General features: G+C 35.3%; 2 protein-coding genes across 4 annotated transcripts; both read right to left on the bottom strand.

The window, feature by feature from the left end:
- Positions 1-7,223: 7,223 nt before the first annotated feature.
- LOC141685674 (uncharacterized) lies at positions 7,224-7,733 on the bottom strand. The gene has a single exon (XM_074490765.1). The coding sequence runs from the start codon at positions 7,731-7,733 to the stop codon at positions 7,224-7,226; it is 510 nt and encodes a 169-aa protein (XP_074346866.1).
- Positions 7,734-14,492: 6,759 nt separating this feature from the next.
- Positions 14,493-17,205, bottom strand: LOC141684387 (uncharacterized). Of its 3 annotated transcripts, none has more exons than XM_074489316.1 (2): positions 17,067-17,205; positions 14,493-16,617 (listed from the first exon to the last, which is right to left on the bottom strand). In XM_074489316.1, exon 2 carries the CDS (start codon positions 16,432-16,434, stop codon positions 14,719-14,721), a length of 1,716 nt encoding a protein of 571 aa, XP_074345417.1. In that variant the 5' UTR covers positions 16,435-16,617; positions 17,067-17,205; the 3' UTR covers positions 14,493-14,718. The 3 variants fall into 3 exon arrangements, with proteins under 3 accessions (XP_074345417.1, XP_074345416.1, XP_074345418.1); XM_074489315.1 differs by having other exon boundaries at positions 14,493-16,641; positions 17,067-17,198; XM_074489317.1 differs by having other exon boundaries at positions 14,493-16,632; positions 17,067-17,183.
- Between the last annotated feature and the right edge of the window lie 45,356 nt (positions 17,206-62,561).

The following is a 62,561-nucleotide window of genomic DNA, read 5'->3' as shown; positions in this document are numbered from 1 at the left end:
TCAATTCCTTGGACCTTGGAAATTTGAGCACTAACATCCCTAGATGTCTTCCAGGCTTTAATCACCTCTTGCTCTCTCTCTAATTGATTGGAAAGTATTTCTACTTTCTTAACAGATTCAGCTAGTTCATTTTCAACAGATATACAATGTAACTTAGTTTTCTCTAGGTCAATCAACTTATCTTCTAACACAGCATTTCTATTACTTAAAAACAGATTGTTCTCTTTAATCCTACTATTTTCTTTAGCAAGAGATTTAAGAGACACACGCAAATGATACAATTCAGTAGACATGTCATTAAAAGCATCATTGCACTCTTCTTTAGTAAGCTGTGTTAAATCAGTAGTGATTACCTGGTTGCTTGATGAACTAACTTCATTTTCCTCAGAATCAGCCATGAGAGCCAAGTTGACATATTCCACATCTTCATCCTCTTCTTCTCCATCAGCTGCCCAGTCTTTTTCTTGAGTAATGAAAGCCCTCTCCTTTTGCTTGAGCAGATCAAAATATTTCTTTTTGTAATCTACTTGGTCAAATTTCTTCTTTTCAGAAGTTGGCTTTCTGCACTCACTAGCAAAGTGTCCACTTATACCACAACTGAAACACTTGAACTTGGATTTGTCCACCATGTTCTTATGAGGTTTAGTGGCTCTAGTGTTTTTGCTAAATTTCATCTTTGCAAATCTCCTGGACAGAAATGCAAGATGCTCATCAATACCATCAGAGTCATCTTGGCTGGAGTTGTCTTCATTCTCAGCAACTTGCTCCTTACCCTTGCTTGATTCTGATTTGCTTGTGCCATCTTTGGAGTTTGATGTAGATCTCACAGTTTCTTGTCTGCATTATTTCTCATTTTCAGCTACCAAGGCAACTGAACCTCCTTTCTTTCTTCCCTTCTCCAATACCTCATCCTATTCCAGCTCTAGTTCATAAGTCTTCAAGATTCCATATAATCTTTCAAGAGTGAAGTCCTTATAATCTTGAGAGTTTCTCAAGGAGACAGTCATGGGTTTCCATTCCTTTGGCAAGGATCTTAAAAATTTAAGATTTGAATCCTTCACCTGGTACACTCTACCATACAGCTTCAGTCCATTCAACAGCTTTTGGAATCTATTGAATGTGTCATTTAAAGATTCATTTTCTTCAAAATGAAAATACTCATACTGTTGAATGAAAAGCTGCATTTTGTTTTCTTTTACTTGTTCTGTACCTTCACACAGTAGCTGAACTGTGTCCCAAACCTCTTTGGCAGTTGTGCAATTTATCACATTATCAAACATATCCTTGTCAAGACCATTAAACAAAATGTTCATAGCCTTCTTATCCTTGTGGACTTCTTCTGTGTCTTCCATTGTCCATTCTGCTCTAGGTTTTGGAATGGATTGACCAACAGCAATTGTGGCCGTAGCAACTGTGGCTACTTTGTGGGGAATGTGAGGACCATTCTCAATGCAGTTTACATAACCTTCATCTTGGGAGAGTAGATGAAGGTGCATTTTCACCTTCCAATGATGATAATTGTCTTTGTCAAGAACTGGGATTTTTACTCCAATATCCTTCTTACTCATCTTTGTTAGTTTCCAAGATCTTTAAACTCTTTGTGTGTCAAGAGCTTGCTCTGATACCAATTGTTATTCCTAGTGGACTAACAATGAGATTTACAGAAGGGGGGTTGAATGTAAATCTCAAAACTTTTTCAAGTTTTGAGCAGTTTTAAAGGCTTTGTGTTCAAGATAAACAAGTGTGTGAATTGCTTTAAGCTAATACAGACAGATATATATATATTCAAGCACTAATGTAAAGAACACAACAGACCTTAAAAACTTTTCTGGTGGATTTGTTGTTCCACCAGAGATGGTATTTCAGAAAATTTGCGATTCAAAATGTTGATCACAGCTGCGTCCTAGTACAAACTAGATAATTTTTCTCTCAAGATTTTTCTAAACAGCACTGGAAAAATTCTTATCTAATTACTAGCTGCTACTTGGTTTATATATCACCAAGTGTACAAGTGAAGACAAAGATAAAAATACAATAAGAAAATAAGTTCTCCACTTGTTTCTTCTCCATATCACTCAAGTACTTTGTTGACTATTGCCTCTTTGTACTAGAGTAGAACGGCTGCTTTTTCTGATGTTCCTGAAATTAGGCTTCCACATTTCAGTTATCTCTGACAACCCATGTGCCTCTGTCTGCTGTTACAACTACCACTTATCAACTGCTATTTAACAGAACATCCGTTGAAGCCTTCATCCGTTGATGGCTTTATCCATTGATGTGTTAGCAGTTGAAGCTCTATCCGTTGAAGCTTTAGAGACATCCGTTGAAGCTTTGTTTCTCATCCGTTGAAGGTCTTTAAGACATCCGTTGATACCACTTCATTTATACAAAATTACAAGGCATGAAATATTTACAATTGGCCTTCCTATTTGCATATCTTCTAGTAGTCAACATGACTTATATTTTCTCTCAACTTCTAAGAATTATATCTTAAATACAGAGACTGAAATGTGCTACAACACTAGACTTATTTCTAAGTAAAGCTGCACCATCAACGGATAGCCAAAGTGGTCTTATCCGTTGAGGCTGCAAATACTAAACTTCTACTTAAGTGTTTTGTTAAACATATCATCAAACTAATGCACATATATTCCTAACAAGCACACTCTTCCCGAGGGTAATACAGGGGAGAAACAGATCTATCCTCCACCACCTTTTCCTAAGCGGCTGCAGAAGAAAAAAGCTGGACAAGCAGTTTGAGAAGTTTTTGGAGGTATTCAAGAAACTTCATATCAACATACCTTTCGCTGAGGCTCTTGAGCAGATGCCTAGTCATGCAAAGTTTATGAAAGGTATTCTCTCTCGGAAAGTGAAACTAGATGATTTAGAGACTGTCGCTCTCACAGAGGAATGCAATATTGTGCTACAGTAGAAGTTGCCTCCAAAGCTGAAGGATCCTGGAAGCTTCACTATTCCGTGCACTATTGGAAAAGTGTATTTTGATAGATGCTTATGTGACATGGGAGCTAGCATCAATCTGATGCCTTTGTCAATCTTCAAGCAGTTGGACTTTCCTGATCCAAAACCAACTTATATGACTTTGCAGTTGGCCGACCGTTCTATTACATATCCATGAGGTATTGTGGAGGAGTTCTTGGTCAAGGTTGATAAACTCATCTTCCCTGCTGATTTCATTATTCTGGATTTCGAGGAAGATAAGAAGATTCCCATAATCTTGGAAGACCTTTTTTGGCAACTGGTCGAACTTTGATAGATATGCAGAATGTGAGCTTACAATGCGAGTACTGGATCAGGATGTTACCTTTAATGTGTTCAATGCTATGAAATTTCCTACTGACAATGAGGAGTGCTTAAAAGTGGAGTTAGTCGATTTGGTGGTCACATCGGAACTTGATCAATTGCTAAGGTCTGATGCCTTAGAAAAAGCCTTATTGGGGAATTCAGACAGTGAAGATGACGAAGGTGAAGAACAATTGCAGTATTTGAATGCTTCTCCCTGGAAAAGGAAGATTAATATGCCTTTTGAATCCATTGGAATGGAGGAATTGAACAAAGCTCCTAAACGCCTCAAGCCTTCTATTGAGGAAGCCCCCTTTCTTGAGCTTAAGCCTTTACCTGAGCATTTGAGGTATGCATTTTTAGGTGATGCATCTACACTTCCTGTTATTATTGCATCTGACCTTTCAGGTAGTGATGAGGAAAATCTTTTGAGGATTCTGAGAGAGTTCAAGTCGGCAATTGGATGGACTATAGCATATATCGAGGGGATCAGCCCTTCTTACTGTATGCATAAAATTCTGCTAGAGGAAGGTAGCAAGCCTACAATCGAGCAATAAAGACGCCTCAATCCAATCATGAAGGAGGTTGTGAAGAAGGAAATTATTAAGTGGTTAGATGCATGGATCATCTACCCTATTTCTGAGAGTTCATGGGTGAGCCCGGTTCAATGTGTGCCAAAGAAAGGTGGCATTACTGTGGTAGCAAATGAGAAGAATGAGCTTATTCCTATTAAAACAGTCACTGGGTGGAGAGTTTTTATGGATTATAGAAAGTTAAATAAAGCCACTAGGAAGGACCATTTTCCATTGCCCTTCATTGATCAGATGCTTAACATGTTGGCTGGGCATGAGTATTACTGTCTTCTGGATGGGTATTCGGGTTACAATCAGATTTATATCGCTCCAGAAGATCAGGAGAAGACTACTTTCACTTGTCCATTTGGTAATTTCGCCTTCAGATGAGTTTCTTTTGGTCTGTGTGGTGAACCAGCCACATCTCAGAGATGCATGATGGCTATCTTTTCTGACATGATTGGCCGGAATGTGGAGGTGTTCATGGACGACTTATCAGTCTTTGCCTACGTATCTCTGTGTTGTAGAGAATCAAGCCAAAAACGTAGTTCTAGGTTAAGGGGTAGAGCCCATTATATAGAGGTGAGTCTAGGGTTAGACTTCTGTTGGGAGACTTGATGGACAAGTCTTCAACTTAGATGGTGATTAGGAGTCCTATTAAGGAAGGAGTTCCAGAACCTTCTGTGCAGGACTTTGAGTCCGTTTAGAACACATGTCTCTGCACTTCCAGCCGTATTGGGCCTAGTCTGTGAACAACTTGTGTCTGTGGACCTTGACGACCTCAGCTAGTGGGCCTTGTCTGCATGGGCCGTCTTGAGTCTACTATGAGTCCGGACCAGACAGACCTGTACTAGACTTTTAGAAAATAAGCCCAAGTGTAATTAATAAGACATTTAATGTATCTTTAGGATGTATTTTCTATCCATATCTGTATCTTTTCCTTTAATATTTTTTAATGGAATATGTTGATATGAATGTAAAATGCTACGAGCATCTGATAACATGTGCTAATATGGTTAAAATATTATAAATATTTTATACTTTTCTTTCTCATTAAAATATTTTATTAACTGTACACCAATTTATCTTTATAATATGTTGAAGTACAATAAATTTATCCTTTTGTTTAAATAAATAAACAATTTATCATGTAGTACACATAACTTTTAGCAAAAAATTGCAAGTTTGTTACGGTGTAAATTGATAAAAAAGTATGATTTTATTAATTATAAATTTGTTCTCCACTATTCAATAAGGGTTGGTGCAGTGGTTGATCTTTTGTACACCTTGCGGGGTGGACTAGAATTGTACGTGTACAATTAATTAGCAAAAAGGAAAAATTTGTTCTCGAATACATTTGATAAAAATTAATAATATTTATATAATTAATAATCAAATAAAGGAGATATCATAAACAAATTACTATAATAATAATGATATTGTACAATATTATATAATATTAACACTCACGACTTTTACATTTATTCGTAATTTTCTATCTCTAACATTTTCATTGAATTCACCACCACTGCATTCTGCGTACATATTTTGACCTTAACATGTAAACCAAATTTTAATGGACTCCTTTTTTTAAAAGTACTTGCTTATATTAACTCAAAGCAGAATCTAATACATGAACAAGGAAATCAGGTGGATTTTCATACCACTCCCCCAAACCTGACATAAAATAGGCAATTTTTGCTAATACATGAGCCGCACTATTCGCAGATCGATAGACCAAATCAACTAGCACTGAACTTATGTGCTTTAATAATTGAATACAATCAATCACAATAGTATCAAAATAAGCCCCTCCTGGAGTTCCATTGCAAGCCATAGCCAGACATCATGAGTCAGTTTCAAGCACACAATGATTATATTTAAGTGCAAGTATCCAAGAAAATGTTTCTTTTAGGCTTATCGTCTCCGCCTCTTTCGGATTCCATGCTCCAGCCACCCTTCGGCATCTTGCAGCAACACACTTTCCCTGTGCATCTCGAACTATACAACCAACTCCAATTTGGCCATCTGAAAAAACCGCAACATCTATATTGATTTTCAACCACCTCAGGCCTGTTTTAGTTCATAAACGAGCACCTGCATTCAGCTTCATGTTTCGGCTGTTCACTCGAACCTTTGCATCCTTCCATTCTCTAAGTAAATTAGTTGTTGCAGCTCTCACACCAAACACAGAGCCATTAGCTTTCTCCTAAACCCACCTATTATGCCTATTCCAAATACTCTAGCAAAGCATATCAATTAGGACACATTGTTCTTTTGTACAAACACTAAAAGCTTTGTTTAGAACCATAAAAGCCGTGTCTTGAGCTGAGTTTTGAACGAACGAAATTATACCAGCAGCAAGCCACACCATTTTTGCAAAGTCACACGGGAATAAAACATGGTTATCAGTTTCAGACGCACTGTAACACCAAGGACAAAGAACACCAATATTCACATGTTTTGCAGTGAGGGCATTAGTCATAGGCAAGTATCCCTTATGCACATGCCAAAGACAATGAACCACTTTTCCCGGAAGGCGTAATGACCATAAACGTCTCCAAAAGCTGTTGTAATCATCAACACATTCTCCTTGAAACCACCTATAACACCTCTTAACCGTGAAATCACCATTTTCATCCAGAAACCAAAACCATGAATCTGACTTACCTACCACAGGAACAGGGATACATTTTATCAACTGAACATCCCTGTTAACACAAAGAACTTGTAAAAGATCAAAATCCTAACATTGTTCTCCAGGAATCATTAAATTGTTAGCATGTATATTAGCAAGATATCCTAGAATTGTAGAAACTAAAAAACCATTATCAGAATTTGACATCCAAGGCATCCTCCAAACACTTGTATCCATCCCATTACCAATTCTCCGTCGTGCCTCTGCTCTAACACCCATCATTGCAGCCATTAAACTAAGCTAAAATATAACTTGGATTCCTACCAATCTCTGCATCTAAAAACTCTGAGTTAGGATAATATCTAGCCTTCATTATTGCAAACACCAAGGGATTTACTCCTTTTAAAAGTCTCCAACCCTGTTTAGCATGCATTGCCAGATTAAAATTTTTTAGATCACAAACTCCTAACCCCCATAATCTTTCGGCAAACAGAGTTGTTTCCAAGAAACCCACTTAATTCCCTTCCCTGCTTTGCCATGTCCCCAAAAAAAGCGTTTATTATCCTCTCCATTTCCTAGGACAGACCTGCTGGGATTAAAAATAATGACATCCAAAAGCTAGGGACAGCTTGAGCCGCTGTTTTAACAAGTGTTAGCTTACCCTGTTTGGAGAGTTCATTGTTACACCAACCCTACAATTTATTCTGAACCCTCTAACTTAAAAAACCAAAAACTTCATTTGTACTCCTCCCTACACACATTGGCATCCCCAAGTACTTACCAGGCTTATTAGTTTGTCGAACACCCAACACCTGACACACAGAAAACCTTACATCAATACAAGTATTCGGACTAAACGTAATTTCAGACTTGTTATAATTTATTAATTGCCTCGACAATCGCTCATACCGCTGCAAGATAGACTTCATAATATTTGCTTCAGTTTGCATCGCTCTAAAGAAGAAGTAGTAGTCATCCGCAAATAATAGATGGGATATACTAGGTGCACCCCTTGCAACTTTACAACCATGAATAAGCCACGTATCCTCATATTTCCTAAGAATCCCAATCAAATCCTCTACACATAATATGTAGAGATATGACGAAATAGGATCGCCCTGTCTGAGTCCTCGTTGAGGATGCACATCACCAAAAACTTTTCCATCACGAACAAAATTATACAAAATAATCTTCACACATTGCATCACCCTATTAATCCACATGACCGGAAAAAACTAATTTGGTCAGCATTTGTTCAAGGAAATCCCACTCTCCTATGATTTAGACACATCAACCTTAACTCATGCCCTTGTGTTTTCCAGTTTAATGTAATGATTAGTTTCAAATGCAATTAACGCATTATCCGTTAATAATCTCCCCTCAATGAAAGAGCTCTGTTTATCAGAGATAATTCTATTCAGACATGGTTTTAATCTATTGGCCATGACCTTTGTAAGAATATGCATCAACACATTGCATAAAGAAATAGGTCGTAATTCTGAGACATATTTTGGTTTTTTCACTTTGGGAATGAGACAAACCAATATCCGATTCACACCCTCTAGCAACACCCCTGTGCTCATAAAATTCTGACAAAACACAACCACATCAGCTCCTACAATATCCCAATAGAACCGGAAGAAAGCCGGATTTAAGCCATCAATTCTTGGAAATTTGTTTGGATGCATGGCAAACACAACAGTTTTAACTTCTTCAGCACTTACAGGCATCTCGAGTTCTTGTCTTTGCTCCTCATAAATTTTTGCAAATTGATATATTTCTGACAGTCGATCACCTGTTACCTTCGAACTAAACATATTCTCAAAATAACTAGTAATAATGTGCTGAACTTCCTCATATATTTCCCTCCAATGCCCATTTACATCTTTAACCCTTAATCTTATTTATGTTCTCATCTTATAGAAGCAAATTTATGGAAAAATGTATGTTTTTATCACCATCTCGGAGCTAATATTTTTTGGCTCTCTGTCGCCAAAAAATCTCTTACTTCTCTAATAATTTTAAGTAGCTCCATCGTACTTCATTATAGCTTTTAACACCAGCTGTATCTCACCTATAACGTAACATCTGCATATCTTTTATATACCCTGCCAACTTTAATTTCATATCTTGCACCAATCCACCGCCCCATTCTTCCAACCGAGCACAATAAACAACCATCTTATTCATCAACTCACTACCATCAGCTTGAGACCAATAATCATGTATTATAGTTCGACACTCCTCCTCAAGACATAAATTCTTGAATCTAAACCTTTTACCCCGTTGCACATACAATTGTTTATTCATCTATAAAAATAATGGGAGATGATCCGATGTTGATACCTCCATGACTTTAACACGGAAACAATTTATACCACCCATTCGTTGTCGGCCCTCTATCTAACCTTTCTTGAATCCATCTATCTGTTCCTCTTGCTCTCTCCCAAGTAAACGTCTCCCTTGTAGAGCCCAAGTCTATTAAGCCACATTTCGTTATTGTCTCAGAAAAAACCATCAAGTAATGCCCTAGGATGTCCCCTTCCACCCTTTTTCTCATCCATATACAACATATCATTAAAATAACCAATAATGCACCAAGGTAAAGGAGATACCACGGATAAATCAAGAATCGAACTCCATGAATCCACACTTCTATATCTCTCAGGAAAGCTATAAAAACCTGTATAATGCCACTTTCCCCGAGTCTCATTCACGACTTCAAAATCAATAAAATTATGACAACTATTTGTAACTTTTACTCCCCCCCCCCCGTTCTTTCATAGAAGAGTCACACCACTTCCATGCCCTTGCACATTTACAGCAAAGCAGCCATGAAAACCTATTTAGTTTTTTGTTTTTTCTACATTTTCTTTTTTCACTAAAGTCTCACTAAGAAAAACAATACTGGGCCTACTTTGATTAATGATTTCCTTAAGAAATCGAACTGTTGGTGGGTTAGCCAGCCCACGACAGTTCCACGATATAAGACTCATAATGATTTGCGGGCCTGGACCCCAGGACCGCCACTTGCATATTTTTTGGCTTAGTTATTTGTGGACTATTTTTACTTCCATCTAGCCCATCTTTTTCTCTTATCACATCTTCATCTACCCGATTATGTTTAGGATCAAGAACAACATTATTGCTTTCCATAGTCATAGCTGTTGTGTTACCGCTTTGTGAAATTTGAAATACATTTGACACCTCCTTATCTCTCCCCACTTGGTCCCTGATTTGATGGGATTTGATTTGAATTTCACCAGAATTTTTGTCAACCTCGCGAACGACACCATCCACCTCCATGAATCTATCTCCGCCACCACCCTGCTCAGTACTTGCCATCCCCTCGTGACTATGCTTTTTTCCCCACATATTTTCCCTGTCAGACGCATTTCGTTGCCACCTTGCACCTGCATTATTCTTAATATTCCGCGACAAGGCTCTTATCCAAGTACCATAAGCCTTATCAATAATTTTATCCGGGTTAGCATAAACAACATTGCAGTCTCGCTCAGAATGGCCTATAATGCCACACACAAAACAAAATGTTCCCAGTCTTTCATATTTAAAATTTAACCAGCTCCAATTATCACCCTCTCACTTGATTTTCATCCTGCATTTTAATGGCTTCTCCACATTCAATGACACTTTTATACGCACATATGGTTTCCACACCCCCATCAAACGTTGTTGGGTCTGACTTAATATATTTACCAATGGACGATCCCACACTTCTTCTAACATTCTCAGAAAGAAAGCCTCTAGGGATATCATAGACTTGCACCCAAATATCCACCTCATGTATCTTCACTATAAGCAGATCCTCCATTCCCACTAAATGATGAAAGATTAACATGGCATGTTCAAACGACCATGGCCCCCCATCGATGACCTTCTGTAGATCCATCTTATGATAAAACACAAATAAATAGTGCATTCCACCCAGATCATATACCTTCATGTCCTCTTTTGGTCTTCATAATGCTGCCATAACATTCTACATAGCCATAAAATTTATGTTCATCTCCGTCAAAAACTTGCCCACCAATACAAATGTTTGTTTCTGCTTCACAATCTCATTGTTTTCCACAATAATTCCTCCTTCATCCTCATCTTCAATAATAAAATTTGCATACATTTCTTCCACTGATGTTTCCGGGCGAGCTATGATTAGAAAGTAGGAATGATTATGATGAAAAAACTTAGAAATACTATTGACACTGTTAAGAGGATATAAGAAAATAATTATCAAACTAACAGAGAGAAAAAACTGTCAATCATGGCAGACAAAGATAAAAAAAATCCAGTTTACTGGACTCCTTTTTCTAATATAGCTAAACAACCACATGCATAGAGATAATTGAGAAGATATAGATTTTTCATAACCTTAACATCTTAAGGTTATGAAACGCAAAAGGCCGACACATACGAGACAATTGACAAGTCACAAGTCTAAAATGAAAAAGCTATTCTTATATCACAATCCACAAGCATGGTGAATATTTATCTTGAATTCTCTCTCAAGATTTGTAGCCGAGTTCTTAATTCTAATAACACAGATTTGTAGCAAAACAAATTTTATTAATACAATCAAGTGAGTTTTTGATAATATGCTTGTGTGCTTGCAGTAATCATTATATCACTACAAGTTCATGTCAGCATTGTTCAATTATAAGTCAAACACTTTCAAGTTAGTTAAAATCCAAGAAAAAATATTCACCCCCCATGTGTTACATTTCACTGCATTTAATATCTAACAAGTGGTATCAAGACAAAATCTGAAAGAAAACAGATAAAGATTTTGGAAGAATGAGTGCAGAGAAAATAAGCAGTATCAAGATACCTGTCTTTGACAAGATAAACTACACCTTATGGAAAAAATGACGTTGTTCATAAGGATGGCCAATCCAATGTACATTGAAATTCTCAGGCATGGACCCTTTATTCCTATGGAAAGGGTTCCCGAAGCAACAGATGGAGACATGGTCATACCCGCACACTTTGCACCTAAAGATCCCTCTACCTACACAGAACCAGAGAAAGAGAATGTTGCACCGTACAGTGGCTTACAACTCATACTAATTGAGTCTCTTGAAAATGTAATGTACAATAACATTATCAATTGTGAGTCAGCTAAACAAATCCGGGAAAAGATCGGAAGAGGTTAGATCTAATCAAAGATGGATCTTAGTTTCACAGTATGAGGGTTTTATGGCTAAACAAAGGAAGGTATAACTAAGGTTTTTGAAAGGTTCAACAAATTGATAACTAATTTGCAGCTTCATGACAAGGATTATGAAGCTGAAGAGGTTAACCTAAAGTTTTTGCTCACTCTTCCTGATCACCTGGAACAAAAGATATCTGCAATAAGAGAGGGAAGAGATTTAGGTAGAATAACTTTGGAGGTCTTATATGGTATTCTCAAGACCTATGAGCTGAAAATATTATAGAGGAAGACATTGAAAGCTAGTCAAGGACATGTTGTGGATATTTCAAGTGCCTTGGTAGAAAATGACAAAAAATGTCTGAAGATGAACTGGAACCCCGGACTCAAGTTGTTCAAGCTGTTGAGCAGAAAAACAAGGAGTCACAAAAGTAGGTCATTTTAGAGATGGAAGATGATGAGTTTTACACTCTTGATGAACTGGGTGAAATGGATCAGTCAATAACTTATCTTGCAAGAAAATTTTCAAACATTAGAGTTAAAAGCCAAAGTACTGGAAGAGTAAGGGCCAATCATCCAACAACAACAACTGGAAAGGAAAAATTCAGTTTGCAAAGGTGGCTACAAGTCAGGATCTGTGGACAGATCAATGATAAGATGCTACAACTGTGATGAACTTAATCACTTTGCCATAGAGTGCCAAAAGCCAGAGAATGTGAAGAAAGACGAGGCTTATTTGAAACCGGAAGTAAAAATATGAAGCATTTTTAGAAAACAACAGGGAAAGGCTTATATTGCCGAGGGCAAAAGTTGGGATGATATAGATGATGAGGAAGATGGTGAAGAATGTGGAAATTATGATCTCATGACTTTGGAGTAAGGAGAGTCATCTGCATCCAAATCAGAGGTACCTATCCTAACTGCAATTGATTTAAATGCCACTCAATATAAAGAAACTTTTTAGAAAATGTGTAGAAATGTTTCACATTCATACAAGTATGGTGGCATCTATTGAGAAAGTAAGGAGGCTATCAAAAATAATGAAAAAGTTGAGATTGAGAAACAGGAGCTAGAACTGCAGCTTATTGATCTTAAAACAGTTAGACAAGAAAATGGTATCTCAAAAACCGTAGTGATTCATTGCGAAAATCCACGTGACTTCTGCAATGATTCATTGCAAAAATCCACGTGGCTTCCGCAATGAATCATTGTGGATCCCTAGTTGGTTTCACAGCCACATGGAGCAAACTGTGGCGGCAGAACTTTTTGTCAAATATATTAAGTCCTTTCTTGTTTGACAAAAATATATTGGATTGTCTTTGTTTCCATTGTGTAACGAGAAATATGTACAATGGAGAAGATTGTGCCGAAGTGACAGACTTATTCCAAGCATCCGGTCAATAATTTGTCGGAGCCAAAAGTTGTACACGAAAGAGGATGATTCTAGAATGTATAAAAGCAAAGTTATGCAAGCAATTTTTTCAAGCAGCTACAGAACAGTTTGAGAAAAAGCTTCTATGAAGAAAAGCCTACAAGTTCCTCAAGCATAGAGTCATCCTGCAAACTTAACTGGGTAACGGTATCATATATCACAACTTGAAGAGTACCATCGGCAGAAACTAGGATAAACTTAAAAAATCTGAGACATTTTAGAAAGTGGAACGAAGCAGTCAAGATCCTGGATAATATCCCTTTAACATATTTGCCATGACAGAAAATCAAGGTATAAATAAATGCTTTAACTTCAAGGTACTCAAAATTTAACTATCAATAAGGAATAAATGGTCATGGAGTTCTATCTATAACCTATATGTATTAAGAGGTAAGCAATTGCTCTAGAATTTAATATGTTGAGCACACACCTCACCGCAACAAAAAGGAAGTTGTAGACTGTAATTGCTAGATTCAGAACTAAAAAGGATGCAAACTTCATGTTCTGGGCATCATAAGCTTCATGTATTAGATATTCATCCACCCAAGAACCGAGCAAATTATCCGGGATCAGTTTCAACTTCTATATGAAAGCATCATACATCCTGAGATCACTTCTCTTTCAACAGAAATTATATTATTACCAATACTCATTTTATATTACCAGTACTCATTTATGATGAATAAAAAAATATCATAATTTATAACTTATGTCTTTCTAGAAGAAGATTTCACAATTTCAAGCTTCTGTTTCCGTTACTTAACTTCCCCTGGTAAGCACTGCTGATCAACAAACTAAACTTGGAATTATGGACCAAAGCAATCCAGTTAAGCACTGCAAGGGGATATTATCTTGGTCTGCAGCTCAAGATCCTCCCTTCTTATAAGGTGATATTTTACAATCAACTATGCCAACACAGTTATTCATTCTCTTTCAACTGTAGCATATTTTTGATGTGGGCAACTAAACAACCCCGTGTCATTAACAGCCACACGCACAAAAAAATATATAGGCTGATACATCTAATTTACCACTTTATATACATTAATCACAACAATGAAAGGTACACAAAAAAAATTGTAAGACAATGTTTTGTACAATATCCATTACTGGAAATGGATAACAGAAAACAACAAATAATAAAATTATTATATATACTTTCCTTCTAACTAAAACTCAAATACTTGCTGCACACATATGCATATGCATACATAAACATAAACATAGGAATGTACACACACTTGTAGCACGTTAAAGAGACACTATATAGCAAAAATATTAAAACGGCCAAACAGAAGATCTTGCATAGAAAAGCTGTAAAGTAATCACAGTGCTTAGAGAAGTAAGAAACTACTCCAAGTTCATTTGAGCCACACTTGCAGAAGTACAAATCAAAAAATAACATATTACTTGGAATCTGATGAAAAGAACAGTGAAGGGACTACAGTGACTTACAAAAAGGGATATGTCAAAACTCAAGGACTGTACTCGCTGCAAGCAAGTAGGAATGAGAAATTGAAAAATAATGCTACCTTTTGATCTGTTATATTGTACAGCATGAAGTGTACACATGCTGAAGAGTTGTCTCAGCAAATAGATAGAAGGCTTTTTAGTTGACACTTAAAACACTTTCTTCTTTGAATACTTTCCATTCTATCATTTTCCTATGCAACTCCGTTGCCTCCTCTGCCATACCAGCAGCAGCTACCCCTTCGATAATTGTCGAATAGATAGTCTCATCAGGTGAGACTCGAGATGAGATCATAATTTCTAGGATCTGTATTGCAACATCCACCTTCTTTTTCTTACATAATCCATGAATCATCATTCTGTAAGCACTATTTCTGATCCTGTGGTTTTTCTTTCCCATCAACTTCAGAATTTCCAATGCATCCTCTACCTGATCTGTTCGGCAGAAACCCCAAATCAAGCATCGATGGGTAATATCATCAGGAACTATCTTGTGCTCAATCATATGACTATACAGATCCATAGCTTTCCCCATGAAACCATGTTTTGCAAGTCCATCTATCACAATGTTATAAGTGAACAAAGTAGGTGAGCAGCTGCTATCACTTATAGATTCAAGAATTTGGAGGGTTTCATCTATCAGTCCCTCGTTACAGAGAGCACGTATGAGGGTGTTATAAGTAATTATATCAGGAGAACAATTTCGAGAAACCATCTGATTGAAAAAATCAATGGCACGTTCTACAAGTCCATACTTACAAAAACCATTTATCAAAATGTTGTAAGTAATAATTGTAGGAGGATGAGAAGTTTCATGCATGAAAAACAGAATCTCATCTACCTGATTCAAAGCCCCTTGACTACAAATCGCATGGAGAAGTGTGTTATATGTCACAGCATTGGGTTCCATCCCATGTGATAAAAGATTACGGATGATCAACACTGAATCTCCAATTTGTCCTTGTCGACAAGCAAAACTTAGCATAGAATTATAGGTCACAAGGTCCGGATAACAACCCTCAACAGCCAAGTCCTCCAGTACTTCCATAGCTCGTAGAATCCCCATGTGTTTGTATACTAGCTCGATAAGAACTGTATAAGTGATAACATAAGGAGGGCAACCCTTTCTTAACTGATCCTTCCAAAATTCAACAGCATGATCAGACTTTCCATGATCAAACATTGAGCGAAGTATAGTGTTGTAAGTAATTACATCTGGCGGACATCCAGTCAAGCTCATATCCTCCAAGATATCAATAGCAAATTTCAAATGCCCCTTCATGCACAAACCACGCACTAACATATTGTACGTAATGATATCGGGGATGCCACCTGACATGACCATCAGCCTTAGGATCTTGGCAGCTTTATCTGTTTGTTCAGTTCTAATAAGACCCCTTATTAAGTATATGCAATATGGGGCAAAGGGTATTTGATTTTGACGTGTCATTACATCAACCAACTTGAACGCGTTAATTAACTTTCCACGATTACATAAAGTTTGAAGAATTTTGTTGTTGGTTTCTTCATTATTATCAACATAAGGCCCATCTGGAGAAGCTTTTGAAAAATTAGGAGGCTTCTCGATTTTCACTATCTCTCTAGATGTCCTACCAACATTTACTACGTATTTATCTGAGGTCCGCCGATCTTGTGCACTAGAATTGACTTCATCAAGGTAAACACTTCTAACCAGACATCTAGGACGCAAGGGAACTACAATTCTCCCCGACCCAATAACAACTGGGGACTGCTGGTAAGACTGAACATGTGTATTACCCTCGACACAACTGCTGAGATTAACGGACAGGATATCTTTTAAAGAACTATAACTGGCAACAGCACTGTAATCCATAATGTTCACTCTAAAGTCTAAAATGCTGCTTATGCATATTAGAAATCAAAATCCTGTCCACAAGCTAACCATTTTGTAAGAGCACAATAACACAATACCCTTGTCATCCCACCAATTCTCTACACTCAAACAGTTCTCCCACTTATTTTCACCAGAAACTTGCAGACAAGTATGCAAAAGATGCTGCGAAAAAACAGACTATTTTACCTAAAATTCAGAGCATAATAGAGAAAAAAAATCATATATCGAAAAAATAGATTTTTACTAAAACAACAGAAATTAGAACCAGCGAAGTGATACCTGAGGATGCTAAAAGCAAGAAGATAGAATTTTTCATTAAAAAAACCCGGATGAATCCATTAACAAACAATTAAAAATGAGCATTCACACAAGAGTTCAATCAAACACCCAGGCTTCTCAATAATTTAAAAAGCAAAAATTCACAAGATTAATACATGGTATATGAATATGCAGTTCAAAATAACAAAAATTAAGAGCAAAATGAAAGAAAGTGACACACATTAACCCCATGTCTATAATCACAAACATATTCAAGAAATTTGAACAATGAAATGATGAACATCTGTATGAAATTTACATATATGAATTATAGTAGCTAGCAATAGCAGTACCTTGTCTTGCTTTCTATCTTCAGTTGTTTAGCGAAATTTTGTTATTTATCAGCTCTGGACGTTAATAAACTAGTACTAGGGTTCATTACCGCATTTTATCCCCATCCTTTCTCCGTCTTTTTTCATTTTTCTAATCTCACCCATTGGACTAATAATAATAAATTCAACTATCAATCTCCGTTATATAGAAATCGGCTGATTTTTCAAAAATCGCCGATAAATCCTTCAAAAATCGGTCAAAAATATTTATCCGATTTGACCGATTTCCGATAAATCGCCGATTAATCATCCGATTTTTAAAAAATCGTCCGATAAATCGTAAATCGGTACATCAACCGAATAGTTCCGATTTCCGAAATCTGTAACACTGCTATCAATATAATTATAAATTAAAATGGATAAATAATTGGACTAAATATCATATAGTGTAATACCCGACTTTTCACATAATATTATACTTAAATATCAAAACTAAAATTACAAATTTTATTCATATTTAAAATAATTTTCTAATTGTCCATAAAATTCTAAAATCCGAGACAAAAATAAAATCATTTAAACTGAAAATAAAGCAAATCCTGGGAGACGCAGCTCCAAAACAAACATAATCACTAAAATATTATTCAAAGCAAGCTTAAATCAGTCCACCCTTGAGATGATCCAAAAGCTAAACACCTGAAAATTTGTAAATAATGAACCAAAGAGCCCAGCAAGAAAACTATCGAACTAACCAGAGGATCAAGTGAGTTTGTAACATATTTCATAAATCATAATTCAGAATATCCGTAGTCCATAAATCACAGTTTCAAAAATAAAGACATAATAAATTCCGCAGTTCGCTACGGTCACGAGTACCTGGTAACACAGTATCATAGATTCATAGATGTCGGTAATGCGCCCCTCACTAAGGTATCATAAATTGTGCGAAGCACGCCCTAGCAAGGTATCGTAATCTAGTTCCGGAATTATACGCAATTACTAACGGGTTCAAATGGCGTAGCTGGCTGGAAATTTCTTATATCTAAAATATTCCTTGATCCATATTTACGTAACAAAAATATTTAAAAATATTTTGAATATAAAACATTTAAACAATATTCAATAAGTTCGAAGAGTTAACTTACCTTATTAGGGAGAATCACAATAACTGAAAAGCTCGAACTGATCCTAAATAATATTTAACAATAATTAATATTAAATTAGACCAGCTAAAAACGAACTAGAATAAAATAAAATAAATATATATAAACTGTTATCAATCTTGTACGATAAAGACATTATTATACATATTGAATATATAACTAATTCATAAGAACATTGCTAATTCTTAAATCACATAAGCATATAAGAATTAACAATTAACAATTAAATTAGGAGAAGGGTTTGAGAAAACAAACAGAGATTGGATTTAATCTCGAGTCCAGAAAACTGTCTCCTTAAAGCAGTTTCGCCCCGCACCATCCGTGTTTAGCGACCTGCTTCCCAGGATTAAACGAGATACTAGTATAATCGATAGATCGAATATACTCTCAGCGAACTTGAACTGAGCCCGAGAACTATCACCGGAATATTGAAAAAATTTAAGACTAAAGAGACCAAGAATGAAAGAGATGACTCTTATTTTCTTGACTTAATAAAACTGGTGCCCTAAGACTCTATTTATAAAGAGAGGCTTGAAAGGACTTGTTTTTCTTTTCGATGTGGTACATGGTATTTATAAGAAAAACTAAGGAATAGGTTTGTGCTACTCTCGATGTGGTACAAAACCACTTTTCATATTAAAAGGTAAAACTTTGGGAACATCAGTTCTCATTCACCTTTCACTCATTTTGAGCGTGTTCATATGCGTTGGAATCTCCTCGAAGAGAAGAATACGTTCCAATAAATACACACCACTAACACATAATGTGTCTCACTCATATAGAGTCTCAAAATGATTCACAACTTAGTCTAAAATACTAAGTTTGTCCAACAATCCCCCACAAATGAGATTGATGGTCCAGTAGCACGCACCACATAGACACCACATAGACAGACAGACGCGGAGCTTGACTTGGTGATAGTTCCGGCGGTCAGATATAGCATACGATAGGTAGAGAATGCTCCTTGAACCTTCGCTCGAATAAGTATATCGACTTTACTGGTAGACAGTATGACGCGATATCCTTGAACTGTTCGACCGTTTGTGTAAACGATGACATACTCATCACTATATCTTTCCTGACTCATTCAGTTCTCATGATTATATCCATTTTGGCCCTGGAACATCGTCCTGGTTCTGCAAGAGTTTCTAAAGAATTGTGCCTCGCAATTCTCCTTTGAAGCGGCCATACTTCTCTCTTACGTAGGTGATCTTTATCTTATAGAGTAACCCGCGTTTACTCAACCGAATATTATGTATTCAAACTTGAAATCCTTGTATTCGTCAAAGATCATTAAAAGCATAAAGCTTAACCTCGTACCTTACGGGTCTCACTGTTTCATCATCATAGAAATAGGCCAGGGATTACCCCCACAGTGATTTGGTCATCATGATTTAGTTGTCCCATTGAACCGAGTTCTTGGGATCTCCAGTCAGCAAGGTTGGGTGTCCACCATGACGCCGTTAAGCAATAGGCAAGGCTCATTCCTCTCGATGATTTGACAACTATCTCTCGGTCTAACTAGATTCCCTTGTCTTAAACAGATTCGCTCAGTTTAACCATCTGGTTAGTGGATCCAAACATTATCATTTGACTTTACATAGTCAATCATGATAATTCTCGTTGAGAATAGTTGTTTAATGGTATTATGTCCTCATCATAGATGTGAGACATACCATTTCATACACAATAATGTGATCTCCCAATTTGCATATTGATTACACGATATATGCATATTGAAGACACATTTTCCTTGTCATTTAGGAATATCCTTACAAAGTGGCTACTCAGCCTTTTAACTGCATTTATTTTATGCACCAGACTCGTATTCCATCATGAATCGAGGTAAGTTTAGGATTTCCATGACACGACTGCTAAGTGTGAAATGTATTCTCGAATGACTTTTAAGTTCTTAAAGTCAAATATCTAATTTACATACTATATTCACATAGTACAATTAGATATCTTTCGTATTGCAGTCCAAGCTCACGAGCACATATCATACACCTTAAATCTCATTGCAATCACTTCCAAGTGACCAATTTCCATTGTACTCGTGCATCTACCCAGTTTACCAACTGTGTAGCCTATGTCAAATTTTGTACAATTTTAAAAAGTACAACAGACTTGCAATCCTTCTTGAGAGATCCTTGTTCATCTACGCTTGGATAAATATAAATCCATTCCAGCTATGACAACTTTAGCTTCGTTGATCTCTTCAAAATTCACGTCACCAACATGTGACATGTATCATCTAAAATTTTTAAAGTCACGAAGATTGTAATTTTCAAATAAAAACTTTTCAATCTCATCAAGATTTTCAGAGATGATCCTCTTGTCATTACTTCTCGTAATGATCAGATCACTCACATGCAATCAATTATGACTTGCATATCATGTGTAAATAACACATGCACACTTGTCAATTCTCTGATTTTGAATCAGTTTGACATCTCATATTGACATATTTCACATTTATGAAATAACTTTACTAGTTATTACTTAAGGCTTCACTTGTTATTGATATTACCAGCTATTAGCGTCCCAAAAACCAGCAATTTCAGTTGGCATCATTACCGAGTTTAAGCGTCCTTAAACTGGCAATCCTTATTCACATAGCAACCAATTTTGAGCGTCCTCAAAATGGAAACCATGTCATTTATTTGAAGCCATTGCTTATCATAGCAATATCAAATTTAATATGCCATTATTTCGTGTCAATGTTGTTTCACTCAACATGATCACCGAAAATACAGATTTTCTACTCTTGCTTTATCTAGAGCAACCCTCGGGTTCACATAAATAGATATTTCTCCAAATATCTATTTAGAAAGACCATCTCAATGTTCATTGATGCACTTTTAAATTTCACAATACGATAATTTTAGTATCATCTTAATGAACCTTATTCTCAAAACTCGAGAATATTTCATAAATTATATAAGGTCATCACTTTCGACTGTAATATTTTTGTATCAGTCTGACCTTATACTTCCTTCAGACCCAGATATATTTTCCCAATTTAAACATTCATTTGGGTCCTAATGTTTCTATCTCGTAAGAAGATCTATATATTTTTTAAACAAGATTCTGTCAAACAGAACCACTCTCTCTATTTCTTAACATTCTTTCTCCCACAAAGGACATAGAGAGAACATGCACAATCCATTTTCTAGTACACGTGCTAGAAAATCTTGATTTATTGACTCTCAGTAATAGTCAAATTTTCTCTTGATATATTCACTTATCAAGAAATTATACGAGAAGCGCATTGCTTCTATTAAATTTATGAGTTCACCTTCAAGCAAATTATCAAGACATTCGGGACTAGCAATTATCCAAGTCTTTTGCTCTCTGCATCCTCACATTCATCCAATAACTCGTAAGTTCATTTAGATGACTTTTAATTACAGATCTACTAGGATCTACTAGCTTATCGCATAAGCATTCCTAAACTCTATAATAGTATTCTTACGAATCTCAAAAATTAGATTCATATATCGGATATTATTAGACTCAACCATTGTCTATGTACCCATCCAAAATATCTCAATTGATTTTGGATCTCATGCTACCAACAGAGGTATTGGTATCAAGTTTCGAGATACCCCACATTTCAATTATTTTCAAGAATGTTTCATTACATTCCACTATTCATAGAAAATTCAATAATTTTCTATTTTAGATACCCCCACAATTTTAATATTTTATAGAATGTCAGAAAATATTCCAAAACTAATAGGAAATTTAATTATTTCCTTCTGTGGTATCATGTTTAAGGAACAATTAGCCCTTCGTAACTAATATCCTCAAATTCAGTGATAGTCTGAGCTGATCACAATCGTTTTGCATCTCTCTCAGAGCGCAACTCAAGCCTGCATCTACTCCATTTATTTAATGCGAGTAAGGTGCAACGACCTCATGAATATTCACGTTGCAAACAGAATTTTCCCGGTGATTATTCATCATCAAATTTATTCACTACCATCTTAATTATCTGTATTAAGTTGGATTTACCCTTGAGTTTATAGAGCACACATCTCTCTATTTAGCTTCAATATTGACTCGACTACGAGTACGAGTGATAAATGTTTTACTATCAAACCAGACAGTAAACACGTATCGTGTCACTACCTCTCATCTGAGCAGGTTTTACGTCATTCATTAAAACCTATAAGATTTTAATATCATGTTTAAAGAACTTCCCGTGGTTCTTATCATTAAAAATTCAATTACCGAATTTCTCTAAAATATTTACATGGTTCACACGAACCTACATTTCTGGCTCACCTACTGGTACAACCATAAAAGGCCCAAGGAAGAACATAAATCTTCAATAACCCCACATTCAGTGATCCTTGATCAACTGACGCGTTAGGGTTAACAACTTTTCGGATTCTCTCCGAAGTTCAGCATAACTACTGAGATCAATATTCGCCGTATTAAGTATCATATGGATCACTATAATAGGCTCGTGTGTCACTGTCGCAGCAGACCGACACCAACACGTGAAATTACTATTTAACTGGAGGAAAAATCCAACCAGAAAAATATAATTTATGTGCCGACCCATAACCTGTACTCCAGGCCCATTAGGTTTTTTTAATGTGGAGAATCCTGAGCAATTATAAATCTGGTTCACTTCAGCTGCCCACCTCGTCACATTATTTAACAATAAACATGTTACTGCATTCTATCCAGTATTACAAGTTTGTGATATAACTCCATTATTAAAGATTAAACAATAATAATTGATGCCTCATCATCACTCAATAATGATTAAAAAATTAATCACCAAATAATCAAGTTCCATCATGAAGGGTCACATTTATGTAGCCATATCATTTAATTGCATAGCAATATCATGTTATAAACTTGCAAACACGCATGTAAACTATAGCATATACGATTCTTGTATCAGTGTACTAATAATTCCAAAATCAATTCAGAATTAAGAAATCAATCACCATGTTAACAAAACATAATAAGCTATCCATTAATAGCGAAAACATGGACGAATTATAAATTTGGGTTTAATCTACCAATTTATAATGATCAACCCGAGAGAGATGTCACCAAATATGTCCACTTGAATATAAGTTGATCATAAATCAATAACCATTAAAGCATCAATAGCCTTATAAGAAACCAATTATCCAACAACTTTGTGCTTACTTTTGCCTCGTACCTGTTATGCTTAAACAAAGCACCACTTAAAATCAAATTTATATTAATTTCAAGCACATGACAACAAGTGATCAAAGAAATTAACGCACTAAATTTAATTTAATTAATGAGGCAAATAATGGCCACTCATATACCCATAAATAAATCCAATTTAAACAATCAAATTGACTTTTGCGTCTACTCACAAGAAAGTATGAAAATTGAATAAAACTGCTTTAAGATTGTTATCAATCTTGTACGATAAAGACATTATTATATATATTGAATATATAACTAATTCATAAGAACATTGCTAATTCTTAAATCACATAAGCATATAAGAATTAATAATTAAATTAGGAGAAGGGTTTGAGAAAACAAATAGAGATTGGATTTAATCTCGAGTCCAGAAAACTGTCTCCTTAAAGCAGTTTCGCCCCGCACCATCCGTGTTTAGCGACCTGCTTCCCAGGATAAAACGAGATACTAGTATAATCGATAGATCGAATATACTCTCGGCGAACTTAAACTGAGCCCGAGAACTATCACCGGAATATTGAAAAAATTTAAGACTAAAGAGACCAAGAATGAAAGAGATGACTCTTATTTCCTTGACTTAATAAAACTGGTGCCCTAAGACTCTATTTATAAAGAGAGGCTTGAAAGGACTTGTTTTTCTTTTCGATGTGGTACATGGTATTTATAAGAAAAACTAAGAAATGGGTTTGTACTACTCTCGATGTGGTACAAAACCACTTTTCATATTAAAAGGTAAAACTTTGGAACATCAGTTCTCATTCACCTTTTACTCATTTTGAGCGTGTTAATATGCGTTGGAATCCCCTCGAAGAGAAGAATAAGTTCCAATAAATACACACCACTAACACATAATGTGTCTCACTCATATAGAGTCTCAAAATGATTCACAACTTAGTCTAAAATACTAAGTTTGTCCAACATAAACATATATTCACAACTCAACGACTCGCACAGACTTTGCGAAACATTATCAATACAAAATAGATCAACACAAGATTCGTGTACATGCATGCATGTAATATATTACCAAATCACAATTATAATAATAAAAAATGATATCATAACAAGACATAAGGCACCAAAAGTTTACTTTAACAAATCACATGATATGAACTAACAAGTCAAGACTCAAGCACTATTACACCCTTGCCTAATTTGATAAAATATCATAATCATCTCCTCTTTTTTTTTAAACAAAGGTATTTTAGAACTAATAAATTATAACTAAAAATATCATATTGGTTGAGAAATTATTTCAATAAGATCTTTAAAAAAAAGAACTCAAATATAAGAGGCAAAGTTATTTTAAAATTAAATTACAAAACTTTTGACAGCATCACAAAAATCACATTTAATTTACATATATATATATTCATAAAATAATTACCACTCTAACAATGTATAACCGAAAATATTTGTTTGATAAAACACAGAAGATTATTCGGTTTAGTTTGAAAACTCATATAGATTTGTATGGCATTACTTATATTAATATATTAATCGTACCTGGTTTCGTGTACGCGTGAATGAGAACTTCTTACTCAATTTATAGTAGTTATGAGATAAGAGTTTGATTTGTCGTACCTAACTAATATCTTTATCCTATTTTAAATTTGAAAACATCTCAGAACCACTTTCACTTATCCAAATAAACAAGAAGTACATATCTTACTAACACACAAATTTTAAACATACATAGAGAAACACAATGTTAACATGTTAAATACAAGTAAAATTTTAAATACTAACTTTTGAATATTAATAATAGAAAATGAAAATAATAAAATTCAACAATTTATATCGTAAAATTACTTATAAAAATATTGGGTATTACATTCTACCCACCTTAAAAAAAATTGTCCTCAAATTTTACATAAAACATAAAAAATTTAACCACTAATACAACTAGCTCATGACCTTAATATACATAAAAACAAAATTTAATTCAAATATTAATAAAATCACTAAATAAAATATCGGGTATTACATTTTACCCTCCTTAAAAAGAAAATTTGTCCTCAAATTTTACATAAAACATAAATGTACACAAATAGTACCTCAGTTCAATATAAGCTAACAAAATAGGTAAATTCATACCTTAATCCAATATTTTTATAAGTAATTTTACGATATAAATTGTTGAATTTTATTATTTTTATTTTCTATTATTAATATTCAAAAGTTAGTATTTAAAATTTTACTTGAATTTATTATGTTAAAATCGTGTTTCTGTATGCATGTTTAAAATTTGCGTGTTAGTAAGATATCTTGTTTATTTGGATAAGTGAAACTGGTTCTGAGATGTTTTCAAATTTAAAATAGGATAAAGATATTAGTTAGGTAGGACAAATCAAACTCTTATCTCATAACTACTATAAATTGAATAAGAAGTTCTCATTCACGAGTACACGAAACCAGGTACGATTATCCTTATTCACTCTTTTCTTTTGCATGTACATATGAGAAATCTACATGATTGTTTTTAATTATTTTGTATGGTGTTAGTTGTATAATATATTAATATAAATAATGCCATACAAATTTATATGAGTTGTCAAACTAAACCGAATAATCTTATGTGTTTTATCAAACAAATATTTTCGGTTATACATTATTAGAGTGGTAATTGTTTTATGAATATATATATATATATATATATATATATTAAATGTGACTTTTGTGATGCTGTCAAAAGTTTTGTAATTTAATTTTAAAATAACTTTGCCTCTTATATTTGAGTTCTTTTTTTTAAAGACCTTATTGAAATAATTTCTCAACCAATATGATGTTTTTAGTTATAATTTATTAGTTCTAAAATACGTTTGTTTAAAAAAGAGAGGAGATGATTATGATATTTTATCAAATTAGGCAAGGGTGTAATAGTGCTTGAGTCCTGACTTGCTAGTTCATATCATGTGGTTTGTTAAAGTAAACTTCTGGTATCTTATGTCTTGTTATGATATCATTTTTTATTATTATTATAATTGTGATTTGGTAGTATGTTACATGCATGCATGTACGCGAAGCTTGTGTTGATCTATTTTGTTTTGATAATGTTTTGCAAAGTCTGTGCGAGTCGTTGAGCTGTGAATATATGTTTATATATATTTATTTTGTTTTATTCTAGTTCGTTTTTAGCTGGTCTAATTTAATATTAATTATTTTTAAATATTATTTAGGATCAGTTCGGGCTTTTCAGTTAGTGTGATTCTCCCTAATAAGGTAATTTAACTTTTCGAACTTATTGAATATTGTTTAAATGTTTTTATGTTTAATATGTTTATAAATATTTTTGTTACGTAAATTTGGATCAAGGAATATTTTAGATATAAGAAATTTCCAGCCTGCTTTGCCATTTGAACCCATTAGTAATTGCGTATAGTTCCGGAACTAGATTACGATACCTTGCTAGGGCGTGCTTCGCATAATTTATGATACCTTAGTGAGGGGTGCATTACCGACATCTATGAACCTATGATACTGTGTCACCAGGTACTCGTGACCGTAGCGAACTGCGGAATTTATTATGTATTTATTTTTGAAACTGTGATTTATGGACTACGGATATTCTGAATTATGATTTATGAAATATGTTACAAACTCACTTGATCATCTGGTTAGTTCGATAGTTTTCTTGTTGGGCTCTTTGGCTCATTAATTACAAATTTTTAGGTGTTTAGCTTTTGGATCATCTCAAGGGTGGACTGAGTTGAGGTTGGAATAATATTTTAGTGATTAAGTTTGTTTTGGAGCTGCGTCTCCCAGGATTTGCTTCATTTTGAGCTTAGATGATTTTATTTTTGTCTCGGATTTTAGAACTTTATGGACAATTAGAAACTTATTTTAAATATGAATAAAATTTGTAGTTTTAGTTTTGATATTTAAGTTTAATATTATGTGAAAAGTCGGGGTATTACATATGTGACAACCCCGGTCAAATCCCGAGCCTTTTTCGAAAACCATGTCAAGTCCTGATTCCGAGTCCGAAATAAGTCGAAGCATACTGTCCCGAGTGCAGCCAACTTGGGTTACGACAAGCCCACCACAGGCCCCCAAAAGATCATGATTTGTTGGTCCACATAGTAATAGTACTTTGCCTTATAAACTAAACAGAAGTCCCAAATCTCCTCGATGTAGGAATGGGGTGTTACAAACTCCCCAACTTAAACTCTTGACATCCTCGTCAGGCCCGAACAAATAGCCTATAGGACCAATATCGTACTTCTCTAGCCATTGTGGGATAATACCGGCTGGCTTTGTGTTCCCACCTCCAGACCTCTTACCATTGTGGGATAATACCACCAGCCTTCGTGTCCCCACCTCCGGCAACTTGACGAATCAACCTTTCGACAGTCGGCTCTGATACCATACTGTAATACCCCAACTTTTCACATAATATTATACTTAAATATCTAAACTAAAACTACAAATTTTATTCATATTTAAAATAAGTTTCTAATTGTCCATAAAGTTCTAAAATCCGAGACAAAAATAAAATCATCTAAGCTGAAAATAAAGCAAATCCTGGGAGACGCAGATCCAAAACAAATATAATCACTAAAATATTATTCCAAGCAAGCTCAAATCAGTCCACCCTTGAGATGATCCAAAAGCTAAACACCTGAAAATTTGTAAGTAATGAGCCAAAGAGCCCAGCAAGAAAACTATCGAACTAACCAAAGGAACAAGTGAGTTTGTAACATATTTCATAAATCATAATTCAGAATATCTGTAGTCCATAAATCACAGTTTCAAAAATAAAGACATATTAAATTCCGCAGTTCGCTACAGTCACGAGTACCTGGTGAAACAGTATCATAGGTTCATAGATTTCGGTAATGCGCCCCTCACTAAGGTATCATGAATTGTGCGAAGCACGCCCTAGCAAGGTATCGTAATCTAGTTCCGGAACTATACGCAATTACTAACGGGTTCAAATGGCATAGCTGGCTGGAAATTTCTTATATCTAAAATATTCCTTGATCCGTATTTACTTAACAAAAATATTTAAAAACATTTTAAATATAAAACATTTAAACAATATTCAATAAGTTCGAAAAGTTAACTTACCTTATTAGGGAGAATCACACTAACTGAAAAGTCCGAACTGATCCTAAATAATATTTAATAATAATTAATATTAAATTAGACCGGCTAAAAATGAACTAGAATAAAACAAAATAAATATATATAAACATATATTCACAGCTCAAGGACTCGCACAGACTTTGCAAAACCTTATCAAAACAAAATAGATCAACACAAGCTTCGCGTACATGCATGCATGTAATATACTACCAAATCACAATTATAATAATAAAAATGATATCATAACAAGACATAAGGTTCCAAAAGTTTACTTTAACAAACCACATGATATGAACTAGTAAGTCAGGACTCAAGCACTATTACACCCTTGCCTAATTTGATAAAATATCATAATCATCTCCTCTTTTTTTTAAACAAACGTATTTTAGAACTAATAAATTATAACTAAAAATATCATATTGGTTGAGAAATTATTTCAATAAGATCTTTAAAAAAAAGAACTCAAATATAAGATGCAAAGTTATTTTAAAATTAAATTACAAAACTTTTGACAGCATCAAAAAAATCATATTTAATTTACATATATATATATATATATATATTCATAAAACAATTACCACTCTAACAATATATAAAATAAAATATTTGTTTGATAAAATACAGAAGATTATTCGGTTTAGTTTGACAACTCATATAGATTTGTATGGTATTACTTATATTAATATATTATACAACTAACATAATACAAAATAATTAAAAACAATCATGTAGATTTCTCATATGTGCATGCAAAAGAAAAGAGTGAATAAGGAGAATCGTACCTGGTTTCGTGTACTCGTGAATGAGAACTTCTTATTCAATTTATAGTAGTTATGAGATAAGAGTTTGATTTGTCCTACCTAACTAATATATTTATCCTATTTTAAATTTGAAAACATCTCAGAACCACTTTCACTTATCCAAATAAACAAGAAGTACATATCTTACTAACACACAAATTTTTAACATGCATAGAGAAACACGATGTTAACATGATAAATATAAGTAAAATTTTAAATACTAACTTTTGAATATTAATAATAGAAAATGAAAATAATAAAATTCAACAATTTATTTCATAAAATTAGTTATAAAAATATTGGGTATTACATATAGTGTATTGTATCTTTACGGGTGAAGGTGATAAATATCCATTTTTGAATGTAATTTTATTAAAATATCCATTTTAAAAATATATGTATAAAAATATTCATTCAATTATGCATTCTTAATTAAGTAAAGATAATACGCATTTTTGAATTTGGTATGTAGAACAATTACAAAAACTTTTGAGATACCCAATTATCAAATGTGTATCATTTTTTTTGAATACTCATTTAACAAATGCGTATAAATCAGCCACCCGCCCCCTAGAATTGATATTTCCATTCATTTTTACCAAAAAGATGTTATTTTTAACATTATTTCTATCTTTATGAAATGAATATTATTAAATATTTTTAATTTTAATTATTTCACAAGCAACTTTTCATTCTATTGTATACCAAATTTTCATTTTAGTTAATTTCCCTTGTTTAGAGCTTAATATAATTATTAGGTACCGTAATTGTATTTTTTTTAAGGAAGATATAAATAGTGCCCAATTGATTTTTACTTATCCGAAAAAAAATTGTCTCTGACAATTTTTACCTCTAAGTAATAACATTGTATACGTGGTAACATTATATATGATTCATCCATCTAATACTACTATTTCAAACAAACGTTAATCGAATTTTATAAAATTATGAAATATATTATTATATAATTAACTTTTTTCATTTGATATCATTAAATATTTTTTTATTTTTATGTGAGAGTATTAAATATTTTTGAATTTTATGTGGTACCATTTTTTTTTACTAAAATCATTTGGTTTTCTATAATTTTCACGATTTATATAAATATTTCCCTGCTGACTAATTAATCCTCTTAATATTAATATTTTAAATAACATCTTAATTAATCAATTATTTTCGTATCCAATTTTATAATGACACTACTTAACAGTTCAATACGTATATTTCTTTTTATTCCAACTATTATTTTTAAAACAATTTGAAAAATGATTATTCCCATTTATAATTATAATATCTCGAATTTTCAGAAATTGTTATAATTATTTAAGTGTTTTATGTGATTTTCTATATTAAAGGAATAGAATGGCAGTTATTCTATTCATGTTTGATGAGTTTGTATCATTAAATGACAATGTGCTAATTGTTAATTGGGTATCGATCCCTATCATTATTGTGAAAGTATTTAAAAAAATTTACTATTTTTTTTAAAAAAGCCGATCATTTTATCGATATCGGTAAATTGAGTTCGTTTTAAATCTTGGGGATCGAGTGGATATCATACTCGCTTCAATATTTTATCCGTATTCACTCTAGTATCGGGTGAGATATGAAAATATTTAAGAGTAGTATATAACAACTATTTTGTTACATTTTAAATAAATTATTATATGTTTATTATTATTTAAATTGTTGTTGACCATGATTTAACATGCGATAGAATTGTATGTGGTCCCGTAAGGACCAGTATATTTTTCGGATAATTGTTACTTGTTTAAAATGCATTTATATGAAATTGTACGCATTTTGGACGCGTGTCAAAGTGTGTTTATTATGTGGTACCTGTTTTGTCTCGTTCTGCGTGTATCTGCATATATTATATATATTTCCGGACTTTACTATTAATTTAGAAAATATTTCGTTTTCCAAAAGATTATCGGTCCGGGCCCTGACCGGGACTTCAAAACTCACAAAATTTTTTGATTTCATTTTTAGAAAATCGCGGGACTTTCAAATATTTTATATTTTTGCATTTTTGTGAATATTCGTAAGTTTTGGGGATTTTTGATATTATTTTTGTATTTCTTCGAAAATAATATTTAAAAATTAATTCCCTGTTAAGTATTACTTTCGAGCTTCTTATTTTAAGTTACGAGATAAAGGTACCGTTCTGTGAATTATCGGGTATCATTTTTTATTAATATAAATAGCCCAAATTATTTCTATTTTTTCAAAAAATTAGAAAATTAGTTGATAACATTAAATCTATTCTTCATCTTTATCTTGTGATTTCAAATATGTTTTTGATCCGTTTTGGATGATCTACATATCAAATTGAAGCTCTCAACGGGCCCTATCTATTAATACCAAAATCAGCAACTAAGGTTGATTCTATCTCAAATACGATTATTTTCATATTGGGTCAAATTGGGTTTCTTGGTTATGAAAGTTTTTGAATGTTTTTGATGTTATAAATAGATTCAAAATGATGGTCGGAGTCGAAATATGTATAAAGTTGTATTGTTTGTATACGACAAGTGATAAGTCGAGTTTATCATTTTTGGCCATTATAATTTTAATTTTTATGGATGATACATGCCATTGTTGTTAATATGGATCACAGGGCTTTGATTTTATGATTCACAAGCTTTAATTTGAGCTATAATTCGCAGGGTTTGGTTCAGTATTGATTGAATTCGACTTTTCGCCGGAAAATATGAACTCAAGATAGAGGTTGGATCGGTTTCTGTGTTTGAGTGCGTGATTGTTGTTGTTGTTATTTCTGGATAGTTGGTGGATCGATTTTTGTTTGATTTTGCTGAGAAACTAGGCAGAACTGAGAGGTTTGGACGGTGTATAAGCATCGCCGGGTTTTCCGAGGTGGCCGGAAAATCTCGTTTGTTTCTGGGTCTTCCAGAAATCCGGCGGGTTGTTCTTGGCAACCCGGATTTTTCCCGGCAACTCGAAACCCGACCCGTTTTATTTTCTTCCAACCCGGTTTTGATCTTGAAATCCAGATGCCTATTTTCAAAAGCTGTTTCTAAGATTTTATTTTAAAAAAGAAATCAAAAATCCTATTTAATTCCAAAAATGGACTTTTATTTTATAATTTAATTTGGTTAATTATTTTAAATAATTAACTAAAATATTTTAAATTAGGAAAATTATTTTCTTTTATTATTTTAAAAATCATAATTTAATTTATTTATTAATAATTTATTTTTACTATTTATTTAGGATTTAATTAATTGATTAATTTATTTAATCAATTAATTTTATATGTCAATAGTTAAATAAAATTTATTTATTTATAGTTGAGCAAAATAATAATTTAAAATTATTTTAAGGTTTTAAATATATATAAAGGTATTGAATATTCAATTAAAATTATTAATAATTGAATTATTCTTATTTTATTTGTAATAATTAGACCATTTATCCGTTTAATACGAAACACACGCGTCTAGACTCAGAATAATATTTCGCTTTTAATAAAAATACTTTGGAGACATATTTTTTTTGTTTCAAAAGCTCGCTCATTTTAAAAAGGATTTTGAGTCGCGTATTTATCGAAAAGTCGTATTTTGACTCGATTTTAATTTTAAAAATACCGAGTTGAATGTTGTGACGAACCGAGTTATGTGATACATGACTTATTTGGTTACATGCTATGTGAATTACGTGCGATGTGAACTATGTGTATATGTGGGTCAAAATTCTTGTGTTTAATTGTTTTCTTTATGTGTGGGTTATCTTATGCGTAGACGATAGAGTATTGACACGCCGTTCATCGAGTAATTATTGTTTAAGCAATTAAAGAAGTATCTTTTAATTATAGATGCAGATTGTTCGAGTCGATCAGGACCATACATTGGATAAAGAGTGAGATGGAATAGTATTGGGCATCAGGCTAGGCTTGTCGTCATCGCAGAAGCAACAGATCAAAGGATTAGTGGAATAACAGACAGTGATGTCTTGAGACAGAATGACTAAATAGCGGTGTTACTCCGAGTGTGGCTAACTGCTAAAAACCAAAGACAAGTTTTCCTACACTATTATAATTCCAGAATAGTTCAATATTTTACTTATCAAAGTACTTAGTTATGATTATACAAGTTTTACTACCATATTCTAAGTTCAAAATAGTTAAATGTTTTACATATCAAAACGTTCGATTTAGATTATGCAAGTATTCTTCTGCTATTTTATGTAATAATTAAGTATTTTTACTTATCCAAATACTGGATTTATAAATGCCTTAAAATTTGAGAAAAAATGATTTCATTTTAGAATTACTCCTGACCATTTGATGCCGATTGATTCAACTTATTTCTTAAATTATTTTAAGATTGGATGGTTACTAGTTACAGCGTAAGTGGCCAAGACACCGGTCTAGCATGAGCTATTATATGAAAATGTAATATCTTGCAAGGAGAATATATGCCTTTTGGGATGTCCTATATTTACGATATGGTTGTGGGATACCAGTGCTGTTTCGGGACTAATCATGAGGGACAACATAGTGTATAATTGGTTCAAATCTAAATTATTGTTTCTATATTATTTTTGGTAATCATAAAAGAAATGATTTATCAAGTATTTCTATTTTGGATAAAATGTAAGATTCAGTTATGATTCAATTTATGATTGATGTTGATATTTAATTTACTATTAATATCAAAAGTTGGTATTGATATATATGATGATGTTGACTTCAGTACTGGTATATTGTGAGCATCGAAGATTAATGTTGATATCTAATTTGACGTTGACATCAAACTGAATATTAATGTCAAGAATGGGGATTTGAATAAAGTTTATGATTCAGTCCATAATTACCATTTCATATTATTGTTTATAATATTCCTGTAAACACTGTTTTATAATTTCTGATCTTTAATGGGATTCAAATTATTGCTGAAGCATTTTCACTCAAAAATATTGAAAGGGTTTTGAATATAGTCGAGGAAACAATTATAGGATTCCTTAACAAATTTTATGATTCAGAAATTATTTGTAATAACTCGAATTTTTGAGACCTTGTAAAACGTTTAATGAATAGTAACCCTGACGGACGGGAAAAACTTTTGAGCCCACACTATGTAGTGCATGAGAAAATGAGTTTCGGAGTTGATATTACGATTATACGTACCAAATGAGTGTATGTAAACGCTATTAGTTTTCGAAGAAAATGAACTTTGAAAAATGACCGTATTTACGACTTATCGAGGATTACGGGAATCACAATATAATTACGAGATTAAAACCCTACGGATTTTTATTCAAGTAGGATAATTAAAAATATAAGTAATAAATATGAAAGGAATTACGTCGCGAACCATTTACGAGTAAGTATTACAAAGAACGTTTTAGCAACCGAGCGAACGCGTAAACGATTAAATAAACGTAACGCGCTAACTAAACCATGGTAAGAAAGTAACCATGGTTACTTCATTAAATAGTGAGCTAACCATAGTTTGATCAAGCTAGCTAGCGAAATAGTGTGTTAAGGAAGCTAACCCATGTAGTTTAGCTTGTAACCTAGCAAGCTATAAAGATTTGTCCCCAAGATTTGCAACAAGAATAAACCTAGGATTCAACCTAGGAGAATAAAAATCAAGTGCAAGATCTTCCACCCCATTTCCTAGAATCAACCTAGCAAAGCAACCAAACTAAGCAACCAAGGGAAGCAAGTATAAATACCCCCCACCCCATCAAGCTTCCATTCGGCTATTCAAGAAGAAAAGGAGGAATTCAATTTCAAAACTAAAAATCTATTCGTGGTAAAATCATCCCATTAATTCTCAAGCCTCCTAGAAATTAAACTAAGGTAAGAAAATTCTTTCATCTCTTTTTTATCAAGGTTTGATGGGTGAAATAAAATCAAGAAACTCACTAGTGAATAGTATGAATAGTAACCTCTCTTTGGTTTCTTGATTTTAATGGTGGTTTTAGGTTCCAAAACTCATACCAAGCACTTCCAAGCCTCCACCATCCTCAAGAACACATATCAAGCTTTCAAGAAAGGTAAAAAATTTTGGCCCAACTTTATTTAAGATTCTTTTTTAAGATCCATTTAGTATGTGATAGTAAACCTAGTTTAAGGAGTGGTATTGATGAAATTTTGGTGTTTAAGTTAAGTAGATTAAGATTAATTTTTGTTGCCTCAAGAACATGATGTTCTTGAGAGGAGTTTGTGTGTTGATGATGATATGATGATTGTTGGTGGTTGTGTTAAGAGTTAGGGCGTAAACGAAACCCCGATCATAAACGTAACTTCGTTAAAACTAACAAATTGTAAATTTAAGTTTCTGCAGAACGTCCCGAAGTTTTAAACTGTAGTTTCTTGAAAAATAACCCTTTTTTAGGATATAAAATGTTATAAGGATCGTTTAGGCGCTTGAATCGCTTGATTCCGAATTACGGATCAAAAGTTATGGCCGTTTTAGTAAAAGTGATTTAAAAACTGCTATAAATCACGAACTTTGAAAATATAAAGGATAGACTTAAAAGTGTTCATAAATAATGAAATTTTTACAGAGAGTAACATATTGAGTTTCCTAAATGCCATTAAAATTTCAAGTGAAAATAATGATTTTTCAATTTTATAAAAATGTCGGAGCCGAGATCGCGCGAGTAGATTCCGTAAGAATCCATAAGCGGAGCCGACGACGATAATAAGAATGAATCTAAGATACTTAGAAAAATGAAACGACCATAATGCGAATAATGACTTAAAGGAATAATAAGGGTAGTATAAGTTGAGAGGGTGCATAATAAGTAGCACATGAGTGTGAGTCACCGTAAATTAGAACGGGACCTACGAAGTGAATTGTGTTTATGGTTATAGATTTCTGAGCAGAACCTAGAGCATCCTCCACCTCGAGATACCCAGGCAAGTTTACGAACCCAACTCTATTTTACTGTTATGTTGTGAAAGGATTGTTTTACTATCAGTGCATAAATACCATGCTTGCCATGATATGTAGTTGTTGAATTTTCGCATAATGTAGCGATGTTGTACGATAAGTATATATCGTGAAATGTTTATTTTGCTTTAAGCGTGACATATTATAGGAGACCGAGAGTCGGTCGGGATTTAAGATAGAACCCGTGAATCATTCCGGTGATATTATAGGATGATTATAAGTCCATAATAGTACGTTTTAAAGGGACTCAACGTCCACTTACGAAACATTAAAATACCTCGAACTTTTATTAAAACGATTTCCCAACGATCATATTCCCTCAACTATATTTTATTGTTTGAATAATAAATATTAAGTACTTAATCTTTTATCATGGGAGTAGTATACCCCAACAATTATTTATTTCAAACATGATTAATCAATAAAGATTAATAATTACGTAGACACAAACTAATTGAGGAATATTATTTTAATATTCTTTTAAAGAGTAAACTCATTCGAGGTTTAATTATTTATCGATTATCATTTAATTAAATATTATTAAAGGGTTTATTTTGATTTAAAATCATAGATCCTGATTTAAAGTATACTTTCTGATTTCGGAAAATCATTCGAGTAATTTCAGATCGTCGAAGAATATTACTCCGACTTATTTAATATTTTTTAATACAGTTTCAAGGAGAAACTTTTCCCCCTTATTAATTATCAGTTGACAACGGTCAACTCACATCCTTAGTACTTCCTCCAAAACTTTCGGAAGTATATTTATATATATATAAAGTAAAGCTATGCCTATCAACAAGCAAAACGCCTGGAGGAACTTCGATGTGGTTCGAGTTCTCGAGATATGATAGGATTTCCTAAAGGACAAGGGAGGGGTAGGATCCAAGTACTTCATGTATTGGATAGAGTACTGGTACCGTAGGAGACGGTACAATATGTACCTATGGACCTGCGAAGTGTGAGTATACCCAAAATGAGGACACATAGCCCGTATGCGGAAAGGGTGATAACTGAGACGTGAATGTGTCGTCCTTCTACTAGTAGAAAAGGTTACTTTTATCGCAGTACGACTGATCATCTTATGCGGTGGCTCTAACGAATGTCCTAATTCTTCCAATTGGAATTGTGATGCAATACCGTAACCCAAGCCTAGGTGCTGGGATTACTATTAAGGTATTCGCAGGATAATAAAATCCCTTAAAGAATTGTTTTCATAAGAAGGTGTGTATCACCAAGGAAAACTATTTTTGAATAAAACATAATTATCATATATGATGTTATCATACAGTCATTTTCATACTGTACATTATTATGCTAAGCATAATAGCTCACACTTGTTTTCTTAAATTGACACAACACAACAGAGAATCAAGATGCCTGCCATGAGAACCACAGTCAGGAAACGGGTAGGAAATGACCAGCTATTCCGTAGATTGTTTGGTGTTGTACCACAGGTAGTCAGAATAAGCTGGATTAGTTTTCAGTTGTTTTTAGTTCGGCTTATTTATAAGTATGACTTATGTAAGGTAAGAAACAAGAAACGTATATTTGGCCGGCAGACTAGCCTTACCTAAAGGTCACTCCCCGGTAAGACTAATTACTTTTGGGTTATAATAAATATCACTTGATGGTTGAAAATTACTCTAGTTATGAATGGTTCGTTTCCAAGACAATAACCTATAAGTGTGTGTGTGTGTGATAAGTGTGGGGTCGTGAAGCATGAGTATTTATATATTATAGTGTGAGTTATGTGGTTGTAAGAGTTTAGTTGGCGTGGCCTCCGAGACTCCTGAGCCCGGGTTTTGGGGCGCCACAGAAATGGTATCAGAGCCTTAGGTTATCAAATCTTGGAAATGATAGGATATAAAATAGGTAGACATAGGAATAATAAAATCATCAATTAGAGCTCAAGTCGAGTTCGTCGTCGGGCTACACGGGTAGTCTTGACAGTCTTACCCTCAAGGGAATTCCGACTCTAAGTTAGTAACACCTTGCCTATTGTGTCAGATACCAGTGGAGCCTAGGAGGGAGATTGATCTTGTTGATGATGTCATGATCCCTGAGCGTGACCCTATTCCCAAGCCAGAGAGCTCACCCATTGATGATTCAGATGATGATCCTACTGAGGATGTCCTAGAGGAGGAGACTAACCTTCCTGTCCCCATAGCTAATGGCGTAGTTTGGAGGGATGTAGAGATGTACCCTCACCCGGCTATTCACTCTCCTACACCACCCCCAAGGATTCAGAGCCCTATGCCCTATACTGATGATGATGAGGAGGAGGCGATACGTGCATAGATCCACGAGGTTTATGACATATCCTCTAGTGACCCAGATTCACCTCTACCACCACCGGTGACCATGCATGTAGCCGTACACGACTAGATAGTGGGACAGCTTAACGCTGAGATCACTGCGGCATCTGCTCGCATTGGGGAGTTACACCAGGCACTGACGGCTGAGAGAGCCACCCGACTAGGATACCCAGGAGATTTCAGAGCTGCTTCCCCAGCCATATCCCGTAGAGAGATCGATGGGATCGAGCTCCGTACCAGGGTTTAGATGAGGATGACAACGGTGGGAGGATACATCCCGGTAGTTGATACAGAGCTGATGATTGCAGGAGCGATGAGGAGGGTGCGTGACCTCACTCGCAGTGATAGTGACTGAGAGACTAGTAACTAGATATGGACCTTGAAGAAGGCTGGGTGACTTGTCACCAATTTTGATAGGATAGCTAGTAGTAGATAGCGTTCCTAGCCCTTCAGGGTACACGGCTTAAGTATTTTCATTTCAATATTCAGGACTAGTAGTGATGTATTATAGTCAGGAATGTATGAACTAAGCTAGTTGTTTCGTCCCCCAAGATATAAATGGGAGATCTTATTAATATATATATATATATCTAAGCAGTTATTAAGAAATTGATGTCTATATTATTGCACTTTATAAGAACCTGCTAAGTAATAAATAACATGCTTACATATGAATAAAATAATCCCACTGATATAATTACAACTATGTTGACCAATTTTCATTATCAGAATAATGCCACCCCGTAGAAGAGGAAGCAGGGCACAGCCCGCACAATCTGTTAACCAACAACGAGGTGAACCTAACCCTGTAGTGAATGAGGAAAATGAAGAAGACCTAGACTATAATGAATATGATGAGGAAGAATATGTAGAAGAAGAGGCTGAGGATACCCATCAGGGAGGGAACCCCATGAATGAATTTATGGAACTGTTAAGAGCAAATCTAAACCAACAACCTATTCCACCACAGCCACATGCTGCCCAACAGACTGCAGCTACTGCCTTTAGGGCCTTCAAATCTCTCAAACCCCCAGATTTTCTAGGATCTGCCGACCCCGTTGAAGCACGGGCCTGGCTCAAAGAGATAGAAAAGTCCTTCGAGATACTAGGTGTTGAGGAACGATATAAGACCATTTTCATTTTTTACATGCTGAAAGGAGAAGCTAACTACTGGTGGGAATCCAAACGAAACCTAGAAACTGATGCTGTGATTTCATGGGATAGATTTACCCGACTATTCTTAGACAAGTACTTTCCTAGGTTTATGGAGACCCAGATGGAGATTAAGTTTCTGGAGTTGAAACAGGATAAGATGACTGTAGCAGAATGTGAGGCCAAATTTACGAAGTTGTCGAGATTTGTTCCTGAATTTGTGAACACCGAAGAGAAGAAAGCGCGATGGTTTCAGCTTGGTCTGAAACAGTGGATACAATACCGAGTGGCAGTGTTAGAGCTGACAGACTATGCTACCTTAGTACAGAAAGCCTCGATTATTGAAGCTGGCAGTGAGCAGAGTGTGAAGAAAAAGGAAAATAGGAAGAGAAAGATAGGAAGCCAAGGAATAGGAACCGGGAACAGGAGCCTTCCATGCAGGTTCGTCAGGGGAACGGTGTCCCAACCTGCGCGAGGCCCCGGATTCAGAAAGGTCCCAAGCGAGAGTATTGGCCAGGGTGGCGGACAATCTAGAGCAACATTTCATAGCCAACCCCATGCCCCAATACCAGAGTGCCAGACCTGTAAGAGAAGACACCTTGGGTTATGCAATCAGGCGAGAGCCCCTCTGAAATATTACAGGTGCGACCAACCCGGACACCTTGCCAACAACTGTTCCTAATATAGAAAGACATGTTTTCAATGTGGGAAAGTAGGACATATGAGGAAGGATTGCCCGAAAATGAAGCCCCCAGCCTCAGGTATGAGCAGAGCTGCATCCAACCGACCCCCAGCTGCTAGGACCTTCAACATGACTGTTCAGGATGCTGTTCGAAACACTGATGTAATAGAAGGTACCCTTTTATTAAATTCCGAACATGCAAATGTCCTATTTGATTCTGGAGCAACCAAGTCTTTTATATCTTAAGATTTTGCTAAAAAGTTAAAACTTAATACTATACCCTTACGTGAGATATTACGAGTGGAAATAGCAAACAAAGAAATAATTCCTGTAAATCAAGTACACCCTAAGTGCAAGTTGAAATTAGAAGGGAAGATCTTCGTGGTTGACCTAATCACATTCGCGTTAGGAGAATTCGATATAATCTTAGGAATGGATTGGTTATCCAGTAACGGAGCGCAAATTGATTGTGAATGGAAGAAAGTAAAGATAAGAGTGCAGAATGAAGAAGAAGTAGTGTTTAAAGGTCAACGACAGAACCCAAAATTTCTAGCCATGCTACAGGCAAAAAGATTGTTAAGGAAAGGTAACGAGGCCTATTTGGCTTATGTGGTAGATACCAAGAAGGAAGTCCCTAATATACAGGACATACCCGTAGTAAATGAATTCGAGGATATATTTCCAGAGAACTTACAAGGATTGCCACCTGACCGAGAAATAGAGTTCGCTATAGAATTAGCACCAGGAACAACACCAGTATCCAAGGCCCCAAATAGGCTAGCCCCAGTTGAGATGAAGGAACTAACTTCTCAACTACAAGAGTTATTAGATAATGGAATGATAAGACCCAGTGTGTCGCCATGGGGAGTGCTAGTATTGTTCTTAAAGAAAAAGGACGGCAGTATGAGATTATGCATAGACTATCGAGAGCTGAATAAGCTGACTATTAAGAATAGGTACCCTCTCCCCAGGATTGATGACCTATTCGGCCAACTCAACGGAGCTGTACATTTTTCCAAAATAGATTTGAGAACAGGATATCACCAGCTGAAAATCAAACCAGAAGATATACCAAAGACTGCTTTTCGCACTAGGTATAGACACTATGAGTTCTTAGTCATGTCGTTTGGGTTAACCAATGCACCCGCAGCCTTTATGGATTTGATGAACAGAGTGTGCAAAAAGTACCTGGATATATGTGTGATAATTTTTATCGATGATATTCTGATCTACTCAAAGATAGAGCAAGAACACACAAAACATTTGAGGATAGTCTTAGAAATCTTGAGGAATGAGAAATTGTATGCCAAGTTCTCGAAGTGCGAGTTTTGGTTGAGAGAAGTTCAATTTTTAGGTCATGTGGTGAGTAGCAAAGGAGTTTTAGTTGACCCTGCCAAAATAGAGGCGGTATCCAATTGGGAAAGACCAACTACCCCAACGGAGGTTAGGAGCTTTGTGGGTTTAGCAGGATATTACCAAAGATTCGTGCAAGAATTTGCTAAGAGAGCCGGTCCACTGAATAGACTTACCCGGAAGACAGAAAAGTTTGTATGGACAGAGAAATGTGAGGAAAGTTTTCAAGAGTTGAAAAAGAGGCTGGTGTTAGCACCAGTTCTCGCTCTTCCCGATGGAAAGGGAGCATTTGTGATATATAGCGACGCATCGCTTAAAGGATTAGGATGTGTACTGATGCATCACGGAAAATTTATAGCGTATGCCTCTCGACAATTGAAGGAATATGAGAGCAGATACCCTACGCATGATCTAGAATTAGCAGCCATAGTGTTTGCCCTAAAAATTTGGAGACACTACCTATACGGTGAGAAATGTGAGATCTACACTGACCATAAAAGCCTCAAATATATTTTCACTCAGAAGGAACTGAACATGAGACAGAGGAGATGGTTAGAGTTATAAAAGACTACGACTGTGAAATTTTGTATCACCCGGGTAAAGCCAATGTGGTGGCTGACGCCCTTAGTAGGAAGGAAAGACTCAAGATGATAATTGTTATTCCCAATGGACTAAAAATGAGATTTACAGAATGGGGGTTGAATGTAAATCTCAAAACTTTTTCAAGTTTTGAGCAGTTTCTAAGGCTAAGTGTTTTAGTGAGCAAATGTGTGTGAATTGCTTGAAGCTAATACAGACAGATATATATTCAAACACAAATGTAAAGAACACAAAGAACTTAAAAACTTTTCTGGTGGATTTGTTGTTCCACCAGAGATGTGTTATTTCAGAAAATCTGTGATTCAAAGAATTAAATCACAGCTGCATCCTAGTACAAACTAGATGATTTTCTCTCTGGATTTTTCTAAACAGCTCTGGAAAATACACCATCTAATTACTAGCTGCTACTTGGTTTATATACCACCAAGTTTATAAGTGAAGACAAAACTGTAAAATACAATTTAAAAGATTCTTCACATGTTTCTTCTTCATTTCTCTATCCAATGCAATTTAGGTTTAGCTGTGAATCTTTGAATACTTCCTAGTTTGCACCAGAATGGAAATGCTGCATTTTCTTGATTCCTCCTAGAGGCTGCCACATTCGAGTTTGTCTCTGTCAACCCATGTGCCTCTGTCAGCTTATGAATTGTCACTATCAACTGCTATTGAACTAAGCATCCGTTAAAGCTTTCATCCGTTGATGACTTTATCCGTTGAAGCTTTATCCGTTGATGCATTAGCAGTTGAAGCTTGATCCGTTGAAGCACTCATCTGTTGATGGATATTATCCGTTGAAGCTTTATAGACATCCGTTGAAGCTTTGTTTCTCATCCGTTGAAGGCCTTTACTATCAGTTGATACTACTTCACTTATATAAAATTACAAGACATGAAATATTTATAATTATCCCTCCTATTTGCATATCCACTAGTAGTCAACATGACTGATAATTTCCCACAACATCTAAGAGTTACAACTTAAATACAGTGAATGAAATGTGCTACAATACTAAACTTATTTCTAAGTGAAGCTACTCCTTCAACGAATAGCCAAAATGGTCTTATCCGTTGAGGCTACTAACACTAGATTTCTACTTAAGTGTTTTGTTTAACTTATCATCAAACTAATACACATATTCCTAACAATCTCCCCCTATTTATGTCTACTAGAACTGTAGGCATAAATTTGGGTTTAACTTGATGATAACAAAATACTTATCAAACATATGAACTGAAATAAAGTAGAAATTCAAAAGTGTTGCAAAAATGTGTATACTGAGATAGAATTGAAGAATTACATTGTTTCCAAGGGTGCTCATTTAGCCTGAGTAGATTAATTTCTTTTCCTTTGATCCCTTATTTTCTTCCCTAGCCTCCTGTCATTCTCCTCTATTTGGAGTTGGAGTTGTCTGTAGAATTCAGCTTCATCTTCTTCATTGATGTCGAACTTAGATTGCATATCCTTGAGAGTTTGATTACTGGAAATCTTGAGCTGATCTTCAAGTCTGAAAAATTTTCTGACTCCTTTATTGTCTCTGAACTCTATCAACCAATGAGGTGATTTATGAACTGTAATTCCTCTCTCTGGGATGAGTAATGTTCTAGGCAAGGCATTGGGCTCCCACCAAGTTTTCCTTCTGCTGGCAATCTTGTTGAGAATCTCAGTTTTGGCAGTCTTGGTAAAGCCAGAATCCCTTTTTATAGCTGAGTAGACTCTAACCAAGGTAGAATAGCCTTCATTCAGAATTCTGTAAAGAGGCCAAGTCCTTTCCCCACTTCCTTTATATTTGAACACTAGTCTTTCTGGAAGCTGTCTGTAGGCATCTATTCCCCTTACTTCCTCCAGCTCATCCAGATAGAGTTCAATGTCTGTAAATTCCTTTATGTCACAAATATGAACATAATCATCCTTTGAGGCTTGTGGCTTAGGCTTAGGCTTCTGAGTGAATTTGATTGAGGTTAGAGGAGGTGTTGATTTGATTTTTCTTTTCTGTTTCTTTAATGGTAGAGAAGTGGTTAAGAAAGTGGGCAATTTGATGGTGTCCCAATCAATTGGTTCCTCCTTAGGAGTGATTGTTTCACCATGGATATTTATGAAGGGGTCATGCACAATGGGTTCAGGAATAGAAGGTAGTGGTTTGGATTTTGATTGGGTTTCTTCAGTTTCATCTACAATCTTCCTTTTTGCATTGGCCTTCTTTCTGTTCCCTTTCTGCCATTCCTTTCTTTCCTTACTTCTTTCTTCCACATCATCACTAAGCATGTCCCCCATACCTATATCTTCACCCTTGTCTTCAATTTCTTTCTTTTCTTCAGCTTGACTTGACTTTAGTTGTTTTTCAAGCTTTGATTGTTCTCTTTTGTCAGCCTTTAGCTTTTTAGCTTCTTCCTTCAACCTTCTGGCTTCTTCCCTCTTGGCTATTGAGAATTTGAGATGTCCTTGTATCACACAGATACTCTTTCCCTCTCTAAAGATAATAGCCATGTTCATTCTTTCAACCACATCCTTGGTCTCCTTGTGCTTCATGATATTACCACCCAAAACCTTGTCTTCATCAGGCTTTGGAAGAGGAAAATCCACTCCTTTTAACTGAGCAAGGCTTAGAGGGTTCTTTGTAAAGTCCTTATTGGATCTGTTGTTGGGCTTGAGAACCATAGGTTTCAGATTCTTGGAAGAAGTCTCTCCAACCTTATTCCTCCTTACTAGCTTGAGCTCCATAATGATTGGCACCACCTTTGTGCTATACTTCACAGATTGTGATTTTGGAGTTGTAGAACCAAAAATTTGTTGCATCCTTTCATCAATTCTCCTCCTTTGCTATTTGACTTTCATCTCAGCTGCTGCTATTTGGATTAGATCAATTCCATCAAGCTTTCCTTTGATTTGAAGTGTTGGAGAAGTGGTGATGGCAGGAATTAGCACTTTAGATATTTGAACTTTTGTTAATGGCTCTCCTTCCCCTTCCCCTTTATTCTCCCCCTTTTTGTTATCATCAAGGATAGGGGTCAAGCCTTGTGCTTTTGCCAGCTATAATAGTAGACTTGTTTGAGATTGTTGATTTTGAAGAATGGTGACCACAGAGTCTTCAATGACTTGAACTCTGTTTTCCAACTTGGCCATCCTCTTGTCAGCATCAGATTCTCTCCTCAATCTCAGCAACAAATCTTGCATTGTACCATAAGGCATGATTGAATCCAACTTTTCAGAATTGTAGGATTTCAGATCAGCAATATCCTTTTTGAGTTTATCCACACTCAAATTCTGTCTGATGTGCTACAACTGCAAGAGATGTAGAGAGTCTAGATGATCTTGAAGAATAGCCTTGGTACCAGCATTTATAGTCTCCTGAAGGGCCTTTTGAATAGCCATAACTTGCTTGACCAAAGCTACACCAAACTGTCCTGGTGTAGATTTCTTTGTCCATGACCATTCAGGTAAATCTGGAACAGAACTTGGGCCTGCATCTCCCCCTAAGTTCATGCTCCCATCCAAAGAAATAGAGTCATCATCATTAGAATTTACTTCAAATTCTTCAGATGGCTCACCAGCTTGAGAAGGCATCCTATTAACAGCAACTTTATCTCTTTGAAGAGATTCTGAAGTGTGCACTATGTTCAAAGTCTGCTCTGCCTCCACATTGCCCTGAGCAGCCAACAGTTGATAGGCTGAAACAGGATGAGTAAAAGTGTCAGCATGCAAGGAAATGTTATCAATTTCAGCTTTGTAATGTTGCTGAAATTGTCTTTCCTTTTTAGCATCGTCCACAATCATTGACTCACTAGCAATGGCTGGATCCACCCTTATAGCTTCTGTACCTGCTTTTCTCTCATTTTCTCTATATTCTTGCATCAGGGGCTCCCCCTGGCTCATACACACCCTCACACCCTCACCCTCACCTACTAAGGTGGCACTCCCCTCACTCACTTTTGCCATGTTGGAAGAAAAAACATGCATATTTTGACTCTCAACCTCTCCTTTTGCCTGGGAGCAACCCAGCCTCTCACTCAAATTATCACTCCCTTCCCTCAATCCTAGAAGTGATTGTACAGTAACCATGTCTTCTAAACTTGGAATTGATTCAGTTATATGTGTAGAAACCATCAACGGATAGGGAGTATCCGTTGAAGTGGAAACTGATGATATCAACGGATAACTGCTGTTAAGCTTATCCGTCGAAGAACAACCACTTGTCAACGGATGAGAGATATCCGTTGAAGAAGGAAAATATGTAGATTTTGAAAGTGACATAATTGTTGAATCTGTGTGAATTGATTTTAAGTGAGGTGACACAGATTCTTCAACTAAGTCTGAAAGAATTGGCTAATGATCCAACAAATCATCTAAAAGATGATGATCACCAGGATTTGAGTGGGGCTCCTCCTTGAGTTTTAAAGAGGGAGAATCAGGAATTGATGTGAATATCATATCCACATCCAGAGATGGTGATGGAGAATTTGGTGATTGATGTGTGTCTATTATGAGAGAATGGGGATGTGACTCCACATTTGCTGGAGCCACATCAAGCTGAATTTGAGAAGGCAAAGATACAGGTGGATGTATCTGTGCAATGTGTGCCCCTGTGTTGAAACTAGGGTTTTAGCCTTCTTTCTTCTTGAAAAGGCTTTGATAGGTGAATGTGTGGCTTCAGTGTCCCTCCCTCTTTTGTTCTGTGTCCCTGGTTGGGGACTATTTTCAATAGTTGCATCCTTTTGGGAGGATGCAACTAGGGATGTGTTTGACTCCTTTTGAACCACAACAGTCTTTTGAGAAACTGTGACTTGGCTAGCTAGGGTACCACTCACCTCTCCCACCTTATCCTGGGGGGTTTCTTGATGTTCACCCCTCCCTTCACCACTCACACCCTGATCACTCCCTTCAGGGTTTATGGTAGTTGTTACAACTGTTGTCTTTTGAGAAACAACAGAGGTGGTTTTCTTTGACTTGTGTTTTGGAATTTTAGTTTTGGTGGCTTTGGTAGGAATCTGTTCGGACAAAGACACAGATTCCATTGCCACACTAGAAGGCAAAGAAACAATGGGGTTGGAAGAGGTAAGAGTTGCAGAAGTATTTACCTCACTTACCTGAAGTGCATTCATTATTGGTAAATATACCAATGGCACCTAGCTGTTGAGGTTAATTCTCAAAAGGTCTGCAAGGATCCTTTTCTCTTGTGCCCAACATTTGAGTTTATTGCTCTCATTAGTTATGACCAAACCTTCAACAACATGGTTAGCCAATAACATAAAGAATCTAGCATAGTAGATGTTATGAGGTCTATTAGCTTTGTTATCTAACCTGGAACCTAATTCTAGCATGACATAGTTGCTAAAATTAAAGTACCTATCAGAAACTAGCATATAGAGCATATTAACAAGAGATGAAGATATGGCATCAAAATTGCTAATCTTCCCAGAGAAAACCTTGATAAAGGCATCTCCAAGAAAACTCCATTCTTTCCTAAGGCCCTTTCTTCTAATGCTCCCTAAACTAGCAGAATTAAAAGAATAGCCTACGGAATCTAACATAGCAGATACATCATTATCAGTGTGTGGTGTCATGACATTATTCTCAGGTAGCTTAAAGCAAGACTGTATATCATCACAGTTAATACAGTAATCCTTACCTTTGAGAGAGAAAGTAATGGTCATATCTGTGGAGTTGAACTCTGCAGTTGTCCAAATCTCCTCAATTACCTCACAATAGATAGTTGGGGCTTCCAACATTGTATAGCTTAGTTTGCAGTTCTTGATGAAGTCCATCATCTTGTGATAATCTGAGTGGGTTTCATTCTTTTCCACCAAAGCTACGAAATTGTTCTTTTCATAAACAAAGCCAGACTGAGACATAATCTTGACTACTGGTGCCATTATTGTGAGTAGAGGTTGCAGAGAAAAGATTGAGAGTTTTGGGAGAGAAAGAGAGTAAAAATTGCAAGAAAGCGTAAAGTGAAAATAAGAATTCAATGGGCTTTTATACTTTCTCGAATTAAAACGTAAATAGAATGATTAAATAATACTTTTAAGTAAATTACAACCGTTTGAGAATAAAGAAAACTGTTGAAATTCAGAAAACTGCCTTTAATACAAATACATACAACTGTGTATATATGTATCAACGGTTAAGTAAACGAATCAACGGCTGTGACTCACTTAAAGTAACCGATGTGACACTTCAACGGATGAGGTAAATTGTTATCCGTTAAAGGATTAACACTGATTTTATCCGTTGAAGGATAAAATTACCAGAAATGTATTTGTCTTTCAACGGATAATGAACATCCGTTGATAGAACAATTTTGGCTTTCAACGGATTGGGAATATCCATTGATAGAATAAACTTTACTTAAAGCCAACTTTGTTCTTGCCATAAATTCATTTCAGGCTTCAAAACAGATTATAATGATGATATGAATTTATGAATAATTAAGCATACCTAGCTCACTTACTAATCTTGTGAATGTTGATTCATCAAATGGCTTGGTAAATATGTCTGCAATCTGCTTTTCACTTGGAACAAAATGAAGTTCCACTGTACCTTTCATCACATGTTCCCTTATGAAGTGGTACTTGATGTCAATGTGCTTGGTTCTTGAATGTTGCACTGGATTTTCAGTAATGGCAATGACACTTGTGTTGTCACAGAATATAGGAATTTTGTCAATAGTTAGACCATAGTCAAATAGTTGATTCCTCATCCACAGTATCTGTGCACAGCAACTACCAGTAGCAATGTACTCAGCTTCAGCTGTTGATGTTGAAATAGAATTTTGCTTCTTGCTGAACCATGACACAAGCTTATTCCCTAGAAATTGACAGGTGCCAGTTGTGCTTTTCCTGTCTATTTTGCAACCTGCATAATCTGCATCTGAGTAGCCAATTAGATCAAAACCAGACTCTCTAGGGTACCAAATTCCTAGATTTGGAGTCCCTTTGAGATATCTGAAAATCCTTTTAATAGCCACTAAGTGAGACTCTTTAGGGTCAGCTTGAAATCTAGCACAGAGACATGTAGAAAACATTATATCAGGTCTACTAGCAGTTAAATATAGAAGTGAGCCAACCATGCCTCTATAACTTGAAATGTCTACAGACTTTTCAGCCTTGTTTAATTCAAGCTTGGTGGCAGTGGCCATGGGAGTTTTTGCAGATGAACAATCCATTAAGTCAAACTTCTTTAAAAGATCATAAATATATTTAGTTTGACTAATGAAAATTCCACCACTAACTTGTTTAACTTGTAAACCAAGAAAATAAGTTAGCTCTCCCATCATGCTCATTTCATATTTACTTTGCATTAACTTAGCAAACTTTTTACAAAGCTTATCATCTGTAGAACCAAATATAATATCATCTACATAAATTTGAACAAGTATTGTAGAGCCATTAATATTTCTAAAGAAAAGAGTTTTGTCAACAGTACCTCTTGTGAAGTGATTATCTAGAAGAAATTTTGACAAAGCCTCATACCAGGCTCTAGGTGCTTGCTTTAGTCCATAGAGTGCTTTCAACAGATAATACACATAGTCTGGAAAATTTGAATCTTCAAATCCTGGAGGTTGGCTTACATAAACTTCTTCCTCCAATTCCCCATTCAGAAATGCACTCTTGACATCCATTTGATAGACCTTGAAATTGGCATGGGCTGCATAAGCTAGAAAGATTCTGATGGCTTCAAGTCTGGCGACTGGAGCAAATGTCTCATCAAAATCTATTCCCTCTTGTTGAGAATAGCCTTTAGCAACTAATCTGGCTTTATTCCTTATGACAATGCCATTTTCATCCATCTTGTTTCTAAATACCCATTTTGTGTCAATAGAACTCTTGTTCTTTGGCTTGGGTACCAGCTTCCATACTTTGTTCCTTTCAAATTGGTTTAGCTCCTCTTGCATTGCTAAAATCCAATCTGGATCCAATATAGCTTCTTCCACTCTCTTAGGTTCTTCCTGTGATAGAAAGCTATTATACAGACATTCATCTTGAGTAGCCCTTCTAGTTTACATTTTAGATGTAGCATCACCAATGATCAGTTCAAAAGGGTGATTCTTGGTCCATTTCCTTTGAGGTGGTAGATTAGCTCTAGATGAGGTTGCCTCAGTATTGTCATGATCTGAGATAGAATGTTGATTAGTTGAAACTCCCCCTGAGTTGTTGATCCCTTGAAAGAAATTGGGAGTTCTATCAACTGATGAAGTGAAATGATTATCCGTTGACAGACTGTGATCAACGGATGCTTCATTATGAACTTCAACGGATGATGCACTTTGTCTTTCAACGGATGCTGCATTGCTTCTATCAACGAAAGTTGAATTATGACTTTCAACGGATGCAGCATTCTGTGCATTATCCAAAGGCAGATTTTGAATTCTTTTCGAGGTGCCTTCTCCATCATTCTCATCTTCACTATCATCACAATATATCTCAATGTTGTCAAATTTGAGTCCTTCATGATGTCCCTTATCTGTTAGTCCATCAATCTTTTTATCATCAAACACAACATGCACAGATTCCATGACAATAATGGTTCTTAGATTGTAGACTCTATATGATTTTCCAGCAGAATAACCAACAAATATTCCTTCATCAGCCTTTGCATCAAACTTCCCTTTGTGATCAGGTTGATTCCTTAGAATGTAGCATTTGCAACCAAAGACATGCAGAAAGTTTAAAGTTGGTTTTCTTCTCTTGAACAATTGATAGGGAGTCATGCCTTTTGCCTGATTAATTAGAGAAATATTCTGAGTGTAACATGCACAGTTAACAGCCTCAGCCCAAAAGTATGTTGGGAGTTTTGACTCTTCAAGCATTGTTTTTGCAGCTTCAATTAGTGATCTGTTCTTCCTTTCCACCACACCATTTTGTTGTAGAGTCCTTGAAGTTGAGAACTCATGCATGATCCCATTTTCTTCACAGAACAACTTCATGGTTGTATTCTTGAACTCAGTTCCTTTGTCACTCCTGATATTCCTTACTTTGAAATTTGGATGATTGTTGACTTGCTTGATATGATTGATAATGATTTCACTAGCTTCATCCTTTGATCCAAGGAAATAAGCCCATGAAAATTTTGAGAAATCATCTACAATCACTAGGCAATATCTTTTCCTTGAAACTGACAATACATTGACTGGTCCAAAAAGATCCATGTGTAGCAGTTGTAATGGTTCATCAATTGCTGATTCAAGCTTCTTACTGAATGATGCTTTCTTTTGCTTTCCTTTCTGAAAAGCATCACACAGTCCATCCCTTGTGAATTCCACTAGAGGGATTCCTCTAGCTAAGTCCTTTTTAACTAGATCATTCATTGTCTTGAAATTCAAATGGGACAGCTTCTTGTGCCATAGCCAACTTTCATCTGGACTTGCTTTGCTGAGAAGACAAGTAATTGATTCTGAATCTGTAGAGTTAAATTCAGCTAAGTACACATTCCCTTTTCTAACTCCAGTTAGAACCACTTTGTTGTCCTTCTTACTTGTGACAACACAAGCTTCAGAATTGAAGGAGACAGTATTCTCTCTGTCACATAGTTGACTGATGCTCAATAGATTGTGTTTGAGACCATCAACTAATGAAACTTCATCAATGATGACATTTTCTTTTAAAATCAAGCCATATCCCATAGTGAACCCTTTGCTGTCATCTCCAAAGGTTATGCTAGGGCCAGCTCTCTCCTTGAACTCTGTGAGCAGGGTGAAATCTCCTGTCATGTGTCTTGAACAACCACTGTCCAAGTACCATAGATTCCTTCTTTTTCCCTGCACACAACAAAATCAATCAAGTTGATTTTGGTACCCAAGTTTCCTTGGGTCCAGCCTTGTTAGTCTTTTTCCTAGACTTCATTCCTTCTGCATCTTTTGACTTAGGTAACTTTGGGTCAACCTTGGTCTCAGATGTAGTTGGTTGAAGTGTAGGGTTAGTCACAGAATTATTTAGCACATTTGGTTGAATTTGATAAGGCGTGGATTGTGCAAACATATTATTCCACATAGGCATGTTGTATGGCATTTGAGGCATACTAAATGCAGTAAAATAAGGATTATTAACATATGGCATGTTTACAAAATGTGCATGAGGATTCTGATGAGACATAACATGCATAGCATGTAGAGGTGACATAGACATGTTAGGCTTGGAGGGAGTTAAAGGCATCGGAGCATTCTTAACAGATTTGTAGTTATCAGATAGATGATTAACACTTTTACAATGCACACAGCTTTTTCTAGGATCATACTTATTAGGTGTGTAATTGTTGTGTTTGTTAATCCCTACCTTCCCATTTCTATTAGATTTTCTTTTAGTTTCCTTTTTATCCTCAACCAATTTAAGCCTATTTTTCAACTGATCTAAAGTCATGTGTCCTATATTCACCTTACTGGCATCTTTGGATGTGATAGCTCCTTCTTTGACAAAGTTCTTGAAAGTTGAACCAACCTCCTTATTGAGATTTTTTTTAGAATCACTTGCCTGTTTTAATTGATGAGCCTTCAACGGATGCTCTTTCTCTTCCTTCAACGGATAACTTTCATCATCCGTTGATTCCACATCCGTTGACAATCCATCAATTAATTCTAACTCCTTTTTGTTTTTCTTCCAGGCATTCTCACAGAATGATTCAATTCCCTGAACCTTGACAATCTGAGCACTAACATCCCTAGATGTTTTCCAGGCCTTGATTACCTCTTGCTCACTTTCTAACTGTTTAGAAAGAATTTCTGCTTTCTTAACAGCTTCTTCTAGTTCACTTTCAATAGTCGCATTTAATTTTAATCTTTTCAAGCTTAATTACCTGATTCTCTAACACAGCATTCCTATCACTTAAAAACAAATTATTCTCTTTGATTCTTGTGTTTTCTTTAGCTAGTGATTTAAGGGAAACACGCAAATGATATAATTCATTGGACATATCATTTATGGCTTCACTGCATTCAATCTTAGAAAGCTGAGAGAGATCAGTAGTAATTACCTGGTTGCTTGATGAACTAGTTTCATTTTCATCAGAATTAGCCATCAGGGCTAGGTTGACATATTCCATATCATCATCTTCATTGACTCCATCTGCTGCCCAATCATCTTGAGTCAGAAAAGCTCTTTCCTTTTATTTGAGCAAATCAAAATACTTCTTTTTATAATCAACTTGCTCAAATTTCTTCTTATAAGAGGTTGGCTTCCTGCACTCATTTGCAAAGTGTCCACTAATGCCACAGTTATAACATTTGAACTTAGATTTGTCCACCATGTTTTTGTTTGACTTAGTGAATTTTGTATTTTTCCTGAATTTCATCTTTGCAAACCTCCTGGACAGAAAAGCCAGATGTTCATCAACATCATTAGAGTCATCTTGACTGGAATTGTCTTCATCCTCAACTACTTGCTCATTTCCCTTGCTTGATTCTGTTAGGTCCCAATGTGTTTGTAGAAGGGGGGGTTGAATACAAACAGCACCGAATAATCGAATTAAATGCGGAATAAAAAATGTGAAACAAAATTCAAGTTAAATAAAAATATTATTAAACTTGAAAGGTGTTACAACAACTATATCGATTACAAGGTATTAATCTCAAATCAATTATCACAAATCTAGAATAAATTCGACATGAACTTTTTCTATTTTTGCAATAATTAGAATCAAATGCTAAACGCGATTTGAGATTAAGTTCTAGGGATTTTGATCTGCTAGATTGTTACACAAGAACAAGATAAATAATTCTAGTGGTTTGGATTTAACATTAACAAACTAGAATATTGATCTTGAATAAGCAGATGAATGATGAAATGTTTTTCTTTTGTTTTCTGCTGTGTTCTCTCTTGTTCTGTATTGGTTGCTGTGTTGATTGCTAATGAAACAAAAAGTCTTCTGCTTCTTTTATCAAACAGCCGAGATGAATGAACTGGTATGACAATCTTTTGTCCAATAAGACTTTCGGTGAGACTATCCTTTTGAACTAGCAAGACAATCATTTGAACCAGCATGACTTTCGGCAGGACAATCTATTTGAACTGGCATGACTTTCGGTATGACAATTGATTGTCATACCGATTGTCATATAAGTACAATTCAGATTGTCTTGCAAAGATTAATAACAGATTTTTAATCTAATAAAAATTCTAACAAGACAATTAAATGAATTAGCATGACTTTCGGTATGACTATCAATTGTCATACCGATTGTCATACTAGTACAATCGGTTGTCTTTTTAGAATTAAAACAGATTTTAACCAATTAAAATTCTGAAAATTCCTACAATTAATTCTGAATTAATTAATCAATTAATTTAATTAATCAATAAATTAATCTTTGCAGATATAATTTATTTTCTTAATTAAATTATATGACTTAATTAATTAATAGAGAATTAATACTAACCCTGAACAGCATCCATTCTTCTGAATATCTTCTGAAAATCACTGAGAATTATGAATCAATTCCACCACTTCAATGTTGACACTCGATGTACTGTCTGGTTCATGAGTGACTAATTTCCGTGACGTTTCTTCATGTCTTGACTTTGACACTCTGATTTTCTTCAGATTTAATCCTTGTAATTAATGATACTCTGACGAGATCTCTGTCACTTGATTAAATCCACGATCTTGATTTATATCACTGAGGCATGATCAACTTCTTGAACTTCTTCCAGTGAATTAACTCCTCAAGTCTGTAGATGAACCTTGTTTCTTTATCCTTTGACAGATGTTACTTTGCGAGATCTCTCTGACGGTCGATCCACTATTTACTTATTACATTCTTATTTGAGTTGAGTTGAATCCACGAATATACAAATAGGTCTATGACATATGACTTACAATCTCCCCCTATTTGTTTGTTAGACAATAACACACAAATACCTAGAGGATAACTCAACTAACAAATAAGAAAAAGATATAAATATAAATGCAAAGTAAATAGTAGAAAAGTTCTGGACTAGATTTAACATTTTCCAGATTCCAAGTAGATGTTCCTCTAGACTGAACATATCTTCAAGTAGTTCCATCTTCTTTTGTACAACCACATTTCCTGTTGAGAAGCCCATATCTCTTGCTTCTCCCACTATGAGAATCAACTGATTAAAGAAGATCACCTTCGTTTTACCACCTCTCCCGTACAATAGGATCCGCAGATAAAAACCAATGGTACTCCCCTAACAGCTTCTTCCCTTACTAGGAAATCACCTTGTGTTTACCACCTCTCCCGTACAATAGGATCCGTAGTTACAAACAACAATGGTGTGGTGTAGTGTACATTTTTAGGATCTTTTTCTTACTCCCTGCTATTTCTCCCCCTTAGTTGAGGAATCCTCCAAACTATTACTTAAGCTTTTATCTCCCCCTTAAAGAAGGAATTTATGCCGTCGTCTGAAGGAGTTCTCATATTTCACTTGGATGGAAAAGAAATAACAAGTAGTTTCTCTTTCTTCCTCACTGTGAGTGTGTGATTGTGTTTTAGTGTACCTCACATGTGTTTCACTCTTCTCTCCACTCGTGTTTACACTCATTCTCACAAGTGTATCACTCTTCTCTCATAGCTCCATAATCCAGCTGTACCTGCAAGGAAAATCACCTTAGCCATCCTTAAAGGAGGTCACAGGTGGTGCAATGGGAGTTCACAAATCCCCATCCTTGTTAAACTCGTCAGATGAATCTGAGTCATAATTTACAAGTTAATAGTTTCCCTTTTAGGGTTCCAGATTTGAATTCTGGGAAGGTAAACAATGATCCAAAGATTTTAGCATAAAGATCAAGGTTCCCTTCTAATGTCTGTGAAGACATTTCCTTGTGACTCATCAGGTAATATCTGAATCATTGTCAACAAGTTGCCGATCTGCACCTATGTCAGATCCACTATCCGCAGATGCATCCAGGGGATTTAAGCCTGGGGAGGTAGATACTGACCACTGACATATGGCTTTTGGATCAGTATCCTCTCCTAACACCTGTAAAGGCAATTGGTCCACTAACGAACCTTGAACAATTGAATCTGACCTTAAAATGGTCGAAACTCTTGTTTCCGTCAACTCATCCTTTGTGTGTGTAACCTCTCCTTGTGCATCAAGAATTGATTATGTTTGAAGTGGTGACACTACATCGGATACCTTGGCCGACAGGCAAAATTCAATAGACTCACCCTGTTGAGAGAATGAATCTAGTAACTGTTTTTGTGTCTTTTCAGCCATTACATCTTTTTGAGAAGATGTATGGGGGCTAGCAGTTGTCTCAGTTTAAATACTACTCATCTATGTAGGAGACAGAGCTACTGGGTTGACTACAGAACCTTCCTTATGTGGTGCACTAAGGCACTATCTCCCTCACGCTCATTCATACTACATTTAGTGGTAAGAGAGTGTTGGTTGGTTCTGTTTTTGTGTTTGTCTTTACAGTCTGGGATAGACGTTGTGGGTTTTCAACCTCATGACTGTCAATGAAAGAAAGTCATTGGAGACTGAACCTGTATCACAGAACATATGGTAATAGAGAGAAAATGATTTACAATAGTGATTTCAAAAGATTTTACATGACATAAGAAATCACTAATGTAGAAAGAAGTTTGATTTTGTTTTTCAATATGAATGAGTTTTTGATAAAACATTGATCACTTAGGGTAAAGTCTAAGTAATTCTCATTCATGTCAAAAGCTTACAAATATCTGCAACATAATGTTAACAACATATCATTGACCGATACTTGTCAAGTACTTTTAGATACTAAATGTTATGTTGCATAAACAATATATCACTGCACATATAAAACAATATGATTGTGCCTAGTGATAAAATAGTTATAAATATGACGACTCTACTAGTTCATATAAAATTAAAACTTCTGATAGAGTGCCATACCATGTCCTTGACGATTGCTTGAGCAGTATACTAGTTCATACCAACCTAAAGTGAGATTGTGAAGAAGAGATTGCATAGTCCAATAGATCTGCAGCTGCAAAGTCCATGAACTGTGGTGCACTGACTTCTTCTTTTAACTCACCAATCAGGAGTACACTTGTACACATCTTACTAGAGTACAATTCCAAGTGTAATGTGCAGCAGGTGCCTGATATGTCGTAATATTCTCAAGTCTCGTCACTGGTGCTATATGTTAGATACTGCTTCCTGATAATAACCTAGCACAATATACAAAATTACAATGATAACATTCCCAGCTTGCAAACAGCCATATCCCTCGGATACACCTTTGCTGTTATCTCCAAAGGTAACCAGGGGGCCAGCTTTCTCAATCCTCATTTGATAGCAGGGCTCTATCTCCGGTCATATGTCTTGATGATCCACTGTCAAGAATCCATACTACCGGTTACACCTGTTTAATGCCCTGCACTTCAAATGGATTAGACCTTCTTCGGAACCCAAACTTGGTTGGGCCCGGCATACTTGTAGAATTGTCCTTTGTCAGGCAAAACAACATTTTTAATTTTAACGATCTCAACATCCTCAATGACTGAACATTTGACCTTGTAAACAGCCTTAACAAATTTCTGTTTAAGCTTAGGCACAAATGTCTCCTTTCTAGCCTTAGAAGGACTAGCAGTCTTAGACCTATCATGCTTCTTGTTATTCACATGCTGACGAGTAGTACTCTTATCATTAGACACATGCTTACCATTAAAATAAGCATACATCATATTAAAAGCACAAGACATACAATTAGAAACACTACATGCTTTATGAGAGTGATTAACAGCAGGTAATTTATGCATGGTAGACATGGAATTATTGTTATCCAACTCATGTGTGTCTGAGTTAGTCTCAGTTGCTTTCACAACTTTGACTGGAACTTTCGACTCACTTGACTTGGAAACAATCTTCTCATTAGCATGATCTTCAGCACGTATTTCTTCATGAATAACAGAAGAGGTCGCATCAAATGGTTCAGCAATTGATGCTTTATAGAGGGGTTCATCAACACCCTTAAGCACATGTGGTACTTCCCTCCCTTTAGCACAGACATGAGGAGGGGAGTTTATGCCTAATTCTCCAATAACAGCATTGTAATCATAACCTATTCCAGATGTTTGATTAACAGCTTGCTTACTGTAGAACTCTTTAGCCTTCGAACAAGAATTGAAGTAGGCTCTAACCTTAGTCTCAAGACCGGTGATCTTGTCTTTGAGAATAGTTTCGAGTTTTCTATAACAGTCAACTCTATTCTCTAGAAAAGATACCTGTTCTTTTAATTTGTCTTGATTAATGTGCACAAGTCTTAATTCATTGACCTCTTTCTCAAGGTCTGTGATCTGTAAACTTAACAGTTCATTATCACGACGTGCACAATCTAAGTTACCTCTTAGATGATAAACCATTTCAGCATCAGAAAGTTTTACCTCTATTCTTGACGATGAAGCTTTTCCATCAATAGCCATAAGAGCAAGATTTCCTTCATCTTCATCTTCACTGTCAGTATCATCCCAGCTTCTTCCCTTTGCCAGATAAGCCCTTTCAGAGTTCTTTCTTACTTGCTTTGGCTTCCTACATTCTGTGGCAAAGTGTCCCAACTCATTGCAGTTATAGCATCTAATGGTGCTTCGATCAACCATCCCTGTTTTGTACCCACCACTGCTGGTGTTAGAGGATGAAGATCCACCTTTCTGGAATTTGTTGTAGTTGGACTTGTACTTAAGCTTGGGATTCCTCCTGAATCTGACATGGGAGAATCTCTTGACAATTTGGGCCATTGATTCATCTTCCAATTGCTCCAGCTCTTCCAAGGAATAAAAATCATCACTTGATTGATTTGTAGTAGGAGGATCATATTCTGCTACTAACTCATTTTCCTCACCCTTGGAAAACTGTACCATTCTTTCTAACTGTTGAGATTGTTGTTGTTGTTGACCTTCAGCTACAAGTGCAGTAGATGTGCTGACCATTCTATCCTTCCCGTAGACTTCCTTCTGTTGAATCTGCTCCAACTCATAGGTTTTTAACACTCCATAGAGCCTGTCCAAAGAAATCTCACTCAGATCTCTAGCTTCTCTAATGGCAGTGATTCTATGTTCAAGATGAGCTGGCAGTGTTAAAAGGAACTTTTTGTTGACCTCCCTGATTGAATAATACTTTCCATTGATGTTCAGGTTGTTGATCAACGCATTGTACCTCTCAAACACTTCAGTAATTCCTTCTCCTGGATTTGATTTGAAATGTTCATATTCAGAGGTTAGGATTTCCAACTTGTTCTCCCTAACTTCCTCTGTGCCTTCATTAATCACCTCAATAGTTTCCCACATGTGTTTGAAATTTTTACAGTTCATCACATGTCTGTTCATCAAGGGATCAAGGGAATCAATTAATATTAATTGAAGGCTGGCATCCAAGGAGGCTTCTTCCTTCTCAGCAGGAGTAAAATCTTCAGGCTCTTTTGGATAGGTTCTAGCTTCAGTAGTCACCACACCATCTATTATTACCTCCGGTTCAATAACCATCGGAGTTTTTATACCCTTCTTTAACAAGTTTGAATATTTGGGATTTGCAACTTGTAAAAATAATAGCATCTTCTTCTTCCACATGATATAATTCTCTTTATCAAATTGTGGAATTTTAACGGTTCCAACTTTATGTGAAGTCATTATGAATTTTTGAATAAATAAAAATTCAAGGAGTTGAAAAATCACAAAAGTCTAGGATCTTGATTTGTTCGTTAATCAGAAGGCTCTGATACCAATTGTTAGGTCCCAATGTGTTTGTAGAAGGGGGGGTTGAATACAAACAGCACCGAATAATCGAATTAAATGCGGAATAAAAAATGTGAAACAAAATTCAAGTTAAATAAAAATATTATTAAACTTGAAAGGTGTTACAACAACTGTATCGATTACAAGGTATTAATCTCAAATCAATTATCACAAATCTAGAATAAATTCGACATGAACTTTTTCTATTTTTGCAATAATTAGAATCAAATGCTAAACGCGATTTGAGATTAAGTTCTAGGGATTTTGATCCGCTAGATTGTTACACAAGAACAAGATAAATAATTCTAGTGGTTTGGATTTAACATTAACAAACTAGAATATTGATCTTGAATAAGCAGATGAATGATGAAATGTTTTTCTTTTGTTTTCTGCTGTGTTCTCTCTTGTTCTGTATTGGTTGCTGTGTTGATTGCTAATGAAACAAAAAGTCTTCTGCTTCTTTTATCAAACAGCCGAGATGAATGAACTGGTATGACAATCTTTTGTCCAATAAGACTTTCGGTGAGACTATCCTTTTGAACTAGCAAGACAATCATTTGAACCAGCATGACTTTCGGCAGGACAATCTATTTGAACTGGCATGACTTTCGGTATGACAATTGATTGTCATACCGATTGTCATATAAGTACAATTCAGATTGTCTTGCAAAGATTAATAACAGATTTTTAATCTAATAAAAATTCTAACAAGACAATTAAATGAATTAGCATGACTTTCGGTATGACTATCAATTGTCATACCGATTGTCATACTAGTACAATCGGTTGTCTTTTTAGAATTAAAACAGATTTTAACCAATTAAAATTCTGAAAATTCCTACAATTAATTCTGAATTAATTAATCAATTAATTTAATTAATCAATAAATTAATCTTTGCAGATATAATTTATTTTCTTAATTAAATTATATGACTTAATTAATTAATAGAGAATTAATACTAACCCTGAACAGCATCCATTCTTCTGAATATCTTCTGAAAATCACTGAGAATTATGAATCAATTCCACCACTTCAATGTTGACACTCGATGTACTGTCTGGTTCATGAGTGACTAATTTCCGTGACGTTTCTTCATGTCTTGACTTTGACACTCTGATTTTCTTCAGATTTAATCCTTGTAATTAATGATACTCTGACGAGATCTCTGTCACTTGATTAAATCCACGATCTTGATTTATATCACTGAGGCATGATCAACTTCTTGAACTTCTTCCAGTGAATTAACTCCTCAAGTCTGTAGATGAACCTTGTTTCTTTATCCTTTGACAGATGTTACTTTGCGAGATCTCTCTGACGGTCGATCCACTATTTACTTATTACATTCTTATTTGAGTTGAGTTGAATCCACGAATATACAAATAGGTCTATGACATATGACTTACAGATTCTGATTTGCTTTTGCCAATTTTGAGACTTGGCATTATCTTTTCCTCATTCCTGGCTTCAATCTTCTCATTGTCAGCTACAAGTGCAACTGATTCTCCTTTTCTCTTTCCCTTTTCCAACAGCTCATCTTGCTCCATCCCAAGTTCATAGGTCTTCAAAATTCCATATAATCTTTCAAGTGTGAAGTCCTTATAATCTTGAGAATTTCTTAGAGAAACAGTCATAGGCTTCCATTCCTTAGGTAGAAACCTCAGAAATTTTAAATTGGAGTCCTTGACTTGGTACACTCTACCATACAGCTTCAATCCATTTAACAGTTTCTGAAATCTGTTGAAGGTATCATTCAATGATTCTCCTTCTTCAAAATGAAAATATTCATACTGTTGAATGAGAAGCTGCATTTTGTTTTCTCTAACTTGCTCAGTACCTTCACAGATAAGTTGCACAGTATCCCAAAATTCCTTAGTAGTTTGGCTGTTAATGACATTGTCAAACATATCTCGATCTAGGCCATTAAACAGAATGTTCATGGATTTCTTGTCCTTGTGAACCTCTTCAATATCTTCAACAGTCCATTCTGCTTTTGGCTTGGGAATAGACTGTCCAACAGCAACTGTTGCAGTAGCAGCTGTGGCTACCTTGTGAGGTATGTGAGGACCATTTTCAATGCAGTTGATGTAGCTTTCATCTTGAGAGAAAAGATGTAAATGCATCTTCACTTTCCAGTGATGATAGTTATCTCTTTCCAGGATTAGAATCTTTACACCAATATCCTTCTTACTCATGATGTTAGCATAATAGATCTTTAAACTCTTTGTATGTTAAGAGCTTGCTCTGATACCAATTGTTATTCCCAGTGGACTAACAATGAGATTTACAGAAGGGGGTTGAATGTAAATCTCAAAACTTTTTCAAGCTTTGAGCAGTTTCTAAGGCTAAGTGTTTTAGTGAGCAAATGTGTGTGAATTGCTTGAAGCTAATACAGACAGATATATATTCAAACACAAATGTAAAGAACACAAAGAACTTAAAAACTTTTCTGGTGGATTTGTTGTTCCACCGGAGATGTGTTATTTCAGAAAATCTGTGATTCAAAGAATTAAATCACAGCTGCATCCTAGTACAAACTAGATGATTTTCTCTCTGGAGTTTT

Source organism: Apium graveolens, chromosome 9 (genome assembly GCF_009905375.1).
Source record: "Apium graveolens cultivar Ventura chromosome 9, ASM990537v1, whole genome shotgun sequence".
In the NCBI taxonomy this organism is placed as follows: Eukaryota; Viridiplantae; Streptophyta; class Magnoliopsida; order Apiales; family Apiaceae; genus Apium; species Apium graveolens.
Note: the sequence above shows the minus strand (reverse complement) of the source record. Positions and strands in the feature narration are given on the sequence as shown.

Coding starts and splice junctions, on each gene's coding strand:
- LOC141685674 (XM_074490765.1), bottom strand. CDS start 7,733: ATGTGGATTAATAGGGTGATGCAATGTGTGAAGATTATTTTGTATAAT.
- LOC141684387 (XM_074489316.1), bottom strand. CDS start 16,434: ATGGATTACAGTGCTGTTGCCAGTTATAGTTCTTTAAAAGATATCCTG.